We start from the raw sequence: 72,089 nt of genomic DNA on the forward strand, positions 1-72,089 counted from the left end.
ATATTACAATAAATCTGATTCATATCAGCAGTAGCAAACCCTAGATCAGCAACATCAACTTTAGCGGCTTCATTATCAAACTAGGGCAGACGATATCTCACAAACCGACCGTCGGATTGACTTCATTCCACCACCAAAAGTTGCGGCTTCCAGAGGAGGTTCAGATGAACCTACAGCGTATTTCAGATGAGGAGATCTCCTAGGCCATGCGGTCAATCTTTACTTCTGCAATTGCAGCTTCAGTTTCAGCAGTTTCCGGCTTCAAACTAGGGCAGTCGATATCTTGCAAACTGTTTGTCGGATTGACTTCATTCCACCACCAAAAGTTGCGGATTCCAGAGGAGGCTTAGATGAACCTACAATGCAGTTCAAGTGAGGGGATCTTCTAGGCCACGCAGGTCAATCTTTACTTCTTCAGTTGCAGCTTCAGTGTCAACAGTTTCCGGCTTCAAACTAGGGCAGTCGATATCTTGCAAACCGTTCATCGGATTGACTTCATTCCACCACCAAAAGTTGCAGATTTCAGAGGAGGCTCAGATGAACCTAAAGCACAGTTCCTAAGAGGAGATCTTCTAGGCCACGCAGGTCAATCTTTACTTCTGCAGTTGCAGCTTCAGGTTCAACAGCTTCCGACTTCACATGTGTGAGAGAGAGACCTATTTTTGCACAGTAGAGAAGAGACTCATTTCTGCGCAGTAGAGAGAGAGAGAGACATGATGAGATGAATGAGTGAAAATGAGGAAAAGTACTCTTATATTTATACACAACGTTGGTGTTTGAATAGATGCGACTGTTGGGCTTCTGAGCCTACATGAGTTGTAGGTCGACTTGATAATAATTCCATAATCAAAATAAATTCATATCTCCATGAATACTTATCGGAATCGGATGATCTTTATATCAATCCTACACCTCTCGACAAGAGGAATCTAATAAAAATATTATTAGCCATGAATAAGATGACCCACATGAAGTTTTTCCCTGGTTACCAATTTTAACAATGTGATATGCCGACAACGATACGTCGATATCGGCGATATCAGCGATCGGCGATCGGCGATTAGTGATCCCCACGACAAAGGCCTTTGAGATTTGCAATAAGTGTGGACCTGTCAGGAGATTAAAGCAGATTTGATAAATTTGAAGTCCGACTTTTAAGCCTTGTGGTCGGAATTTTCAATGTTTCTGTGTATTATGGTTTTGAACGAAAAAGGGCCATTTTTGGGGTTTTGTTGCGAAGAAAGGTCGGACAGTTGGATTAATCGTGAAGGCCGATCCTTTCGTTGAACGAATTATATTATAAACAAACTAACCACAAATTTGAGCATTCTGGTAACAAAAAAAAGTATTATAAAACCCGATGAATGAAGAAAAGTGCAGGGGAGAGAGAGGAATTTGCACGCAGTTCAAGGTAGAAGCTTGCAGGAGCGGCGAAAGTGCATTTTGTCAAAAATTGACAAATTTTATATGGTTTCAGCCCTTCTCGATGCCATGAATGCAATGGTGCCATCCATTTCTCCATCCGAGTTTTGCATTTTGCAGCCGTTTTCGAGAATGGAGGTATAACACTCCTTTTGTGTAACTGATGATTGTATTCTTTTTTTTCATGCCATTTAATGAATGAAGGCCTCCCCATTGATTAAGTAGGGTCTGGAGATGTATTCCAAGTCGGATGAACTCCGTTATCAAGTCTTGTTGTCTTTTTCTAATGCTTTAAGTGTTTCTTCTTCTTCTGTCATGTGCGCATTAAATTTCTATGGTTAAGCTGCAATTTTCACATGTGATTCTTTAATACATCTATAAACAAAAGATCCCTGGATCATCCAAAAGCTTTGAAATAAACTCGGGGCAGATTTTGATCCAAAGTCCTCTGCCAACGTCGCTTTTCTGTATCTCAAACGGTTGACACAAAGTAGAAGTGCGTTCGATACTGCAAAGCGACGCTGATATGCGAGCTGTGGAAGTAAGTGGAGATTTTGTGGGCGGGGGTGGCGATATTAAGGAAACGACTGATAGGAGAGATAAGGGAGAGTGAAAGAAGTGTTGGGGTAGAAGGAAGTACTTGTTTCCCAACTTCAGTTGGTCACTCGAAGATAAAGTGGGCATCTTATGGTTGATGTAGAATGAATCAGAGTGACAGACTAATGTTGGAGGTATTACACACTTAGGACCTTCATTACTGGCACATGCAGACACTTAGTTAGAGCATTCACTGACATGAAAGGCTTCAACATTGGAATTTTCACCAGATTGGTGCCTTTGATTGTCCATGCATGCATGGGACTATATGTAAGATCCTTTCCGCATGATTTACTCCCGGATTTGCTCCTCCTTTCACTTCGCAACTGGCTAGTTCTCTCCAGAACTTGCTATAGGTGTCGAGTCATCTCATTGATAACCAGTATGGCACATTACCTTGGGATCTTCACCCAGTGATGCGTACTAGTTGACTCTCATGTAGTATCTCATGAGCATTGTAACCTATTTTCTGTTAATCAATAATTATTTTTGTTCTTTTATTTATTTTTTTTATTTTTTTGCTCTACAAAGCTATGTGTTCAACCTCTTCTAGCTAGATTCATCTGTGCAAGTTTTCTAACACATTTACATGGTATCAAAGCCCACAAGTTGCTAGATAAAAGGCGCACCAGTACTTTATTTTGTAGGTATTACAGCTTGGAGATCGAAGATCGACAGAAAAATGGAGTTCCCCAAAGCATCAATCCTAACACCGTACAACTATCACGAATGGAAGGACCAAATGGCTTGATACCTTCATGAGAAAGGCTTGTACATGATTACCATGGCTGCAAAAGTGGAACCCACTTTAGCCATAGAGAAATCCAAGTACCTCAACTGCATGGATGAGGCCCACAGATCCATATGCATGTGCATCTCCCCAAAGTTACAGTTTCATCTATCTGCCTGCAGTACTCCCAATGAGATTTGGAAAAAGGTTGAAGAGCTCTATGGGAAATAGGATGAGATGAAAGGACATATGCTCGAAGTGGAGCTTCTCTCATTTGATCCACGGAATTATGACAGAATTCAAGACTTCTTCAACAAATATAATGATCTATTGCTGCAACTCAAGGATTGTGGAATTGACATATCCAAGGAGGAGAGTTGCCAAGTTCTCTCTATTATGTCAAAGCTCAGACCAAAATACTCTGTCATTGTGTCTACATTTCATTCAGTAAGGCTCGCAACAGGTAAATCCTACACTATTCCTTCTCTCAAAGAGTACATGGAGTCCCTCACTTTTGAGCAAGATAAACTCATTAGCATGGGGAAAATCAAACTTCCAAAAGTACATGCACTTGCTGTGCATGATGGCAACCACAATAAAAATCACAAATCTAATTCAAATCAGAAAAATCAGCAGCAAAAAGACAAGGGAAAAGCGCATTCCCATCCAAATAAGGAAGGGTCCACCAAGCCCTTCAATGACTCCTCCAGCTCCAGAAATGAGAAAGGGAAGAAAGGAGACAAATGCACCTACTGTCACCGAGGATTCCATCCAGAATCCTCTTGCATGAAGAAACAAATTGACCAAATGGAAGAAATCCTTTAGAAGCACAACCTTGGGGACTACATCCCTTAGGGCGCTAAGAAGAAAACTAAGGATCCGCCACACGGGAAAGGTAACAATTTTCATGCTTTAGTTGCAATTAACTCTTCCCCTGATGCATGGATTATAGATTTTGGTGCATCACATCATATGGCTACTGCAAAGGAAGTCTATTCCTCTTTGGATGCATGCAAAGGACCTCCCATCCTCATGGGAGATGATTCACCTATTGAGGTCACTAGAAAAGGTAGAGTGGAACTTTTACATGGAAAATTTGAAGATGCTTCATGTTCCAAAACTTTCAATAAAGCTTCTTTCAGTTTATCAGATCACTCATTCCGGCACCAGAAAGAGAGTGAATTCACTCCAAATGTAGTGAACATATATGACCTACACAACAACTCCAAAATTGCAACCGGTGAGTTAAACAATGGAGCTAGACTGTATACATTTTCTGAATTTATTGAATCTGAATCCTTCTTATTGCTTACACATGCTGATGATAGTAGTAGGCTTTGGCACGAGAGGTTTGGTCACTTAAATTAAAAGTATATGCAATAGCTCAGAAATCATGAGATGGCGGAAGGCTTGCCAAATATCAGTTTCTCCAAAGGAGTTTGTGAAGGGTGTGTCATTGGCAAACATCCTAGAGAAAATTTTGACACCGGCAAGACTCACAGAGAATCCTCTCCTCTAGATCTGATCCATAGTGATCTCATGGGGCCTTTTCCTCATCCTTCCATCAACAAAACAAGGCATGTGCTTACGTTTATTGATGATTTCTCATGGTATACTTAGGTGTATCTTCTCAGGGCCAAATCTGAATTTTTTGCGCACTTTGAAGATTTCAAAGCACTAGTTGAGACACAGTCAGAGAGAAAGATCAAAGCCCTCCGTACAAACAATGGGAGGGAATATGTTAACACAACACTTCAGAACCTTTGCCTTGAGTTTGACATACAGTTGCAACACACAGTTCCATACACTCTGCAACAAAATGGAGTTGCTGAGAGAAAGAACCGATTTCTCAAAGAGATGGCATCCCGCATGTTGCATGCTAAGTCACTACCTCATAAGCTATGGGCTGAAGCACTTAATTGTGCTAACTACATCCAGAACATATCTCCTCATAGATTTGTCAAGGATCAGACCCCCTTTGACGCTTGAAGCAGCACTAAATCGGAGGTCACCCACTTCCGTGTTTTTGTGTTATGAAACCAGCTCAAGAAAAGATAGAAAAGATAGATCAACGCCTTAGAATTCAGCCTCTTCGAGGGGGCAACCTCCTTTACATTACATAAATGAACAATTCTTGGATGATACAAATGACAAAACCTCCTTTCTATATATAGGAGTCTAAGGAGTCACAATATAATCCAGCCGACCTAACAATAATAATATAAAGCCACAAAAATAACAATAGAGGGATTCTATGGGGCACATAAATAACAATATGGGGGTAATAGGGGCACAACAATATAAATAAGGGGTATAACTACAATAGTAATGGGGTAATCACTAGTATTATAGGGACCCAACATGCCCCTCTCCTTCAAAAAAGTGTTGTCCTCAACGCTTGAGTAGTTCTGGATACTTCTGCATAAAATTCTCATCCTCCCATGTGGAATCTTCAGCGGATAAGTTCTTCCACTTGATAAGATACTCTGAAATTGATCGATTTCGTAGCTGTCGAGTTCTTGTTTCTGTGACTGCTTCCGGTTCCAATATAATTTTTCCTTCCTCGTCAAGTTCTGGCAATATTGTTTGAATTGGGAGCTTGTCACCTATAACCTTCTTTAAACATGAAACATGGAAAACTGGGTGCAATCGAGAAGCTGCAGGAAGCTCCAATTTGTATGCCATAGTACCAATCTTTTGCAACACCTTGTACGGACCATAATACTTTGGTGATAATTTATTATCCTTCTTAGCTTGCTTTAGGGACATTTGCTTATATGGTTGTAGCCGTAGGAATACCCAATCACCTACATCAAAACTTCTTTCACTGCGATGTTGATCTGCCTGTTGTTTCATTCTATTTTGTGCCAACACGAGGTTATCCTTTAAGAGTTGGAGGACTTGTTGTTGATGTTCGATGTGATGTTCCACTGCCTGAACCTTAGAATTTTCTCTTAAATATGATGTGATGGATGGTGGTTGATACCCATAAAGTGCCATAAATGGGGTCATTTTTGTTGCTGTATGGAAGGAAGTGTTATACCACCATTCAGCCAGAGGCAACCATTTGACCCATTGTGTCTGTTTATCAGATACAAAGCAACGAAGATATCCTTCCAAACATTTGTTTACTATCTCAGTTTGCCCATCAGATTGAGGATGATAAGATGAGCTATGAGCTAACTGAGTACCAAGACAAGAAAATAATTCTGTCCAAAAATTTCCAGTGAAAATGGGATCTCTGTCACTTACAATAATCTTTGGGTTTCCATGTAGCTTTTGAACTGTTTCCATAAATGCAGTAGAAACTGTACTGGCTTTAAATGGATGTGATAATGCACAAAAGTGTGCATACTTGGTAAGTCTGTCAACTACCACCATGATGACACTCTTTCCCTCAGACTTGGGTAAACCTGTGATAAAATCCATTGAAACCTCCTCCCAACGTTGGCTTGGAATGGATAAAGGTTGTAATAGACCCGGTGTCTTAATTGTTTCAACTTTATTTTGTGGCAAACCAAACATTCCGCCACAAACTTTTGAATATCTGATTTAAGGCCATCCCAAAAAAATTCCTTCTTAACCCTGTGGTAAGTTTTTAAAAATCCTGAGTGCCCTCCTAAGGGAGAAGTGTGCAATTCCATAAGAATCTTTTGTTTTAGCTGGGAATTCTTACAGAGGTATAAGCGATCTTTGTACCATAACGAATCATTTTTCCAGCTAAATGTATCAGAAGTACTGGAATCTTGTTGTAGCTTTCGAATAAGTGCCCACACTTCTTCGTCATTCTTCCATTCCTCCCTTGCTTCGTTTATCCAATCTGGTTGGATAATAGAAATGGCACACAACAATGCTTCCACATCCTCATCCTTTCTTGAGAGTGCATCTGCCACCACATTTTGCTTCCCTTTTTTGTAGATGATTTCAAAGTCATAACCCAACATCTTTGTGACCCACTTTTGTTGCTCTTCAGAGGATAATCTTTGTTCTAAAAAGTATTTAAGGCTATCATGATCCGTTTTTACCTTGAAGTGTCTTCCCATTAGGTAGGGTCGCCATTTCTTAAGTGCATGGAGTATTGCCAACATTTCCTTCTCATAAATAGCTTTGCTTAAAAACTTTCCCTTGATTGGACGACTTTCAAAAGCAATGGGTCTTTCATCTTGCATTAGAACAGCACCAATTCCATTTCCTGAAGCATCACATTCCACAATAAAGGTTTTTGTGAAGTCCGGTGTAGCTAAGACCGGTGCTTGGCACATTGCCTCTTTAAGATGTTCAAAGGCCTTTGTTGCTTCCGGAGTCCATGAAAATGAATCTTTCTTCAATAATGTTGTTAGAGGTGCTGCTATTCTCCCATAATTCTTAACAAACTTGCGATAATACCCTGTCAACCCAAGAAATCCTCGCAGATGCTTTATGGATGTGGGGATTTTCCATTCCTTAATGGCTTTAATTTTGCTAGGGTCTACCTTAACTCCTTCATGAGATACAATATGACCCAAATATTCCACCTCCTGGACTCCAAAGAAACATTTGGATCTTTTTGCATATAATTGTTTCTCCTCCAATAGTTGTAGCACCCTGTCAACATGTTCAACATGATCCTTCCAAGACTTGCTGTAGATTAGTATATCATCAAAAAATACTAACACAAATTTTCTAAGGAATGGTTTGAAAATTGAATTCATCAAACCTTGAAATGTTGAAGGTGCATTGGTAAGGCCAAAAGGCATGACCAAAAATTCATAATGACCCTCATGAGTTCTAAATGCCGTTTTCGGAATGTCTTCAATCTTCATTCTGATTTGATGATATCCCGAACGAAGATCCAACTTGGTGAAGTAAATTGATCCATGCAATTCATCCAGTAATTCATCAATAACAGGAATGGGGAACTTATCTTTAATAGTGAGCTTGTTGAGCTCCCTATAATCCGGACACATGCGCCATGATCCATCCTTCTTGTGCACCAATACTACTGGAGCTGAGAAAGAACTTTGACTCGGTTGAATTATACCAGCCTCTAGCATTTCTGCAACCATACGTTCAATTTCACTTTTTTGGACATAGGGATATCTGTACGGCCTGATGTTTGGAGGAACACTTCCTGGAATCAGATGAATAGCATGATCATGATCACGCATAGGTGGGAGACCTTTGGGAGTCTCAAATACCTTGGAATGATTGTCCAGGACTTTTTGGAGATCTGGAGAAATAGATGATTCCAATGTGGAAACATCTAGCGAACATAATTGTGCAATTACACCTCTTTGCTCCTTTTTTAGAAGCTTTGTCATGCCATTAGAGCTGATTATCTTTCCTGGTTTCCCTGCAATACCCCTTAATTCAACTTCCTTTCCTTCCATAGAAAATTTGATGAAAAGTTCTTGAAAATTAAAAGCTATTGTACCCAAGGATTGTAGCCATTGGACTCCTAGTACAACATCAGCACCTCCCATTGGAATGGAAAGCATTGGGCTAGTCAATACATATTCTCCCATGGATAGCTTGATATTATGGCACTTTCCAGAGCAATTTATTGTTCCTCCATTTGCAATCATCACTTGACACTCTGGTGCTGGATATAGGAAGCAATTCAATTCTTTTGCTACCCTACAATGAATAAAATTGTGGGTGCTTCCTGAATCAATCAACACTATTACCTTTTTCTTCTTGATTTGTCCTTCTATCTTGATGGTTTGAGGAGTGGTAATTCCCGCCAATGCATTACAAGATATGGTCGGATTTATTTGTTCTTCATCTAGGCTTTGTTCCTGGAGTATATCCTCTTCTTTTGACCTTTCTTGCTCCTTTTCTTCTTCCTCTTCACAATCTATGTAGAATAATTTCTTCTCAGCACACTTATGACCTTTAGTGTATTTGCTATCACAACTGTAACAAAGCCCTTTTGCTCTTTTTTCTTCCAATTGTTGTGGTGTCAACCTTATAGGTTGTGGAAGACTAGGGGCAACAACACTTCCGTCTTTATAGTTGTGAGTGGTATGCTTCCTGGTTGCCATAATTTTGCTTTCCATTTTTCTTGCTAACCTGAATGCCTTCTCTAATGAATCAGGTTCCCAAAGGCGAACATCATGTTGGATATTATCCTTTAAAGACCCTATGAACACATCAATCCTATGCTCCTCTGGAATATCTTTTACCCTTATGTTCAATTTTTGGAACTCCTCAATGTGCTCCATTATTGAACCCTTTTGTTTGAGACTTATCAATTGGCTAAAAAAAGTGTTGCTTTTTGTATCCTCATAATGTGCTATCAATTCTTCCGTAAAAATTGCCCAAGTGATAAATTGTTTACGAGAGCAAAGCCATTGATACCATACAAACTGATTTGGTTCCAAATATACAGTTGCCATACGTACCTTTTGTGTGTTTTGCACATTATTGAGATCGAAGAATTGCTCCATCTGTAATATCCATGTGGCGGGATCCTTGCCATCAAACTTCCTCATATCGATTTTTGGAATATGGTGATTCTTCGATCCAACATTAGCGTCTATGGAATCATGATTAACATTTCTTTTGTTCTCATCATGAGTTTCCTTTACTACCTTTTCACCATTAGTGACCCTTTCTTGTAGCAACTTCTTCAATTCTTCCATGTTTGTCTTCAAATCTATCTTCAAATCATCCATATTAGCTTCCATGCCCTTTATCTTAGATTCCACACCATTTATCTTAGATTCCACGCCACTTATCTTAGCTTCTGTTAGCTTTTGTGAGCGTGACATTTGTTGCACTTGTTCTTGTAATTTTGATATATCATGTAGCATTTCTTCCTCTTCTTCATGAGTCATGCTAGAGCTTTCAGGTTCCTTACTAGGTGTTTGCATTTTCTTTCCTCGGGGCATCAGTTACCGATAATAATGCTTTACTATGCCCTTTGAATTCCGTTAAACCAAGCTTACACAAAAATTTAAAAAAAAACTACACCTTTTTTCACTTTATAGAAGCCTGATATTGAATCTGATGTATCTCTGTAATTTCGGATCATCCAGTTCTGAAATTGCTACCTGTAGTAGCCTTCTGCGTCCTCTTTCCAATGCCACAAGTCTGAGCCAAATTGGATTCTCCAAGGAAGAGTTATGTGAAATCTCCCACAGTGACTTGCTTTTAGACTGTTTCAGTAGAGCGAACTTGTACGACGTGCCACGAGTCACTGTTTCAACCTTTGAATCTAAAACACACATAAAGAAACTACAGTCCGTCCTCTTTCTGTACCTTCTTACGAAATTTCAATCTGATCTCCAGAGAGAAAGTTATGACGATTTTCCCCAGGTCACCTGTTTTGAATGTAATTCAGGAGTCTGCAAAAAGACCAACTTCCTCAGATCATATCTCCGCAAATATCGCGCGAAAAGCTCTGAAATTTGGACCCAAGGTTCAGCGCGATTTCTTCTCAAATGGGTTTTTTTGCGACTTCTGAAACGTCACAGAAAAAAAATTATAGCGAAAATGCCACGATGACCTGTTTGGAGCAGCGAAACCCTAGAATCCAAAGCTCTGATACCAAATGTTATGAAACCAGCTCAAGAAAAGATAGAAAAGATAGATCAACGCCTTAGAATTCAGCCTCTTCGAGGGGGCAACCTCCTTTACATTACATAAATGAACAATTCTTGGATGATACAAATGACAAAACCTCCTTTCTATATATAGGAGTCTAAGGAGTCACAATATAATCCAGCCGACCTAACAATAATAATATAAAGCCACAAAAATAACAATAGAGGGATTCTATGGGGCACAGAAATAACAATATGGGGGTAATAGGGGCACAACAATATAAATAAGGGGTATAACTACAATAGTAATGGGGTAATCACTAGTATTATAGGGACCCAACATTTTGGCTCCCGAGCATGGGCCATGATCCCCTCTAAAAAGAGGAAAGCTTTTGATCCACAGAACATTGAGAGAATATTTGTTGGATACCCTGATGGTGTGAAGGGATATCGACTCCTGATTTCCTCTACGGACAAGTTCATCATTGAGCAAAGTTTCCAATTTGAGGAAAGTCTCTCACATGCACCTCAATTGCCGCATGTAGACACCTTTTATCTACCTCATGACTGAGCTGATGATTCAACACACTCAGATGCAGATACAGAGCATGAAGATGCAGAGGTAGAGCATGCAGATGCAGAGACAGAGTCTTCAGATACAAATCCAGTGCATGCATATGATGATCCACATCCAAGCCTAGATTGGGCTTCCTGCAGTGAATCAACTTCCCCTATCATAAATCATAGAACAATGAGCTTAAGTAAGATATATGCACAACACCACCCAGCTGCTATAAATGGTCTTGTGGGGGATAATTCTGATTTGTGGAGGACTAGCTCAGAGTTTATTGAGCCTCCTCTTGTGGTGCAGGGCTACACCCGCACCCATACCCACAATATGCCTTTTAACAAAATAATGCATCTACACCTGTCCCAAGATATTTAACTCAACGAAGGAGTCAAATCTACAGACCAATAATGGTCAAGTGGCCCTCTTATAAGTTCCTTTGTAACGGAACTCCAACCACCACGCTGTAATCCTCTATCGGGACTATTTTCACCCTTCAAAACCTTAGTTTAAACTTTTATATGCGGATATACATATACAACCCAGGGAAAATTTTAAGAACCCCACCTAAATTTATAAATATAATAAATGGGCGAATCTCCATGGTATATAGGAAAAATGGAAGGCGATTTTATCAATAATATAATATGTATATATAATTTTTTGGCGAATCTCTCACCAGGCATGGCGAATATTTTACTCAATTATAAAATCTTGTAAGATCTTGGCGAGTCTTTCACTAAATAATAAAACTTTGTAAAGTCCTAGTGAATCTTAGCATAGGCTACATGCTGGTTTAATTCCCCCATTTAAATAGGCTACATTCCAAGTGAATACCGTGGGTGAATACCATGTGCCATTTTGGTGAATACCATGAGTCAATACCATGTGCCATTTTTATTTTTATTAATTCTAATATTAGGGTTAATAATGGTTTTTTGCATGGTATTAATAACAATCTAGTCCATGGTATTTGTCCCATAGTATTTTGGCCATAGGTTTCACCTAAATATAACCCATTTTTTGAGTGTTCGTAAATATAAGGTGACTTATGGAGTAAATATATAAAAAAAAATTATTTGTTTACCATACCTCTCGTTTATTTATATTTTTATTAATTTACCATACCTCTTTTACAAATATGGTATTTGGCCCATAGGATTCACTTAAATAAAACCTCTTTCTTGAGCCTTCATAAATAGAACGAGGGTTATGGACTAAATATAAAAAGAGGTTTTATTTATTTACGATACGTCTAGTTTATTTATATTTTTATTTATTTACCATACCGTTTGAGTAAGTATAAAAATATGTTTTATTTATTTACCATACCTCCACTTTACTTATATTTTTATTTGTTTACACCGTTACATGTATATAAGGTAACTTATGGAGTAAATATAAAAAATGTTTTATTTATTTACCATACCTCTCATTTATTTATATTTTTATTAATTTACCATACCTCTTTTATAAATATGGTATTTGGCCTATAGGATTCACTTAAATAAAACCTATTCTTGAAAATGGGCGAATGGATTCACTTAAATAAAACCTATTCTTGAAAATGGGCCAATGGAAGGGGTTGTAAGTCCTAATTTCAAGGGCTAAATTTACCTTTTTTACCCTCTCCCTTAAAATAAGGTGGGCTATTTGAGGTGATTTGTAAAAATGTACTATGATACAAAATATTCGCCCACTAAAAATTTAAAACCACTTAATTTTGCCAAAGGGCGAACATTCGCCCCTAAAAGTCCTCTCAACCTTTGGTTAATATATATGTTAACACTTAAATGCTTTATCGCACTTTTCCTTATAAAATCCATTTATAAAGGAGAAATACCCCAAACATGCATTCCTCCACCTTTTGTATGACTATCGCATAGAACCCGAGGTTAAAACCTCTATCGCAATCGCAATCGGCTATCGCAATATCCAAAGGTCATATTTATTTGAGCCATCACCCCTCTTCTGACTCCGATATGACTATCGGAAGTCGTTAACATGACATTTAGTGTTAAAAGGCCTACGCCATATAACTATCGGAAACATTAAATATTCGGGAATACAAAGGAATTCCCACTCTGAAACCTTATAACAGATTTCAAATTCTCTATATTTGCATTCATAGTTGGCGTCGGGTCCACAACTTATCACTCCACAACGCTTCCACTGCGACTCTGCCGATTCCTGATCTCCGAACCTCTGATCGTCGATATATCGCTATTGGCGATATCGCAACATTCCTAAACTACTGACCCTTGGCACCTCCGATTGCCGATATGCGATTTAATTGTGACCGTTGATCTGGCCACGATCCAACAGTCCGCGATTAATCGTTGCTCACTCTTTGTAATTCTCCAAGGCTCGTTCCGATAACTTGAAAAGGTTCTCCACCGATGCGACATGATCTCAACCGTTGATCTAACTGATCCAATGACAGCTGAGTGTCAATACTTCACTTCTATGCAATTCCTTTTACTTAGAAAATTTACACTGTTTCTTCAGTTCTTCGGTGATTTGGTTCTTCTGAAGGTTTTGTTCCTTCACTGCTTCTGCTGCGCTACTCTGATGCTCCAATTGGATTCGATGATACCTTTCGATTTCGCTGAATTATGCAACTCCTCCTCTGCTTATTCTTTACTTGGATTTGAAATCCATTGTGATTCCTCTCAATCACTCTATCCTTCTGCGTCCTGCAGCATTCTCCCTACAGCCTGCAGAGCCTATGAATTCATAGTAATTCATTCACGAAATACTTCTTAAATGTATTGACATAGAAAGGAAATAACTCAGAATATATATTAATATAAAAGCATGATTACATTCGAGACTCCTCGGTCTCGCTCACACACATACACAGGCTTGATTCTCCTATTAGTGGCCTCCCCCTCTACCCGTAGGCTTACATACATATATATATGAAAACATTGGATCAGATTGTTGAAGGTCCAATCAATACTCTAACAAAAGCCTAAAGCTCTACGTGCATGCATACATGGCAGAAAAGCCTCCTTATCGCTCAATGGTCCACATCTATTCTCCCTTTTATGCCTAAAAGCTCTCCCTTACTCCTAGGATTATGGAACTATTCATGTTTTCATTTATTTGTTTTGAGAGAATTTACATATTCTCCCATTAACGAAATCACACTTAAAGGCCTAAATATTACTTTGACATGGAACTTAAGAAACTAACTCCTAAAATGCATGACCTCCTATGTCTACTATTTACAATGATTTTCCTTGGGCTGAATGCTCCTGCATCAGACTCCCAAAGTAGAAAATATTCATGATCTCCTGGTCATGTGCCTTTTGGTCTTGGTCTTCCTGGATCCCACGCTTTGTTTTGTAACTATCCACATGCTTTGTTCCCTTGTTGCTGCTGCACTTCTGTTGTTTTTCGCTCCACTTTCTTCTTCCTGTCAATCAAGTTCAACTTCTGATTGATCTTACTTGCTGTTGTTACCATTTTTCTCCAGTTGAATTGCTTCATCATCTGCTGCCATATTTCTTCAATTTCTATGTCTAGCATATCTTTGGGCTAATCCATTTTCTGCTTCATATTTCTTCCTCTTTCTTTTTGTTTCAGGTTATTGTTGTTGTCTTCTATGCTGACTCCTGCTTTGCTTACTCCAACTTTTGGTTTGCTTGGTGCCTCCCTATCATCCTTACCCTCTTTCATGATTAAATCATGACTGTTCAACATCTTCTCCAGCAAATTAACTTCTTTGTTCCATGGATTGAGTTCTTCCATAGAATTCTCTTCTTTCACCTTTATTTGGTTGTTCACTTGTGCCAAATCTCCTCCAGCATTTGCAACAAAACCTGCACACTCAAAACACTTGTTAAAATAAAAAACATAAGGCTGTTGTGCCTTATTTCTCTTTGGCAACATTCCCTTCTTCTCTTCCATCAACACATCAGTATGTTGTTCTGAATTCTCAAAAGAATTCATGAGACTTCCTATTAGTCTCTCTTCCACACCATCTATCCTAATGATGTCCTCCTGGTCTTGTCCACTGTAGTGAACTCCTTTTTGTACAATCATACTGTCATACTCTGAATTCTCCAACAAATATTCCAGCAATGCAATTTCTCTATGACACTTTGCCATTATTTCATCATCATGTATATTTCCTACATTTACACACAAATTACTAGTTTGGGAATCATAAAGTTTAACAGTCTCAATTGTTGCTTCACATATCAGCGCTTCAAACTGATCTTCATATCCTCCTTCCACAAGAACTTGTTCCAGTGTTGTTACATCTTCACACATCCATGCATTGTTAAGTTCCTTTTGCTGCAATAATTCATCGCTTCTCTTATTTAAGAGACATTCTTCATCGTCCTTTTCTTCAGAGTTTTTACCTTCTAAAAGATACTTCCTTATACTTCTGTCAGTTTCAATAGATTGCTCCACAAAACACTCCTTTACTAGTGTTCTTTCTCCCTCTGCTAAGTCTTGTGGATAGACTTCTTCCTTCTTAACATCTTTCAATAGATCTCCTTCTTCCTCAACAGCTTCCATGGCTATCTCCACCGTGCCTATCATCATAGTGAATTGATGATCCTTTACTATGTTTTTAGCTAACATAGTTTCTTCCTCAAGTTTGCCTTCAGTCCCTTGCTGTTTATCTTCTCTGAAGATATCTTCAAATGACTGCTTTTCTCCTGCAAAATCTGCCATCATACACAAACTATCAGTTTCAAAAATATAAAACCCTATGGTCTCACTTGATGATTCAGCCATCATTTCTCCTTATTGTTCTAAATCATTCATATGATTCAGAAATTCTTTGATAGTCTTTTCTTCAATCTCCTCAAGCCCTTCACTTGGTTTCTTAACATCTTCCACAAGTTGTATATGAGATCTATCTACCTCATCTTCTTCCATAACAGAATTTTGATTATGCTGGTCTTTTTTCTTCTTCATGACAATATCAGCCAATTGTCCTTCACCTACAAACATATACAAATTGTCAGATTTAAAACCATGTGACCCTTCAGCCTTACTTGAAGTTTCAGTGTTAAAGTCTTCATCGTCACTATCTCCTAGAAATTCTCCTTGTTCTGGTTCACAAATGGATTCTTCCATTTCTAACTCAACTTCCTTGAGTTTTCCCTTCAACCACTTCACTTTCTCTTGCTACAGCCTTCTCTACATCTCATGTCATTCTACTGGCTTCTTCCTCAAGACCCAACCTAGTCTCTGGCTTTCCTCAAACATTCTCCTTAATGGATTGAGTTGTTCTTTTAATTCTACAGTCTCTTTGTCAATTTCCTCTTGACTCATCTTCTTGTCATTTTCTTTGGCATCCTCTTTCCTATATCCTCTACTGTGGCTTCTCTTTGAACCTCTGCTATGACTATTAGTAGTTATCTTCTCTTCTTCTTTCTTCATGAGCTCCTTTGCAACAAGCCTCTGCAACTGCTAGTCCTCTTGGCTATAGTCTTACCTCACTAAGCTCTCCTCACTCAGTCTTTTGGTAAGCACAGGTCCTCTGTCTGGAACCTCTTCTTAGGCAACACCTTTGCTCATTTTAGGCTTCTAAAATCTCTCACTTTCTCTTGAGAACACTTCAGCTATCCTCTCTGTCCAATCTCTTATTGGATTCTTTAGGTTCACTTCCGATTCTCCTTTAGAGTATTCTCCTTACTCTTTCTTCAAGAACACATCTGTTCTCTTCTCACAACTTCTCTTGTTGCCCCCTCTGCATTAGTATAAAAAAACACATTCTTAATTTAAACAGAACATAACATATTACCTCTCCTTCAAGATCTCAACATGATCTTGTTTCATCCATTCGTCTGCATTTTGAATGGATTGTCCTCTGGTTGGGTTCCAAGTCCTCTTTTCTTCAGAACTTGCATTAAGCAATCCTGCTTTCTCCAAGCCTCTGCTGGAACTACTACAATCTCCCACTATGGTCTTTATCATTCAGCACATTACCTTTTCCTGTGTGTAAATTTCTTTTCACAGAAATCTTTCCTGCTTTATTTCTTCTCTAATATTAATTCTGCTTTGACCCCAAACATGCATTCCTCCACCTTTCATACGACTATCGCGCATAACTTGAGGTTAAAACCTCTATCGCAATCGCAATCGGCTATCGCAATATCCAAAGGTCATATATATATGAGCCATCACCCCTCATCTGACTCTGATATGACTATTGAAAGTCGTTAACATGACATTTATCATTAAAAGGCCTGCGCCATATAACTATCAGAAACATTAAATATTCGGGAATACAAAGGAATTCCCACTTCGAAACCTTATAACGGATTTCAAATTCTCTATATTCGCATTCATAGTTGGCGTTGGGTCCACAACTTATCGCCCCACAATGCTTCCACTGCGACTCCGCCGATTCCCGATCTCCGAACCTCCGATCGGCGATATGCAATTAATCATGACCGTTGATCTGGCCACGATCCAACGGTCCATGATTAATCGTTGCTTGCTCTTTGTAATTCTCCAAGCTTTGTTCCGATAACTTGAAAAGGTTCTCCGCTGATGCAACACAATCTCAGCCATTGATCTAACTGATCCAACGACAGCTAAGCATCAATACTTCACTTCTCTGCAATTCCTTTTACTTAAAAAATTTACATTGTTTCTTTAGTTCTTTGGTGATTTTGTTCTTCTGAAGGTTCTGTTCCTTCACTGCTTTTTCCGCGCCACTCTGATGCTCCAATTAGATTCGATGATCCCTTTTGATTCTGTTGAATCGTGCAACTCCTCCTCTGCTTATTCTTTACTTAGATTTGAAATCCATTGTGATTCCTCTAAATCACTCTGTCCCTCTGCGTCCTGCAGAATTTTTCCTACAACCTGCAGAGCCTACGAATTCATAGTAATTCATTCACGAAATACTTCTTAAATGTATTGACACATATAGGAAATAACTTAGAATATATATTAATATAAAAGCAGGATTACATTCGAGACTCCTTGATCTTGCTCACACACATACACAGGCTTGATTCTCCTATTAGTGGCCTCCCCCTCTGCCCGTAGGCTTATATATATATATATATATATATGAAAACATTAGATCAGATCGTTGGAGGTCCAATCAATCCTTTAAAAAAAGCCTAAAGCTCTACATGCATGCATACATGGCAGAAAAGCCTCCTTGAGACTTTATTCCATATTTTCTCTATTTTAAAATAGAAAAGCCTCTTTATCGCTCAATGGTCCACATCTATTCTCCCTTTTATGCCTAAAAGCTCTCCCTTGCTCCTAGGATCATGGAACTATTCATGTTCTCATTTATTTGTTTTGAGAGCATTTACATAGTCTCCCATTAATAAAATCACACTTAAAGGCCTAAATATTACTTTGACTTGGAACTTAAAAAACTAATTCTTAAAATACATGACCCCCTATGTCTACTATTTATAATAATTTTCCTTGGGCTGAATGCTTGTTATGAAACCAGCTCACAAAATGATAGAAAAGATAGATCAACGCCTTAGAATTCAGCCTCTTTGAGGAGACAACTTCCTTTACATTACACAAATGAATGATTTCATGGTGATTCAAATGACAAAACCTTCTTTCTATATATAGGAGTCTAAGGAGTCACAATATAACTTAGCCGACCTAACAAGCACAAAAATAACAATAAAGGGATTCTATGGGGCACAATAATAACAATATGGGGACAATAGGGGCACAACAATATTAATAAGGGATACAACTATAATAGTAATGGGGTAATCACTAGTATTATAGGGACCTAACATGCCCCTCTCCTTCAAAAAAATGTTGTCCTCAACACTTGAGTAGTTTTGGATGCTTCTGTATAAAATTCTTATCCCCCCATGTGGAATCTTTAGCGGATAAGTTCTTCCACTTGATGAGATACTTTGAAATTGATCAATTTCATAGCTGTCGAGTTCTTATTTCTGTGACTACTTCTGGTTCCAATATAAATTTTCCTTCCTCATCAAGTTTTGGCAATATTGTTTGAACTGGGAGCTTTTCGCCTATAACCTTCTTTAAACATGAAACATGGAAAACTCGATGCACTCGAGAAGCTACAAGAGGCTCCAATTTGTATGCCATAGTACCAATCTTTTGCAACACTTTGTACGGACCATAATACTTTGGTGATAATTTATTATCCTTCTTAGCTTACTTGAGGGACATTTGTTTATATGGTTGTAGTCGTAGGAATACCCAATCATCTACATCAAAACTTCTTTCGTTGCAATGTTGGTCTGCCTATTGTTTCATTCTATTATGCGCCAACATGAAGTTATCCTTTAAGATTTGGAGGACTTTTTGTTGATGCTCGATGTGATGTTCCACTGCTTGAACCTTAGAATTTTGTCTTAAATATGATATGATGGATAGTGGCTAATATCCATAAAGTGCCATAAATGGGGTCATTTTTGTTGTTGTATGGAAGGAAGTGTTATACCACCATTCAGCCATAGGAAACCATTTGACCCATTGTGTTTATTTATCAGATACAAAGCAAAGAAGATATCCTTCCAAACATTTTTTTACTATCTCAGTTTACCCATCAGATTGAGGATGATAAGATGAGCTATGACCTAACTAAGTACCGAGACAAGAAAATAATTCTGTCCAAAAATTTCCAGTGAAAATGGGATCTCTGTCACTTACAATAATCTTTGGGTTTCCATGTAGCTTTTGAATTGTTTCCATAAATGCAGTAGAAACTATACTGGCTTTAAATGGATGTGATAATGCACAAAAGTGTGCATACTTGGTAAGTATGTCAACTACCACCATGATGACACTCTTTCCCTCAGACTTGGGTAAACCTGTGATAAAATCCATTGAAACCTCCTCCCAACGTTGGCTTGGAATGGATAAAGGTTGTAATAGACCCGGGGTCTTAATTGTTTCAACTTTATTTTGTTGGCAAACTAGACATTCTGCCACAAACTTTTGAATATCCGATTTAAGGCCATCCCAAAAAAATTCCTTCTTAACCCTGTGGTAAGTTTTTAAAAATCCTAAGTGCCCTCCTAAGGGAGAAGTGTGCAATTCCATAAGAATATTTTGTTTGAATTGGGAATTCTTACAGAGGTACAAGCGATCTTTGTACCATAACGAATCATTTTGCCAGCTAAATGTATCCAATGTACTGGAATCTTGTTGTAACTTTGGAATAAGTGCCCACACTTCTTCACCATTCTTCCATTCCTCCCTTGCTTCATTTATCCAACCTGGTTGGATAATAGAAATGGCGCACAACAATGCTTCCACATCATCATCCTTTCTTGAGAGTGCATCTGCCACCACATTTTGCTTCCCTTTTTTGTAGATGATTTCAAAGTCATAACCCAACATCTTTGTGACCCACTTTTGTTGCTCTTCAGAGGATAATCTTTGTTCTAAAAAGTATTTAAGGCTATCATGATCCGTTTTTACCTTGAAATGTCTTCCCATTAGGTAGGGTCGCCATTTCTTAAGTGTAGGTAATATTTCCAATATTTCCTTCTCATAAATAGCTTTGTATAAAAACTTTCCCTTGATTGGATGACTTTCAAAAGTAATGCGTCTTTCATCTTGCATTAAAACAACACCAATTCCATTTCCTGAAGCATCACATTCCACAATAAAGGTTTTTGTGAAGTCCGGTGTAGCTAAGACCAGTGCTTGGCACATTGCCTCTTTAAGATGTTCGAAGGCCTTTGTTTCTTCTAGAGTCCATGAAAATGCATCTTTCTTCAATAATGTTGTTATAGGTGCTGCTATTCTCCCATAATTCTTAACAAACTTGCGATAATACCCTGTCAACTTGAGAAATCCTCACAGATGCTTTATGGATGTGGGGATTTTCCATTCCTTAATGGTTTTAATTTTGCTAGGGTCTACCTTAACTCCTTCATGAGATACAATATGACCCAGATATTCCACCTCTTGTACTCCAAAGAAACATTTGGATCTTTATGCACATAATTGTTTCTCCTCCATTAGTTGTAGCACCCTGTCAACATGTTCAACATGATCCTTCCAAGACTTGCTATAGATTAGTATATCATCAAAAAATACTAACACAAATTTTCTAAGGAAGGGTTTGAAAATAAAATTCATCAAACCTTGAAATGTAAAAGGTGCATTAGTAAGGCCAAAAGGCATGATCAAAAATTCATAATGACCCTCAAGAGTTCTAAATGTTGTTTTTGGAATGTCTTCAATGTTCATTCTGATTTGATGATATCCTGAACGAAGATCCAACTTGGTGAAGTAAATTGATCCATGCAATTCATCCAGTAATTCATCAAGGATAGGAATGGGAAACTTATCTTTAATAGTGAGCTTGTTGAGCTCCCTATAATCCAAACACATGCACCATGATCCATCCTTCTTGTGCACTAATACTACTGGAGCAGAGAAAGAACTTTGACTAGGTTGAATTATACCAGCCTCTAGCATTTCTGTAACCATAAGTTCAATTTCACTCTTTTGGGCATAGGGATATCTGTACGACTTGATGTTTGGAGGAACACTTCCTGGAATCAGATGAATAGCATCATCATGATCATGAATAAGTGGGAGACCTTTGAGAGTCTCAAATACCTTAGAATGATTGTCCAAGACTTTTTGGAGATCTAGAGAAATAGATGATTTCAATGTGGAAACATCTAGCGAACATAATTGTGAAATTACACCTCTTTATTCCTTTTTTAGAAGCTTTGTCATACCGTTAGAGCTAATTATCTTTCCCGGTTCCCTTGCAATACCCCTTAATTCAACTTCCTTTCCTTCCGCAGAAAATTTCATGAAAAGTTCTTGAAAATTAAAAGCCATTGTACCCAAGGGTTGTAGCCATTGGACTCCTAGTACAACATCAGCACCTCCCATTGGAATGGAAAGCATTGGGCTAGTCAATACATATTCTCCTATGCATAGCTTGATATTATGTCACTTTCCAGAGCAATTTATTGTTACTCCATTTGCAACCATCACTTGACACTCTGGTGCTAGATATAGGAAGCAATTCAATTATTTTGCTACCTTACAATGAATAAAATTGTGGGTACTTCGTGAATCAATCAACACTATTACCTTTTTTTCTTGATTTGTCCTTCTATTTTGATGGTTCGAGGAGTGGTAATTCCAGCGAATGCATTACAAGATATGGTCGGATTCATTTCTTTTTTTATCTAGGCTTTGTTCCTGGAGTATATCCTCTTCTTTTGACCTTTCTTGCTTCTTTTATTCTTCCTCTTCACAATCTATGTAGAATAATTTCTTCTCAGCACACTTATGACCTTTAGTGTATTTGCTATCACAACTGTACCAAAGCACTTTTGCTCTTTTTTCTTCCAATTGTTGTGGTGTCAACCTTATAGGTTGTGGAAGACTAGGGGCAACAACACTTCCATCTTTATAGTTGTGAGTGGTATGCTTCCTGGTTGCCATAATTTTGCTTTCCATTTTTCTTGCTAACCTGAATGCCTTCTCTAATGAATCAAGTTCTCAAAGGCGAACATCATGTTGGATATTATCCTTTAAAGTCCCTATAAACACATCAATCCTATGCTCCTTTGGAATATTTTTTACCCTTATGTTCAATTTTTGGAACTCCTCAATGTGCTCCATTATTGAACCCTTTTATTTGAGACTTATCAATTGGTTAAAAAAAGTGTTGTTTTTTGTATCCTCATAATGCGCTGTCAATTCTTCCGTAGAAATTGCCCAAGTGATAATCTGTTTACGAGAGAAAAGCCATTGATACCATACAAACTGATTTGGTTCCAAATATAAAGTTGCAATACATACCTTTTGTGTGTTTTGCACATTATTGAGATCGAAAAATTGCTCCATTTGTAATATCCATGTTGCGGGATTCTTTTCATCAAACTTCCTCATATTGATTTTTGGAATATGTTGGATCTTCGATCCAACATTAGAGTCTATAAAATCATGATTAGCATTTCTTTTGTTCACATCATGAGTTTCCATTATTACCCTTTCACTATTAGTAAGTATTTCTTGTAGAAATTTGTCAAATCTGTCTTCGAATCTACCATGCCTGTTTTCAAATCTGTCTTAAAATATATCTTCAAATAGTCCATCTTAGCTTCCACGCCATTCATCCTAGCTTCCACGCCCTTTATCTTAGATTCCACGCCATTTATCTTAGCTTCTGTTAGCTTTTGTGAGAGTGACATTTGTTGCACTTGGTCTTGTAATTTTGATATATCATGTAGCATTTCTTCCTCTTCTTCATGAGTCATGCTAGAGCTTTCAGGTTTCTTACTAGGTGTTTGCATTTTCTTTCCTCGAGGCATCAGTTACCGATAATAATGCTCTACTATGCCCTTTGAATTCCTTCAAAATAATTTTTCAAACCAAGCTTAAGCAAAAATTTAAAAAAATCTACACACCTTTTTTCACTTTGTAGGAGCTTGATATTGCCTCTGATGTATCTCTGTAATTTCGTATCATCCAGTTCTGAAATTGTGACCTACAGTAGCCCTCTGTATCCTATTTCTAATGCCACCAGTTGGTCCAAATTGGATTCTCCAAGGAAGAGTTATGTCAAATCTCCCACAATGACCTGATTATAGACTAGTTCAATAGAGCGAACTTGTACGACGTGCCACGTGTCTCTGTTTCGACCTTTGGCTCTGAAAAATATATACAAGAAACTAAAATCCGTCCTCTTTCTGGACCTTCTTACGAAATTTCAATTTGATGCTCAGAGAGAAAGGTATGAAGATTTTTCTCAGGTCACTTGTTTAGAATGTAATTCATGATTCTGCAAAAAGACCAACTTCCTCAGATCATATCTCCGCAAATATAGCGCGAAAAGCTCTGAAATTCGGACTTAAAGTTCAATGTGATTTCGTCTCAAATGGGTTTTTTTCACTTTTGAAACGTCGCAGAAAAAAAGTTATAGCAAAAATGCCACGATGACCTATTTGGAGTAGCGAAACCCTAGAATCCAAAGCTCTGATACCAAATGTTATGAAACCAGCTCACAAAAGGATAGAAAAGATAGATCAACGCCTTAGAATTCAGCCTCTTAGAGGGGGCAACCTTTTTTACATTACACAAATAAATGATTCCTTGATGATTCAAATGACAAAACCTCCTTTTTATATATAGGAGTATAAGGAGTCACAATATAACCCAACCGACCTAACAATAATAATATAAAAGCACAAAAATAATAATAGAAAGATTCTATGGGGTACAGTGATAAAAATATGGGGAAAATAGGAGCACAACAGTATTAATAAGGGATACAACTACAATAGTAATGGGGTAATCACTAGTATTATAGGAACCTAACAATGCTGTTGCATCATCTTGCCCTCATTGACACTAAACCAACGCCATCCCGACATTGTCATTTGGTTCAGTCTTATGATCCGCAGTCTTATGTTGAGGCCATTGGGCATCCCTCTTGGGAGTTTGCCATGGAGGAGGAGTACAACTCCCTCCTTGAGAGCCAGACTTGGGATCTAGTCCCCCTTCCTTCAGGAAGGAAACTTGTCCGATGCAAATGGGTCTACAGGACCAAGAGTGCTACAGATGTGCAAATCACCAGACAGAAAGCTAGGCTAGTAGCCAAAGGCTTCCAGCAAGTGCATGGCATTGATTATGATGAAACCTTTGCTCCAGTAGCAAAGATGGATTCCATACGCCTTGCACTTGCCATTGCGGCTGGCCAAGGGTGGGAAGTACATCAGATGGATGTGAAGAATGTCTTTCTTCATGGAGACCTATTTGAAGAGATTTACATGGAGCAGCCACATGGTTTCATTCAAGATTCATCTTTGGTTTGCACACTGAAGAAGTCTCTCTACAGCCTTAAGCAAACCCCGAGAGCTTGGTATGTGAAGATGGATTCTTTTCTCTTATCACAAAACTTCGAAAGATGTAATTCTGATCTGAATGTTTACATGCTCAGGACACATGACTCTCTTCTTATCTTAGTTTTGTATGTGGATGATCTCCTAATCACCAGCAGCTTGGCTTCAGCCATTGTTGTAGTCAAGAGGACCTTGCATGATAGGTTCTTGATGATGGACATGGGTCCATTACACTTCTTTCTTGGTCTTGAGATCATCTAGGATGCCACAAGCATCAAACTCTCTCACGCTAAGTATGCAAGAGATCTCCTTGAGAGATTTCACATCGTTGATTGCAAACCAGCATCGACTCCTTTTCTGTCTAGGGTCCGCCTTGAGGATAGAGGTGACACTCCATTAGTTGACAATAATTTCTACCTACAACTAGTGGGGAGCTTACTGTACCTCACCCACTTCAAACCAGATCTCTCATATGCAATAGGGGCAGTTTCCAGATACATGCAAGAGCCACATGAGCCACATTGGAAAGCTGCCAAGCACATCCTCCGATATATGCAGGGCACCATCACCTTTGGGATTCACTATGCAGTAGACATTGCATTGAATCTTCTTGGGTTCACAGGTTCTGATTGGGCGGGCGATAACATTGATCGCAAGTCCACCTCTAGATATTCACTCAGTTTAGGATCTGGCCCTGTCCATTGGTCGAGCAAGAAGCAAGCTGTTATTTCTCTCTCTTCAGCTGAGGCCGAGTACAAAGTAGTCAACATCACCATTCAGGCTCTGTGGCTACAAAACTTCCTCACTGAGTTGGGCGTCCAGTTCCTCCAACCCATTGTCATCTGGTGTGACAACAAGAGCACTCTCAAATTTTGCAGGGATCTAGTACAGCAGCAATGGATGAAGCACATAAAGCTCTATATGCACTATATCAGAGACTTAGTACATGATCGGGTCATTGATTTGCAGTTCTGTCCTTTAGCAGAACACTCTGCAGTCATCTTCACCAAGACATTCACTGAGCAAAAGTTTCACTCTCTGCGTGATCGTCTTGGAGTGAAGGACACAGTTGCTTAGCAACCGTCTTTTCTTCCTCTTTTCTTTTGATTACATTGTATTTTGAGGGGGGGTTTTTCCCATGAGGTTTCCCTTCTTTTCTCAATTTGAGTACAAGTTGCATTGTATTTTAGGTGACCTTTGGCCTTAGTTGCTAGGGCCCATTTTTTATTTTTTCGCATAGTGGTGTTCAGGGGGGTGTTGGAAGTACTACACACCTAGGACCTTCATTACTGGCACATGCGGACAATTAGTTAGAGCATTCACTAACGTGAAAGGCTTCAACATTGGAATCTTCACCAGATTGGCGCTTTTGACTGTCCATGCATGCATGAGATTACATGCAAGATTCTTTCTGTATGATTTACTCTCTAATTTGCTCCTCCTTTCACTCTGCAACTGGCTAGTTCTCTCTGGAACTTGTTATAGGTGTCGAGTCCTCTCATTGATCACCACTATGGTGCATTACCTTGGGATCTTCACCCAGTGATGCATATTAGTTGACTCTCATGTAGTATATCATAAACATTGTAACCTATTTTCTGTTAATCAATAATTCTTTTTGTTCTTTTGATTTTTTTTTTAGTGTTTTTGCTCTGCAAAGCTGTGTGTTTAACATTTTCTAGCTAGATTCATCTGTGCAGATTTTCTAATACATTTACAACTAAATGTTGAGAGAATTCTTGAATGATCTGGGCAACGCGGAGTGATTTATGAAGGATCTAAACGATTCCGACAAGGAGAACCCACTGAATGGTTTCTTGGTGATTGACCACTGTGACACAACAGACATGGTTGCCCATATTTTATTTCGTTTCTTATGACCAAGCGAAATATGAATATGCCGCAAGGGAAGAACGCAAAAATTCTTATAAACCATTCAAACTTACTGTATGAAATACGTTTTTATTAAATAGAAGCGTATAATCAAAGTTAGTTGAAGTAGATGTAATGTTCGTCATTAAAACAAACAAGTGAAAGGGTATTCAAAATTACGTTTGAAATACGTTTTTATTAAATAGAAGCATATAATCAAGTTACTTGAAGTAGATGTCATGTCAGCCATTAAAACAAACCAGTGAAAGGGTAACAAAGCTAGTTATAGTTACATTTTAAGAGTGTTAAATCTATTAATTTTTTAGCTAAAACATTTAATTTTTTTTTTTTTAAAATATGATTATGTATTTTATTCACAGCTGTAAAGAATATCGGGAAGGTAAAATCTCAAACATGATGAGGCAGATTAAGGAGACTTGGCTAATTTGGCTGTCTCAAACAATAGATTCCATTTGAACTTTGGTTTCACATGGTACATAGGAAAGCTAACCTTTTGCACAGGCCACTGTAAAATAACACATTTAACATATTAAAATTCATAGCATTAATTTAAAAAGAATAATTGATTTTATTTGGTTAGCTTAACTGCTTAGTACGCAAACCTAAGAGAACATTCTCAATTTAAATGGTAAGTATTTTGATTAATAAACATTTTCATTTTAAATGCTAAGTATTTTGATTAATAAAAATGAAAAGATTTAAAATATTAAAATGTTATTATATTTTTTAATAAATAAAGATTTAAAGTGATTAAAATATTATTATATATTTTTAGGAAATATTTAATAAATATTGTTTGAAAATGAGTAAAAGATAGTAGTTCTAAAATTTAACTAAAAACATATATATTTTTTAATAATTAGTTGGATTTATCTTAATTTTGGATTTACCAATGGTCAAATTTCTTTTCACTCTAAAAGAGTGCTTGTATCTCAAAAGAAGCTTGATAGATCTTGAGGTAACATGGATATACATTTCTTACATAAAATATTATTAGCAAAACCATGAGTTATAGTTATCCAAAAACCACACATGGTAAACTGAATATCTGAACTCAATTTTATTTTAATTATTACTTAATTATATTTCAAATAATATAAATATATTACTTACATATTTTAAAATCAAATTAATATTTTTATTTTTAAATTTTCTTTGAAGATAGATGGAATATCCACCTAAATGTTGAACAAGATTAAATAATATCCTCCACACAATTTCAACATAAATATTCTCTCAATATAAATAATTATGAAATATACATTCTCTGATTAAATTTTTATTACTCAAAAAAATGGCATAATCCGAAACATTAATATACTATCCCAACATCCCTCGTAAATGAACGATAATTGTAACACATATAGCACATACATTAAAAAAAATTAACCAACTAAACTTACCTTGGGGATTTATCATATATAATATATGGAAAAATATGAATAATCTATGGAGCTTTTAATGATTCAATCCCTCCACATCCGAAGCGTATAAACCTCGAATTAATAATCCACTTGGCATGCTCTTTCGATGTAATGTCATTTTAATGGAGGTGGATAAAGTCAATGTACCCACCTAACACTTGTTGTTCTTGCATTCCATTGAATGGACCTGACAACAAAAGGGTCTGGCATCTCGAAACATCTGGTGAAACCTACACCTTAGGATTTGGGTACCGCAATCCAATGACTCCCATTGCTCAGGGTTTAGTGTCGTGTCTGCTTTCTAGATGTTTCGCCACTTCAAGTTTCATTTTGCGTTATTTATGGTCTCGAATCTTAGCTCTGCAATCTGGCTAAGAGTTTGTTGCAGCGAAGCACGTATCAGTCCACCATCGTTGTTCCAATGGAGCATGGCGTTAAACCTCACCCAACAGGTAACCACAACATATCTCTATTTCTTAATAGGTATACCCTTGACAGTCTTGGATTTGAATTGCAAACTGTATTCCTCTACTCATCCAGTTCACTGTGCAGGGTATTCGAGATTTTTCTAGTCTGCATGCCCCAAGGCGGAGGAGGTTGGATGCCTACAGGTTCCTACAGGTTCGAGGAGGTAACAACCATTTTGACAGGGTCTACTACTGAATTGTTTTCTATTCTACTTTTTTTTATACCTGCTTCGAGCTATTAATAATTATTGCAGGGTTTTCAGATACATGCAGTCTTCTACATTCTGGAGTTACTCCGTCTTAGCTAACATTGAGGCCTCAGTATATATCACGTATAATAGTCATAAACAATTTTCTTACTATTAGGTTTAACTCCATAATTTTGCATCTATAGGTAATGTGTAGGCAAACGCCCTTCCTACATGGTTCCGATTGGGTCTCCCTTACTCTGGGTTACCGTCTTCTTATCACAAGTTGGTCTTACTATCGAACCTCATGGCAGACCGTCAAGCTCGTATATTTTCAGAGTTAAAGTGGCTATCTTATCACATATTTATTATTTTGTTTCTCTAGGTAGAAGAATGCCTTTAAGCCGAGGTTCAAGATGACATTAAATTAGCTGTTGTTATTTTAAATTGGCAAGAGTTTTGTTGTTCGACTGTCGAAAGATTCCAAACAAGTATGCACTATAGCAAGAATCTGCATGATACAGGCTTGGCTGAGGGTTTGATCTTTGTTTTTCTTATTTTCATTCTAAAGATCCGAAATTTGTATATACATAAAACATTTATAATCTGAACTCTTTTGATTTGGTTTGGCTTCCGAAATCACGCTGATTGTCCATTCTTTAAAACTTGTTTATGGCTTTACTGCGTTGTAACTTAAAAGACGAATACATATGGTCTTCTTTCTGGAATAGACCGAGAGTTATGAGGAGCCCTTACAATTAGTATTTATCCTCCTCCAATAATAATAAAAACCCTAAACTTCTCCTTTTCAAAACTTTTTAAATCTCTAAACAAGACCCTTATAAACTTGCATATAAAATCCTTTATTTTACTTTATATATATATATATATATATATATATATAATTCATAAACGTATAAATCATTTTTATAAAAATTATTCCCCACTCGGTTGAAAAAAATGTCGCGTCTCTTTAATTAAACAAAATCTTTGTTTCTAGCGTGAAAGATCTGAGTAGGTTCGCACTAAGTTCACCACTAGTTCACTAGGATTTGGTTCGCAAAGACAAACGAAGAGACACAGCAAGGCCAAGAGTCAAAGCAAGCTTGTGACAAAAGCCCCTACTCTAAAACAGGAACCAGCAATGTGACTAGTTCCAAGAATGGTGGTGTGATTATGGCGTCAACAGGATAGCAATGGACCCAGTTTATCATGAGTCATACTGTAGAAATCATTGTGACATATGTTTCGAGCATAATATTGGAGAATGCTTTCACACCATTTATAAAATTGTTAAAGAAATGACAGTTGGAGAATGGTCACCCTTTTATGATGTCAATCATTCTCTCAAAGAATACATGAAGGGTCATTATGAATGGTTGGTTTTAACCAAAGTAAAGCATCAAATTGTTCTAGGAAAACCAATGATAGTCTGGAGGATTTTTACTAAAGCCTGGGACGAATTATTGTACAAAAAGTATAGATTCCCCAAGATCACTGTATTCTGACGGTTCTCATGGGCTTATCCATAAAAGTATCCATTATTGTAATAATGTTGTCCAATCACAAGGACTTAATTGTGGCCGGCTTTCTCCTGGGCTTTGTTGTACCAAAGCATCCACTTTGTAAACAGTTAGTCCACTAAAATAAATAGTGGAGATAGCATATTTTCCCATAGGATTGACTTTTCCAGACTGGAATCTTTGTGCGGATGTCACCACAGTGTTACCCGACAATAATAATTCCTTCCACCTGTCTGATGCTCTACAGGAATGTTTGTCCCTTCTCATTTGCTATAAAATGAGGGTAAGGCTCATTCATGAGACATTTGCATCTGGAGAGTTTTAGAGTCTTAGTGAGTCTTAGAGACCTAAGAAGGTTGTGTATCAGTGTTCTCGGCACTGGTAAGAACCTAAAGTGGTCAGATCTATTAGCAGTCAGTCGAGTTTGTATATGAGTCAAGTCTGTATATTTTGAGGCAGAGCCTATCTGTTACCAGGTAGCCTTCGGTATTGCTTGTTCCTCTGTGAACGGCATAAAGTCTGATAAATGAAACGATAGTCCATCTCTGATAAAGAATTCTCTGTCATATCTCACTGTCATATGTAATCTAAACCCATTCTGAGAAATAATATGAGCATACATTTCTGCATCTGAATATCTGTGCGCATTTTTATTGTCTACAGTGGTAGTAGTTGTCTTGCAATCTTCTTTCGAAGTTCACAAGAAGTTCATTAGGGGTTTGCCAAAGGATCGAAGGGACGCCAGACCGTTGTTAGGTGAGGAAGCCGTGAGTTGAGGTCGCATAGTGTGAAAGATCTGAATAGGTTCGCACTAAGTTCACCACTAGTTCACTAGGATTTGGTTCGCAAAGACAGACAAAGAGACACAACAACGCCAAGAGTCAAAGCAAGCTTGTGACAGAAGCCCCTACTCTAAAAAAGGAACCAGCAATGTGACTAGTTCCAAGAATGGTGGTGTGATTATGGCGTCAACAGGACAACAATGGACCCAGTTTATCATGAGTCATACTGCAGAAATCATTGTGACATATGTTTCGAACATAATATTGGAAAATGCTTTCACACCATTTATAAAAATGTTAAAGAAATGACAGTTGGAGAACGGTCACCCTTTTATGATGTCAATCATTATCTCAAAGAATACATGAAGGGTCATTATGAATGGTTGGTTTTAACCAAAGTAAAGCACCAAATTGTTATGGGAAAACTAAAGCCTGGAGGATTTTTACTAAAGCCTGGGATGAATTATTGTACAAAAAGTATAGATTCCCCAAGATCACTGTATTCTGACGGTTCTCATGGGCGTATCCATAAAAGTATCCATTATTGTAATAATGTTGTCCAATCACAAAGACTTAATTGTGGCCGGCTTTCTCCTGGGCTTTGTTGTACCAAAGCATCCACTTTGTAAACAGTTAATCCACTAAAATAAATAGTGGAGACAACATATTTTTCCGTAGGATTTACTTTTCCGGACTGGAATCTTTGTGCGGATGTCACCATAGTGTTACCCGACAGTAATAATTCCTTCCACCTGTTTGATGCTCTACAGGAATGTTTGTCCCCTCTCATTTGCTATAAAATGAGGGTAAGGCTCATTCATGAGACATTCGCATCTGGAGAGTTTTAGAGTCTTAGTGAGTCTTAGAGATCTAAGAAGGCTGCGTATCAGTGTGCTCGGCACTGATAAGAACCTAAAGTGGTCAGATCTATTAGCAGTTAGTCGAGTCTGTATATGAGTCAAGTCTGTATATTTTGAGGCAGAGCCTATCTGTTGCCAGGTAGCCTTCGGTATTGCTTGCTCCTCTGTGAATGACATAAAGTCTGATAAATGCAATGATAGTCCATCTCTGATAAAGAATTCTCTGTCATATCTCACTGTCATATGTAATCTAAACCCATTCTGAGAAATAATATGAGCATACATTTCTGCATCTGAATATCTGTGCGCATTTTTATTGTCTGCAATGGTAGTAGTTGTCTTGCAATCTTCTTCGAAGTTCACAAGAAGTTCATTAGGGGTTCGCCAAAGGATCGAAGGGATGCCAAACCGTTGTTAGGTGAGGAAGCCGTGAGTTGAGGTCGCAGAGCGTGAAAGATCTGAGTAGGTTCGCACTAAGTTCACCAGGAGTTGGTTCACAAAGACAGACAAAGAGACACAGCAAGGCCAAGAGTCAAAGCAAGCTTGTGACAAAAGCCCTTGCTCTAAAATTGGTATCAGAGCTAGTAACATCTGGTTCAAGAGGTCGGTATTCTAATCAAAACTCATATTAGTAATGGATTCACTCAAGAAGTCTGTTTCCTTCCGTGAATTAGAAGACGTAGAGTCATCAGCAAAAGATAACCCTCTTAGGCGCATGTTTGCATCAAGCTTTAGTTGAGTCTTAAATCAAGCAGAACTTGAATATGAAGAGCCACAACCGTCTTCTCGCTGGCATTTACCGAGCATATCTCCCTCAGAAGTCTATAATGATTTATCTGTGTTTCATTTAAAAGCCGCCACTAGAATTAGTATTAAGGAATCTATTAGTCAGATCCAGGAAAACTCTGACAATATCCAGTCTATCCCTTTACTGGATCCAAAAGCTCTACAGGCCGAGGCTAAGAGATTAAAAACAAAATATCTTCATTAGGGATGCATCAGAATAGGCATTAACCCCTTAACTCATCAAGGGTTAAATACTTTTGTGCTGGCCACAGTTTGTGATCTTACTCACAACAAGTATATCGATTCTCTGATCGATTCTATAGTTGCCCCTTTGTCGCATGGCCCTATTTATTTTGACTGTTATCCTAATTTCTCTGTTTATGTCTTCGATGAAATAATCGATCAGATCTTGCAATTGCAGATCCAAACCTCAGGGTTTGATATGCATCAAAAGAGACATAACATAGCTATACAGTCCAAGGGATGCTTTTGGCATATTAATACCTTATGGCCAGCCATAAAACATACTCCCAGTCGTGATTCCAAATCAAATGTTGTTGTCCTTACTGATTCAAAGAACCAGAAAATAGAACATCAAACTATCAGATGGGAAGACCTCACCTTTCTCGAACACTGGGTAGTTAATAATCCTAAGCCTCATGTTCCAAAAACAATAACCTCTGCTGATATCAAAGAAAACCAGTCTTTTGCAGTTTTGTCTTTCCCCGGAAGATCTACCATTGATTACAGAGGTATTGATAAAGCTTGTAAAAGTTCAAAATATTATAGAGATCCTCCCATTGTTGATACCACATGTTCTAGCTCCACTTCTTGTAAACATATTTCTCTTTTTGAGTTTGCTCAGATTGTTAACTTCAGTTCTTTAGAAGTTACATGTCCAGAATGTAAAGCTACTGTAAATTTATGTACGCTTGCTGAATCTATCATACATGAAAATCATCATCCCAGAACTCGACAAACTCCTCCTTCCACTTCTGTAAATCCATGCCCTAACCCAAAATGTTCAGACATACCATTTCCACATGAGCCAGAGTGTGACCATGTTCTAATGATGCATGCAATTATTACTCTTGAAGGAGAAGATCCTAGATTGATAGAGATGTTCAGTGTCATGAGGCCTGCCAAACCCACATATGGTTTAGGCTATCTTGAACAAGCCAAAGGTCTGATTCCAGCTTGTAGATTTGGTCTTGTCCCTAATGACTGTAAAAAGCCTGCAGTCATGGAGATGCATAAATTCTTTACCCTCATGTCTGGCTATCTAAAATCACAAATAAGTTCCCAATGGATGAAATCCATGTTGAATCGGGACTTGTTCACTAATCCAGAAGCATAACAGTTTGGCTTAAGCCATACTATTGAAGAAAAGAGGAAATTAGCTGAAGATTGGAAACATTATATGGAAGCTACAAATTCATGGATTTCTTTCTATGAATGGAAGAAAAATGTTTCTCCTGAAAATGTGTTAACTGGTTCATCTTCCTCTTTAGTTAATAAACATGCTTGGACTGCTTTGGATGGTAGCAGAATAGAGACCCCATCTACTTTTCCTCCATACAGAGGAATTATTATTGAGAAAATCAAAATGAAGCAAAGGTCATTCCTTTGGTGCAGAAAGATGACAATGCGTTAGGCATAGATGGGAGAATCCAAAAAGACAGTGAACAGATAAACTGGACCAATACAACCATCAAGGGCTTGGAGATTAATACAACAAAAGAAGCAGAAATAAAAGAACAGTTTTACACTATTCAAGTCTCAATAAATGAGGTGAATAGAAACCTCAATGATGTACAGTATACCACATCTCTTGTCCGCTCATATGCCAAAGAATCTTTAGCCAAAATAGAAGGAGTAGAAGATAAGTTAGTAGGTCACCTGGATACTACTAAACATCTTATATCTGGTTTGGCCGAGAAAGTTGCAAAAATAAATATATCAAAACTAGATAAGCCAATTCCTACTTCTTTTTTATATAAAAGAAATATAAAGATTCAGGATCCTATAAAGCCAATTCACAGGTTCTCGGCATTGTTTCCAAAAGAAGTAGCCACATCTTCTGAATCTGAGGCTACAGAGAAGATCACTATTGCATCCTTATTTAAGGATGAAGAAGAAGAAGAAAAGAAAGATCCTGACTCACAAATCTTTCCTATCTATGAACCTATTGAAAGTAGGTTCAACAAATATCCTGCCCCTGATCTAGAAGGTAAAGGCAAGATTCCAGAAGCTCACACCTTTTTCCTAGAATCTCATAGGGAATGGAACATCGATAATCTGAGCATTGGCCAGATTAGACAGCTGATAGATATGATGTTCACAGAATACAAACTCATGTGTTTAAGGGGAAAAAGTGAAATTGAAGCCTGCAAAACAATTATTCAGTGTTTTACTGGAACACTGCTCAGGTGGTGGGAAACAGAATCATCTCCAAAGTTGCTAGCAAAAATGGAAGCAGAAGTTCTGAAAGATGAAGCTGGAGATGTGATCCATAATCCAGATGGCACTACCATAAGCAACATGATAGGTGCTTTGACATCTATGATTCTTGAACACTGGTGTGGTAATGAGACTGAAATAGCAGATAAGAATGAAGTCATTCTTATGAACCTGAAATGCCACAAGATGTCACAGTACGAAGATTTTCATAGAGACTGGATGCAGAGGATCTACGAGGTAAAAGACTCCAAAAATCTGTTATGGAAACAAGTTTATCTTGTTTCACTCCTATCCAGGTTTGTGGATTATATTAGACTGCAAGAAGTCTTCCAGTTGCCATTTGAATCCTATACTTGGGGTGAGATATATGCTCACATTAGAAAGACTCTGGTGAGTTTATGCACCAGTTCCAAAGTGAATAAATCTTTGGAGAAGCTTTCAAAGCTTCTTGATAAAAAGTCCATCTGTAGCAAGTATGTACTTACAGTAGATGGCCCTTTGGTCAAACGGAGGAAAGCAAAGAAAAGGGCCAAAAATGAATATAAGTAGAAATTTAAAAGCTATAGAGATTGGAGAAAGAATCCTCAAATACCTAAAGGCCGCTCCTCCAAAGTCAGAAAAGCCTACTATAGGTATGTCACCAAGACTCATTATTACAGACCTTCTGACATCCATCTCCATACATCTAAGCAGGAGAAATGGAACAACCTAACTTGCTGGTTGTGTGGTAAAACTGGACACACATCTTCACGATGTCCAGAAGGAGAAGAGTCTAAGCGAAACCGAGGCAAAAAATCTCAAGCCTCTGTTCAAAGGGGAAAACATGTCAAACAAGAAGGACAGGGATCCATGCAATGCATGAAATGTGGTTCCCATTCTCACAAGACAGAACGCTGCCCGAATGTGGTAATAAGAGAATTAGCTCAGCAGCACCAGTTTGAAGAATCATCTTATGATTCTTTTAGTTCTTCATCTCTTGAAGAATTACAAGCACATATGTAGGAATATTCAAACTCAGAAGCTTCATCCTGTTCTTGTCCAAAATCTGAAGAATTTTCTTGTCAGATGCATTATGATTCTGACTTAAAATCATACAGTGAATCTAGTTCTGAAGATGTTGACTTCAGACCTCAGAAAGAAAAGATCTTAATGGCTACCACAGAAGAAGATGAGATAAAAATCTTATCTCAAATTCGAGCCATGGAAGACAGTGATATGAAGAATCGGTTGACCGAAGCATTTATGGATCAGCTCAGGTCCAGTTCTTCCAGGAGTTTAGGTAAGAAGCCACTATTTGTTGATGCTTTCTTTGACAGAAATACTAGATCTTTTCAGAGACATCAGGGAAAACAAGACAAGGTGTGTTCACTCACCTTGGGGGAAGTGAGTCAAGAGATTCACAACATTAAATTTGAGATCTCTGCTCTAAAGTCTCAAATTGCAGAAATAAAGAAAGGAAAGCAGGTAGCAAAGAAAGAAGAAGAAGAAGAAGGTGCTCATCCATGGAACACCACCCAATACACCAGCAATCCAAATCTTGAAGTTGTTGAAGGTACCAAAGACCCTATCTATGGTTTCAAAGAAATGAGACTCTTGACCATCTCCTATCAGCAACATCATGTTAAAGTAGACATCTGTGTCAAAGGAGAAATGTTTGAACTCACAACACTTCTTGACTCAGGAGCTAATGTAAACATTCTAAATAAGAAAATTATACTAGCAAAATATTGTGTTTCTGCAAAAAGGAATGTGGTTGGATTGGGAAATAAAACGCTCAAATATAAAGTTCCTATAAAGCCTTCATCTGCTTTGAACATCATTGTATTTATCTGAAATTTTAAATAGCAGATATTCCAGTTGACTGCATGTTAGGAAACATTTTCCTAGCAGTTGTTGAGCCACATGGGTCAACAAGATTGAAAGATAATAAAGATGGATATTTTATATATGTTCCTACTTCAAGAGGAACAACAAAAAGGATCGAATTTCCATACATCTCGAATCCTCGAGTTTCTACAATGGTCCAGACTGTACAAAACCTGGACAAAGCAGAAGCTAAATTGTTAGATCTAAAAGATCTGAAATCTACACTCAGAGTTGAAGAATAGCTTAAAAATCCTCAGGTAAAAAGAAAGATTGAGGACTTGAAGAAGAAAATTGAGGAAGAATGCTGCTCAGAAGAGCCAAATGCATTTTGGCACAGAAAGCAGCATACAGTGGAACTCCCATACAAAGAAGGATACACAGGGAGACCTTGTAAAAGTAGAGCCATTCCCATGAGTAAGGATTATAGAGATCTCTGTGAGAAAGAGATCAAGCAGCTCCTAGACAGAAATCTCATCAGAGAATCTGATAGTCCCTAGAACTGTTATGGATTCTACGTTAACAAAAGGGCTAAACAAATCAGAGGTATTCCAAGGCTGGTAATAAATTTTAAACCTCTAAATTCTGTTCTTGCAGATGACACCTATCCTATTCCTCATAAGGGTGATCTGATAAGTAGGATAGCCAGAGCTAAAGTTTTCTCTAAGTTTGATTTGAAAGCAGGATTCTGGCAAGTTTCCATTGTAGAAAAAGACAAGTTCAAAACTGCTTTCAGCATTCCAGCAGGCCATTACGAGTGGAATGTTATGTCTTTTGGATTGAAGAATGCACCATCAAAATTCCAGAAGGTAATGGACAAGATCTTCAAGCCATACTTTGATTGGCTTATAGTATACATAGATGATGTTCTGATTTTCTCTAAGAACATCCAAGATCATTTTAAGCATGTGCATATTTTCAAGCGATTAGTCAAGCATAATGGTCTTGTTCTGAGTAAAAATAAGATAGAAGTCTTCTAGACTACTATCAATTTTCTCGGCCACACCATCTTCAATGGCCAAATTTCTCTACAAAAGCATGCTCTGGAGTTTGCTGACAAATTTCCTGATGTTATCACAGACAAGAATCCGTTTCAGAGATTCTTGGGTTGTTTAAATTATGTTAGCAACTTTTATCAAGAATGTGCTACTGATAGGAGAGTGCTAAAGAAGAGACTTAAAAAGAATCCACCTGAGTGGACAGAAGTTCATACCAAGGCTATTCAGAATATTAAAGCCAAGGTAAAGTATTTTCTGATACTATATGTTGCAGATGATAATGCATTCAAGATTGTAGAAACAAATGCAAGTAATATTGGATGGGGAGGAATCGTCAAACAAAGAAATGGCGATACTGAGAAAATTGTTCAGTATGCATCGGGGACTTGGAATGCAGCTGAGCAAAATTACTCCACTATTGAAAAAGAAGTCAGAGCTGCGTGGAACTGCATTAGTAAGTTTGATGTCTATCTTATTAACAAACAGTTCTTACTCAGGACTGATGCATCAACCCTTCAGAAAGTTTTAACTAAGGACATCAAAAAGCCAGGAGAGGCTAAATTTGCCAGATGGCAAGCACTTTTTGCTAACTTTGACTTTCAAGTCGAACATATAAAAGGAACCGAGAATTGTTTCCCGGACTTCCTAACTAAGTTCACCACTGGTTCACCAGGAGTTGGTTCACAAAGATAGACGAAGAGACACAACAAGGCCAAGAGTCAAAGCAAGCTTGTGACAGAAGCCCCTGCTCTAAAATTGGTATCAGAGCCAGTACCGTCTGGTTCAAGAGGTGGGTATTCTAATCAAAACTCATATTAGTAATGGATTCATTCAGGAAGTCTGTTTCCTTCCATGAATTAGAAGACAGAGAGTCATCAGCAGAAGAGAACCCTCTTAGGAACATGTTTGCATCAAGCTCTAGTCGAGTCTTAAATCAAACAGAACTTGAATATGAAGAGCCACAACCCTCTGCTTACTGGCAGTTACTCAACATATCTCCCTCAGAAGTCTATAATGATTTATTTGTGTTTCATTTAAAATCCGCCACTAGAATTAGTATTAAGGAATCTATTAGTCAGATCCAGGAAAACTTTGACAATATCCAGTCCATCCCTTTACTGGATCCAAAAGCTCTACAGGGTGAGGCTAAGAGATTGAAAAAAAAATATCTTCATTTGGAATGCATTAGAATCAACATTAACCCCTTAACTCATCAAGGGTTAAATACTTTTGTGCTGGCCACAGCTCGCGATCTTACTCACAACAAGTATATCGATTCTCTAATTGGTGGTATAGTTGTCCCTTTGTCGCATGGCCCTGTTTATTTTGACTGTTATCCTAATTTCTCAGTTTATATCTTCGATGAAATAATCGATCAGATCTTGCAATTGCAGATCCAAACCTCAGGGTTTGGTATGCATCAAAAGAGACATAACATAGCTATACAGTCCAGGGGATGCTTTCGGCATACTAATACCTTATGGCCAGCCATAAAACATACTCCCAGTCGTGATTCCAAATCAAGTGTTGTTATCCTTACTGATTCAAAGAACCAGAAAATAGAATATCAAACTATAAGATGGGAAGGCCTCACCTTTCCCGAACATTGGGTAGTCAATAATCCTAAGCCTCATGTTCCAAAAAGAATAACTTCTGTTGATATCAAAGAAAACCAGTCTTCTGCAGTTTTGTCCTTCCCAGAAGATCTACCATTGATTACAGAGGTATTGAAAAAGCCTGTAAAAGTTCAAAATATTATAGAGATCCTTCCATTGTTGATACCGCATGTTCTAGCTCCACTTCTTGTAAACATATTTCTCTTTTTGAGTTTGCCCAGATTGTTAACTTCAGTTCTTTAGAAGTTACATGCCCAGAATGTAAAGCTGCTGTAAATTTATGTACGCTTGCCGAATCTGTCATACATGAAAATCACCATCCCAGAACTGGACAAGCTCCTCCTTCCACTTCTGTAAATCCATGCCCAAACCCAAAATGTTCAGACATACCATTTCCACATGAGCCAGAGTCTGACCATGTTCTAATGATGCATGAGATTATTACTCTTGAAGGAGAAGATCCTAGATTGACAGAGATGTTCAGTGTCATGAGGCTAGCCAAACCCACATATGGTTTAGGCTATCTTGAGCAAGCAAAAGGTCTGATTTCAGCGTGTAGATTTGGTCCTGTCCCTGACGACTGCAAAAAGCCTGCAGTCATGGAGATGCATAAATTATTTACCCTCATGTCACGCTGTCTAAAATCACAAATAAGTTCCTAATGGATGAAAGCCATGTTGAATTGGGACTTGTTCACTAATCTAGAAGCAGAACAGTTTGGCTTAAGCCATACTATTGAAGAAAAGAGAAAATTAGCTGAAGATTGGAAACATTATATGGAAGTTACAAATTCATGGATTTCTTTCTATGAATGGAAGAAAAATGTTTCTCCTGAAAATGTGTTAACTGGTTCATCTTCCTCTTCAGTTAATAAACATGCTTTCACTGCTTTGGATGGCAGCATAATAGAGACCCCATCTACTTTTCCTCCATACAAAGGAATTATTATTGGAAAAAATCAAAATGCAGCGAAGACCATTCCTTTGATGGAGAAAGATGACAATGCTTTAGGCATAGATGGGAGAATCCAGAAAGCCAATGAATAGATAAACTAGACCAATACAACCATCAAGAGCCTGGAGATTAATACAGCAAAAGCAACAAAAATAAAAGAACAATTTGACACTGTTCAAGTCTCAATAAATGAGGTGAATAGAAACCTCCATGATTTACGTATTTAAAAGTCAAACTAACCGCTTCACTTTGGAACCAAAAAATATTCAAACCCATGCAGTCTAACGCAGCCCACGTGACTTATTCCACTTTGGAACGATGATTTTTTTGAAGTGTTAATACCTCAGAGTATCAACACATGTCATATTCATAGTAATGAAGATAGTTAAAAATTTAAAAAAATTCACCGATTTTCTTTACTTTGGCTTTTTTTTATTGGTTTTGTTGTTCCAAAGATTTTGTGATTTATTTTTGCTCTAATACCAATTTGTTAGAAAAAGAGGTAAAACAAAAATTTAACATACAAAACATGTAAGAGTTGCAATTGATTACATAAAAATTTGATAATTTCTGGTGAGGGGTATTTAAACAATTTTTTCTGACTAGTCATTCGCTTAAAATAATTTTACATGCAACCACACACTAAACTCAATTTTACTCTAAATAAACCATTTTTCAATTTATCACATAAAAACTTGATCATTACAATGAACCCTGTGAGAGATATTTAAACTTTTTTTAGTTAAAGACTTCGCTAAAATAGTTTGACATGCAACCACACACTAAACTCTGTTTTACTCAACATAGGCTCAAAATAAGACTTAACTCAACTTAGCTGAACTCTAAGTTTAGCTAACTTGACATACAACTACACACTAAACTCAACTTTACTCAAAATATGCTCAAATTACGATTTCCCTCATTTTAGCCATCTTCTTCATGCTAGCTAAAATAATTAGCTATTTTAACAACCTGGAGATAAAATGGCGTCTTAGACCGGATGTAAATGAACACACTAAATGTTGACGGAATTCCTGGGGCCATAGTGGTTTATGAAGGATCTGAACGGTGCACGCAAGGAGACCCAACTGAATTGTTTGCTTGTGACTACCCACCCTGAGACCAGATATGGTTGCGCGTATTTTATTCACTTTCTTACGAGAAAGTGAAACATGAATATGCCGCAAGGGCAGACGTAAAAGTGGCGTGTTATATAAATTTTAAAACAAGTATTTATAGGCTAGAAAAAAGAGACGTGGAGGCGTAGAGAAGATCGACTCAACCAGCCGCCCATATTTGGTATTCTCTTCTGTGGACGCTTTTGACAGTTGGGAATTGGGCATCAATTGACTTTTCAGTTTACGCAAAATATTGCAAATTTCATCGTCGGTCTTACGTCCGTGCAAATGGAGGATGAGGAAAACATCACGGGTGCACCGGCGGCGGCCCAAGTTGAGTTTATAATTCTCGAGCTCTCTGGGAACATCATGGGTGCACGGGCGGGGTCCCTGCTAGAGTTTATAATTTTCAGCTCTCGCTTTTACCAATTGCTTGCTTTGAAACTTATTGACTATGACAGCCTCACCGGAAGTTCAACGAAGAGTGGCGCCCGACTGGCCGTCCAAAACGTCGAATCTAATTCGTATAGACTATTCAAACTTACTGTCTGAACTCTGAAATACGTTCTTATCAAATTGAAACATCTACTCAAGTGAGTTGAAGTCCCTATCAAATTGAAACTTTTTCTGTGGACTTCTTAATTTTGAACAGGGTTAAAGTACATTCTTTTTAAAGTTTAAAATTTTTAAATATCTTTGTATTTGTTTAAATTTAATAGGTGACATATACGGTCTTTTTTTATAGATATATTGATAAAATAAATTAACAAATATAAACAAATATTTGATTTAAATTGGTTTTCTCTAAACAATAAACTCAATTTAAAATCAAAATGGTTTCACTAAAATTTAATGGAGTGCGCATGGGAAAGCTACATTTTGTGCCGAGGCTACAGCAAAAAAAACACATTTGATTGATCAAAATACAGAGTGTTAATTACCATTTACACATTTGTCTCATTAAAATTCATAGAATTAATGTAACACTTAGTGATACACCAATAATTGTTTTTACCAATTTTTTATTTATCGCTTTTAAATTTATTTAGTTTAATCTGAACTGTTAAAACATTTCGGCTGGAAAACAACAGAGGTTGTTAAATATTAATTAAAAGATTTTGAATTAGTTTGTAAAAAAAATGGAGAATCAATTAAATTAACTTCTAAAACATACTTACAAAGAGTTCTTTCACCCTCTCCCTTGGAAAAAGGAGAGAATCTTGAGAGGGTTGGAAAAAAGAAGAAAAAACTCCATTGTGATTATTTTCTTCTTAGAACTGAGCAAGTTAGCCAATGGGAAAGAAATTGTGATAACAACTGTGAGTACGCAACTTGAGGCTGGACATGTTCATGACGCCCAGGTACAAGAATGTTTATCATTGACAAAAGTGAAAGAACTTGCAGGGGATTCTAGACGATCTGAAGCTGGTGGAGAGTCCTTCCAAAACAAAGGAGTTACTGCATAAATCACGCTCATACACGCTCATACAGAGAAACAGATAAGTAATATTACTGTGTCAGCAAATTATTATTATGAAGGAATATATTGTTTACTCTTACAATAGAAATTAAGTTAGCAGGCTAGGATATTGTGTCAGCGTTATTCGGTTATTGAAAGGAAATGAAAATATAGTGTTTTAATATATTGCATTACTATCATAAGTATATATGTAACCACAGCGTACAAGAGCTAAGTAACATATCTACTTATATGGCAGTAATATCTACACTAAACATTCTAATGAAGCATAACAGCAAAGGACTTAATTCAGAGATTCAATATTCTGTCTTGGACTTTTTATACTCATTAGACTTTACTCACTGTATTGAAAATATTTGCAATATACAAAATATCAGTTCCCAGAATTTTCATTGTTATCTACCATCTATTTTTGACAAAGAAAACTATGGAAGATAGTCGACCCAGACCTTATTATGGCTTGGGATTGTAAATAACTGAGGAGTTAGGGTTTATCGGCTCTCGGTCGAGTTTTGGAGAGAAACCACCGTGAGCCAAGTACCCAAAATCTATTAAAAACCCTAAGACCCTTGAGTTATTAAACCATAGGCTATTTTCGAACAAGTTTGATACGTTGATACATAGAAACAGAGTAACAACCACCATATTCATATTAACATTTGAATCATGCAATTAAAAACCAAAAATGCTCACTTCACGGGAATAAGCCATTATGTAATTAAATTCAATCATAAGATATATATATATATATATATATACACACACTAGAAGCTAAGCTATCATGACATTTTAGACACATCATTTAACTTAGACTCTATATGCCAAAATGCACAGTCTGCATAGAAACTCTTGGAACCAAGCCGCTAGCTAAGCTATCATAGTGGTAATGCAAATGCCAACCCATTAAAATTAAATAAATATAACCCTAACAGCAGAAGTATTCCGGCCGCAAGGCCTAATTTCATGTTTAATATCATTTCCAAAACTCTCTATTCGTGGAGGTCTGTCTCTAAAGAGCTCGAACTAAGGGGGGAGATTCTGAGTCCAACCCACCTGGAAAAATTAGAAACAACAAGCTTAGTTTGGAATGTTGGTGCCACCCAAAAAGCCATGCTGCAAGAAGAGTTCGAATCGCTAGAATATGTACCCACATAGAGAATAACAGGTATAAGGACCTAAATCGATTATCATTGACCACTGAATTGAATCTTGCAATAAAATAAGGGTTTTTACGTCGACTGAGGTTAGCATTCCTCAAAGCTGCAACCGAAGCCTGTAGGTGCACATAGAATCTTAGCATTAAGCTGGAAAATAAATTTCAACATAAACTTATAAAGAATTATGCATTACCTCATGTTGCCTCACGAAATCAACCGCTCCACTTGAAATGTAAGTCCATTCTGTGGTAGAGGCATCTTCGCAACGGCAGCAGTAAGAAACCTCGTCGACCGCCCATCAAATATGCAAAGATTCATTGTAAAGAATCTTTAAACGGAAGGTCATGAATTATTAGTTTAAGGTCTGCAGATACCTGTAAGGTGAAGGATTTAGTCATGGTGAATCGATGAACCAGGTTACCCCTTCCATCAGAGCTATAGAGCCAAACCCAACAGTTAAATGAACCTTTCGTCACTGAAGAAAAACCTTATCATATTCCATCAGCCCTGAATCGTCAGGACCGTAGATCGGTCTAGATCTAACAGCGGGGAATGTGCCATCTGCATCAGTTTGAGACTCTGCCGAGTGGCCGAGGTAAGTCTCATCAATGTCATACTATGTGGCTAGCAGGGAGAGGGACAGTGATGATAGAGGAGGGCCTCGGGGCTCTCCCACCTTAATGAGGAGGGTCATCCCGAGGTAAGTCCACTCAAGAAGAATTAATGCAAGTACAACAATGCTGATGGCGTGGAGTCCAGCGAGGAATATTTGTTTCCGCGGTGTTAAACATATATCAACACTAACAAACCTGTGATCTATATGGGTAATGTAAACTCCAGAAATCCCTTAAATGTGTTTGGAATTTGACCTAGTGTCGAATCATTTAACCTTTACATTATTACATTAGCGCAGATCCACAGTGTACTACTCGCGCCAATAGGGGAAATCCTCCAAAGAGGACGCGCCAGTTGGCGCTCTATCTCAGAGATATACTCGCGCCAATCGAGTTTGGGAAAGCTTTTTAACAAACGCACGCGCGAAGGTTCTTTCCTTTCGACTCATGAAGCTTTTTAAGGATAATGCCAATCCCATGGATGTCGTGATTAATCTTATCTCCCTTTCCTCTATCCATAATAGCTTTTTGAGGATAAACCCAATCCCATAGATGGTGTGATTGATCTTATCTCCTTCTCCTCCATCTATAAAAGCTTGTTCTCTTGCTTTGAGCAAGCTAGTGATAGTGATAGTTCGAGCATAGGGAGAATTATACTTTCAGAAGTCTAAGAGATTGCTGTAAGAGTCTTCTTTGCATTCATAATCAAAGAGAGAGAGGCTTGTTCCCAATCCCGACAAGCTTTGCAAGGCATATGTAGCTGATCACCCAGCCAAAGGAGGATTTGACGTCAGAACTATGGTTGTATTCTTCTTTGTTGTTTATCAATAATAGATGACTATCATTATGGTTCCACTCTTGTTGTTCATTGTAATGATGTTTGAGTTATATCTTTTCTGACCGATATATAATTGCATCTATTGGATTTTATGCTTGTATTTGTGTCGTTCTTTGCATGTGCAGGTGTCCATTCACGAAGATCGTGAGGATCATGACCGGCCGGAGCAAAGGAACGGGAGTGTCGACTCTTCTACAACACTAGCGTTGGAATCCAAGTAGACTCTCATCATTTACCTTAAATTTGCAATTAGGAACCTGCGTGTTAGCATTGTTTGATTGTTGCTAGACCCATTCTGGGCTAGTGGGGATCGCCTCTGTCCGCAGAGGGGATTTACCTCTCCAACACTTAGTTTAAAAAAAAATTTGGAATATGGATATTACAAATGGTATCAGAGCCTAGGCTCATATACTGAGACTTCTAGGTTATTTTAGTACAATTAATTAAGTTTTGATGTATGTGTATTGATGCAAAAAAAATAAAATAAAAAAATAAACCGAGTCTAGATGCATATGAACAGAGAGAGAGAGGTCAGCACCAAGAATAAAAAATGCAGCGGAGCCCCAGATCAGTAAGCCAACCGGAAGTGCCTTATGTGGAGGCCAACCCAAAACTATGGGTACAACTAGGAGAAGAATCATGACAAGCCAATGCTACCTTGGTGGAAAAAATGTAACAATTACGAGTAGAGATGATGAACTTAAGGACGAACAATGAACGACCAAGGCAGGAATAGAAGAAGATCCTTAAAAGTCTGTCCGACTGACAAAATGAGCGGGGTCCAAACCCCAGTATAGAGAAGAGGGAGAAGACCCCAGCTGCCCATAATGAGGCAGATAATACAGAATTAGCGGAAGGCCATAAGGAGGAAGAAGAAGGGCGTTCAGATAACGTTTCCGATCAAAGGAAGACAAAAAGACAGAAGACAAAATTACAAGGCGAGTTTAAGAAAATCAAACCGTCATTGTTTGAAGGAGAATTTGAAGAAGCAGTGAAAGCCTCGCTGATCGACATGGGTAAATATTTTCAGATTTATGAATATACTGACAAACTTAAAACATGATTGACAGTTTACCAATTACGGGGAAAGGCCACCCTCTGGTGGGAAGAAATTAAAACGGTGAGGAAGATTGATGAGGAGCAAGTAATGTGGCAAGAATTCCAGAAACATTTTAAAGATAAATATCTAACTGAACATTACTATGATGAAAAGGAAAAGGAGTTCCATGAGTTAAGACTGGGAGCCTTGACCATGGATGAATATGTAACAATATTTACTTCCCTGTTGCAATACGTTTCGTATATGCAGGAGGAAAAAGCTAAAATTCAGCGGTTTATTAGCAGTTTTCCCAACTTCATGAAGGAAAAATTAGAATTCGATTATCCTAGAACAATGGACGATGCAATATGAAAAGCTCGCATCTGTTATCAGCAGATGAAATAGAAAAATGAAAGACCTAAAGGAGCCATTGGCAAGAAAATGAAGTATATACCACCAAAGAGGCATCCGAAAATCACAAATGGTAGAAATAATCAATAAAGGACTTTTGGAAAATTTGCAAGAAATCTGCCCAGAGCTCAAACATATACTGAGAATAGACAGCCTGAGAGGATTAGCAAAACTTCTACTGAACAACTGCCAAAGTTGCCACTACAATGTTGGGGATGTGGGGAAGCGCATTATTACAAGAACTGCCTGCACAAAGCTCAAACTGAACAACTTTCGAACATGAAAGAAGCCTCCACAGTGGGAGATATCGCAAGGAGCATGCCCAGAATTAATGTTGCCTTGGATGATCATCAAGCGGAATATCAACCCACCATGATCGAGTGTGAAGGTATGATTGTTGATCAACCTGTTTATGTTTTATTTGATCTAGGTGCTAGCATAAGCTACATTAGTCCTAAAGTGGTAGAAAAATGTCAGCTGCAAAGCAATAAATTTAAGAAGTCTTAGCTAGTTCAACTAGCCACCGGAACAAAAAGGAAGGTGTCTGCAAAAACAAAAAACTGCTCTATAACAGTTTCAAGACAGCCCATCTGTGTTTTTCTGAATATCCATCCCCTGGGTTTGTATGATGTATTAATAGGGATGAACTGGTTGGAAGGTTGCTGGTCCCTGGTGGATTGCAAAGAAAAATCTGTAAGTTATCTTACCGAGTCAGGGCAGCGAAAAGAAATTCAAGGAATCAAGAAAAATATCAAATTACGCCCTATTATAGCCAACCAGCTCGGAAGATGCATAAGGAAGGGCTGCCAGATTTATGTTGTCCAAGTAGGGTACAACAATGACAGAAATAAGATGACCTCTTTAGAGAATATTCCTGTAATTCAAGAATTCGTGGACGTGTTTCCTGAATCCATCCCTGGATTGCCACCAAGGCGTGATATCGATTTTACCATTGAACTAGTGCCTGGAGTAGCCCCTGTTTCGAAAGCTCCCTACTGCATGAGCATTCTTGAGTTAATAGAACTCAAAATGTAGCTTCAAGAACTGTTAGATAAAGGATACATTCGCCCTAGTGTGTCCCCTTGGGGAGCCCCTGTACTATTTGTACGAAAAAAGGACAGAACCTTAAGATTATGCATTGATTATCGTCAGCTAAATAAGCTGACCATCAAGAATAAGTACCCTTTACCTCATATTGATGATTTATTTGATCAAGTGCAGGGAGCTAGCATGTTCTCAAAAATAGACTTAAGGTCCGGGTACCATGAGATCAGAAAAAAGGGTGAAGACACCTACAAAACTACATTCTGAACTCGTTATGGACATTATGAGTTCTTGGTACTGCTTATCGGCCTTACCAATGCTCCGGCCACTTTCGTGAGCCTGATGCACGACATTTTCCAGCCATTTCTAGATAAATTTGTATTGATTTTTATTGACGATATACTAATCTATTCAAAAAATAAGGAGGAACATGAGCAACACTTGAGAACAATATTGCAGATTTTGCGAGATAACTAGATGTATGTGAAATTTAGCAAGTGCGATTTTTATAAAAGGTAAATCTAGTACCTAGGCCATGTTATATCAGCGGAAGAAATAGCTGTGGATCCAGAAAAGATCAAAACTATTATGGAATGGACCACAGCGAAAAATGTTGGCGACGTAAGATCCTTCTTGGGCATAGCAAGGTATTATCATCGATTTATTAAAGGCTTTTCAAAAATATCTTTTCCGATGACTTCACTTCAGAAAAAGGGGCGTGCTTTCCACTGGACAGCGGAATGCCAGCAAAGTTTTGAGCAGCTAAAGCAACTTCTTACTACTGCCCCGGTGCTAAAAGTAGCAGATCCGGAAAAATCCTTTGTAGTATGTACAGATGCAAGTAAGGAGGGTGTTGGTGGAGTATTAACACAGGAAGGAAAGGTCATAGCCTATGAGTCACGCAAACTGAAGGATTATGAGTAGCGCTACTCTGCTTATGATCTGGAGTTGACCGCAGTAGTGCATGCATTAAAAATGTGGTGACACTACCTTCTGGGAAAGAAATTTCTGTTATTAACTGACCACAACAGTCTTACAAATTTATTTAACTAGTATAGTTTAAATGCTCAGCAGGGCAGATGAACCGCATTCTTAAGCGAACTTGACTTTAACATGAAGCACCTCAAAGGAAAAGAAAACCAGGTAACAAACGCTTCAAGCCGAAAACTACATTGCATTTATGAAGTACAAATCAGTCAAGCACAATCTAACCTAGTAGAGGTTATCCGAGAGGTTATGGGAGACAATCACTTTAGACTTTATCAATGGATTACCTCGTACTAAAAAGCAACATGACTCAATCATGGTTGTGGTGGACAAGCTGAGCAAGACCGCTCATTTCATTCCCGTAAAATCCACCTATAAAATGGTGGAGATTGCAAACATATTTATGAGAGAAATCTTCCGATTACACGGGATACCCCGAGTGGTGATCTCCGACAGAGATGTAAAATTTACATCTGCATTTTGGAAAACCCTCTTTGTAGGGTTGGGCACTCAAATTCAATTTAACACTACCTACCATCCACAAACAGGTGGCTAGACAAAGCGAGTGAATCAAGCATTGGAAGACATGTTGAGAATTTTTGTAATGCAACAACCACAGAAATGGGAGGATTACCTCCACTTGGTAGAATTCGCCTACAATAGTGGACATCACAAATCATTGGGTATGAGCCCTTTTGAAGTACTGTATGGAAAAAAGTGTCAGGTACCCACACACTGGAATAGTCCGGATAATAAATTAGAATTGGGGCTTGATATGTTAGCTGAAATGGAGGCCATTGTTAAGAAGGTTCACCGTAATTTAAACGTTGCTCAGGATAGGCAAAAGGTTTATGCATATAAGAAAATAACTCATAAAGAATTCCAATTGGGGGATCACGTGTGCTTGAAGGTTAAACCTCGGAAAAGCACCTAACAATGGAAATGGTGTGCGAAGTTGGCACCACGGTACTGTGGGCCTTTTCAGATTTTGGAGCGGATTAGGCCGGTTGCATACAAGCTAGCACTCTCGGGCCACATTCAAGTCCACAATGTCTTCCATGTATCCTTATTAAAAAAATGTGTATGACCCTTGACATATTATTAACTAGGAAAGTACTCAGGTAATGATAGAATGAATTCTATATATTAAGAATTGTTGTTTATAGATATTTTCTAACAGCAGATTATGATTGTGCAGGTACAACTCGAGGGACAATTTCTGACAAAGCCTCTTCATATCCTCAATTAGAGAGAAACCACCTTGTGGAGGCAAGCCATCACCCAAGTTAAAGTGCAGTGGAAGGATTTAGCCTAGATTAGGCTACTTGGGAGGAAGAGGAAGCCACGCAGAAAGTCTATCCTACACTATTTACCTAAGGGAAAGAACACCAGAGACAGTGTTCCTCTCAAAGGGAGGGGGCTATAACACCTAGTGATACACTGATAATTGTTTTTACCAAATTTTATTTACCAATGTTAATTTTATTTAGTTTAATCTGAATTGTTAAAATATTTATGCTGAAAAGCCAGAACATAGGTTGTTAAATATTAATTAAGAAATTTTGAATCGATTTGTAAAAGAACCGGAGAATTAATTAAATTAACTTCTGAAAAATAGTTATAGACATTTCTTTCACCCTCTCCCTTGAAAAGGAAAAAGGAGAGAATCCTGAGGGGGTTGGACAAAGGAAGGAAAAATTGTACTGTGATTATTTTCTTCCTAGAGTTAAGCAAGTTAGCCAGTGGGAAAGAAATTGTGATAACAACTATGAGTACATGATTTGAGGCTGGACATGTTCCTGACGCCCAAGGTACCAGACTGTTTATCATTGACAGAAGTGGAAGAGCTCAGAGGGTATTCTTGATGTAATTTCCATATCCGAGGCTGGCTCGAGAGACCTTCCAAAATAAAGGAGTTACGTGCATAAATCACACGCATACAGAGAAACAGAGAAGTAATACAACTGTGTCAACAAATTATTATTAGGAAGGAATATAATGTTTACTGTTACAATAGAAATTAAGTTAGTAGGCTAGGATATTGTGTCATCATTATTCGGTTATTGAAAGGAAACAAAAATACAGTCTTTTAATATATTGCATTGCTATCAGAGGTATATATGTAACTAGAGCATACAAGAGCTAACTAACGTATCTACTTATATTGCAGTAATATCTACAGTAAACATTCTAATGAATAATTAGGGAACATTTTAAGCATAACAACAAAGGACTTAATTCAGAGATTCAATATTCTGTCCTGGACATTCTATACCTATTATATCACTCGACTTTACAGAGTCTATTGAAAATATTTTCAATATACAAAATAACAGTTCCCAGAATTTTAATTTTTATCTACCATCTATTAATGGCAAAGAAATCTATGCAAGATAATCAACCCAAACGTTATTATGACTTGGTATTGTAAATAACCGAGGAGTTAGGGTTTATCGATTCTTGGTCGAGTTCTAGAGAGAACCCACCGCGAGCCAAGTACCCAGACTCTATTAAAAACCCTAAGACCCTTGAGTTATTAAACCATAGGTTATTTTTGAGCAAGTTTGAAACGTTGATATATAGAAACAGAGTAACGATGACCACATTCATATTAACATTTGAATCATTCACTTAAAAACCAAAAATTCTCAGTTCACGGGATTAAGCCATTACAGAATTATATATATATATATATATATATATATATATATATATATATATATATATATATATATATATATATATATATATATATATATATATATATATATACCAGAAGTCGAGCTATCATGGAAATTTAGACACAGCATTTAACTTATACTCTGTATGCCAAAATGTACAGTCCAACTTCTCATAGAAACTCTTGGAACCAAGCCGCTAGCTAATTTATCATAGTGGTAATGCAAAGGCCGACCAATTAAAATTAAATAAATATAACCCTAACAACAGAAGTATTCCGACCGCAAGGCCTAATCTCATGTTTAATTACATTTCCAAAACATTCTGTTCATGGAGGTTTGTCTCTAAAGAGCTCAAACTAAGGGGGGAGATTCTGAGTCCAACCCACCTAGAAAAATGAGAAACAACAAGCTTAGTTTGGAACGCTGGCGCCATCCAAAAATCCATGCCGCAAGAAGAGTTTGAATCACTGGAATATGTACTTACATAGAGAATAACGGGTATGAGGACTTGAATCGATTATCATTAACCACCGAATTGAATCTTGCAATAAAATAAGGGTTTTTACCTGGGCTGAGGTTAGCATTCTTGGGAGATGCGACCGAAGCCTGTAAGTGCACATAGAATCTTAGCATTAAGTTGGAAAATAAATTTCAAGATAAATTATAAATAATTATGAATTACCTCATGCTACCACGTGAAATCGACCACTCCACCTGAAATGTAAGTCCATTTTGTGGTAGAGGCATCTGCGCAAGGGCAACAGTAAGAAGCCTCATCGGTCACTCATCAAATATGCATAGATTCATTGTAAAGAAGCTTTAAATGGAAGGTCATGAGCTATTATTTTAAGGTTTGTTGATTCGTGTAAGGTGAAGGATTCAGGCATGTTGAATTGATGAAACATGTTACCCCTTCCATCGCAGAGCTATAGAGCCAAACCCAACAATCAACTGAACCTTTCATCGCTGAAGAAAAACCTTATCATATTCCGTCAGCCCTGAATCATCAAGACTGTAGATCGGTCTAGATCCAATGATGAAGAATGTGCCATCTGCATCAGTTCGAGACTCTTCCGAGCGGGCGAGCTAAGGCTCATCAATGTCGGACTGTGTGGCCAACAGGGAGAGGGATGGTGATGACAAAGGAGGGCCTCAAGGCTCTCCTGCCTTAATGAGGAGGGGCATCCCCAGGTAAGTCTGCACAGGCAACATTAATGTAGGTATAACAATGCAGATGGCGTGGAATCCAGCGAGGAATATTTGCTTCTGCGGTGTTAACCATATATGAAGACTAACAGACCTCTGATCTATATGGGTAGTGTAAACTCCAGAAAACCCTTAAATGTGTTTAGAATTTGACCTGGTGTCGAATCATTTAACCTTTACATTATTTCATTAACCAAATAACTTTCTTTATTAGTTAAAAAAAATAAATTGGGATAAGGATGTTGCAAATGGTATTAGAGCCCAGGCTCATATACTGAGACTTCTGGGTTATTTTAGTACAATTAATTAAGTTTTGATGTATGCGTATTGATGCAAAAAAAAAACCTAAGTTTGGATGCATATGAACACACAGAGAGATATAGATAGAGGTCAACACCAAGAATTAAAAATGCAGAGGAGCCCTAGATAAGCAAGCCAACTAGAAGTGTGTTATGTGGAGGCCAACCCAAAACTATCGGTACAACTGGGAGAAGAATCACGACAAGCCAATGCTGCCCTGCTGGAAACAGTGCAACAATTACGAGTAGAGATGATGAACTTAAGGACAGGAGATGAATGACTAAGGCAGGAATAGGAGAAGATCCTAAAATTATGTCCGACTGATAAAATCAGCGCGGTCCAGATCCCAGTATAGAGAATAAGGTGAAGACCCCAACTGCCAATAATGAGGAAGATAATGCAAAATCAATGGAAGGCCATAAGGACGAAGAAGAAGAGTGTACAGATAACGTTTCCGATCAAAGGAAGACAAAAAGACATAAGACAGAATTACAAGTCGAGTTCAAGAAAATCAAACCTTCGTTGTTTGAAGGAGAATTTGAAGAAGCAGCGGAAGCTTGGATGATTGACATGGGTAAATATTTTCATATTTATGAATATACTGAGAAAATTAAAGCACGGATGGCAATTTACCAATTATAGGGAAAGGCCACCTTGTGGTGGGAAGAAATTAAAACAATGACAAAGATTGATGAGGAGCAAGTAACGTCGAAAGAATTCCAGAAACATTTTAAAGATAAATATCTAACTGAATGTTACTATGATGAAAAGGCAAAGGAGTTCCATGAGTTAAGACTGGGAGCCTTGACCATGGATGAGTATGTAAAATGGTTTACTTCCCTATTGCGATATGTTCCATATATGCAGGAGGAAAAAGCTAAAATTCAGCGGTTTATTAGCAGTTTGCCCAAATTCATGAAGGAAAAATTAGAATTCGATTATCTTATAACAATGGACGATGCAGTATGAAAAGCATGCATCTATTATCAGCAGATGAAACTGAAAAATGAAGGACCTAAAGGAGCCATTGGCAAGAAAATGAAGAACTTACCACCAAACAGGCAACCGAAAGTCACAAATGGTAGAAATAATCAACAAAGGGCTTTCGAAAAATTTGCAAGAAATTTGCCGAGAGGTTAGACATATGCCGAGAATAGACAGCCTAAGGGGGTTAGCAAAACTACTGACCAGCCGCCAAAGTCGCCACTACAATGTTGGGGATGTGGGGAAGCGCATTATTACAAGAAATGCATGCACAAAGATCAAATTGAACAACTTTCGAACATGCAAGAAACCTCCATAGTGGGAGATATTGGAAGGAGCATGCCTAGAATTAATGCTACCTTGGACGATCATCAAGCGAAATATCAACCCACCATTATTGAATGTGAAGGTACGATTGTTGATCAACCTGTTTCTATTTTATTTGATCTAGGTCCTAGCCTAAGCTACACTAATCCTAAAGTGGTAGAAAAATGTCAGCTACAAAGCAATAAATTTAAGAATTCTTGGCTAGTTCAACTAGCTACTGGAACAAAAAGGAAGGTGTATGCAAAAACAGAAAATTGCCCTATAATAGTTTGAGGACAGCCCATCCGTGTTGATTTAAATATCTTTCCCCTGGGTTTTGTATGATGTATTAATAGGGATGCACTGGTTGGAAGGTTGTTGGTCCCTATGGATTGCAAAGAAAAATCTTTAATTTATCTTACCAAGTCAGGGGAGTGAAAAAAAATTCAAGGAATCAAGAAAAATATCAAATTATGCCCTATTACAACCAACCTGCTCGGAAGATGCATAAGGAAGGGCTGCTAAATTTATGTTGTCCAAGTACGGTACAAAAATGACAAAAATAAGATGACCTCTTTAGAGAATATTCCTGTAATTCAAGAATTCATGGACGTGTTTCATGAATCCATCCCTGGATTGCCACCAAGGTGTGATATCAATTTTACCATTGAACTAGTGCCTGGAGCAGCCCCTATTTCAAAAGCTCCCTACGGCATGAGCATTCTTGAGTTAACATAACTCAAAATGTAGCTTCACTAACTGTTAGATAAAGGATACATTTGCCCTAGTGTGTCCTCTTGGGGAGCCCTTGTACTTTTTGTACGAAAAAGGATGGAACCTTAAGAATATGCATTGATTATCGTCAACTAAATAAGCTGACCATCAAGAATAAGTACCCTTTACCTCGTATCGACGATTTATTTGATCAAGTGCAGGGAGCTAGCGTGTTCTCAAAAATCGACTTAAGGTCCGAGTGCCACAAGATCAGAATATAGGATGAAGACATCTGCAAAACCGCATTCTGAACTCGTTATGGACATTACGAGTTTGTGGTACTACCTTTCGGCCTTATGAATGCTGTGGCCACTTTTATGAGCCTGATGAATGAAATTTTTTAGCCATTTCTAGATAAATTTGTACTGATTTTTATTGACGATATACTAATCTATTCAAAAAAACAAGAGGAACATGAGCAACACTTGATAACAATACTGCAGATTTTGCGAGATAAATAGCTGTACGCAAAATTTAGCAAGTGCAATTTTTATAAAAGTCAAATCTAGTACCTAGGCCATGTTATATCAGCAGAAGGAATAGCAGTGGATCCAGAAATGATCCAGGTGGATCTTCAGACACAGTGGCATGGGAAAAGTCTCAAAATTCAAAGTGGTGGAAAGGCGATGAATTTGACATCAAATTGAAGTGCTCGTTGCCCTAATTCTAACAGTATGAACGACACTCCAATCCGAGTCCAGATAAAGGAGATAGAAGCAGTCAAAGTTGGGTTGACTTTGATGATTGGGTAGGTTTAATGAGGACACAATTTGCACTTTTCTAGAAGGCGGAATCAGCCAACTCTAGCTAGATTCTAGGAGAAATCGTGGCCTAGTTAAAAAGACTTCTATGGTCCAAAACCAAATTTTCAAAAATGCGCCATTTTGTTTTTATCTAACAAAAAAAATATTAAAAAAGGGGTTGGCGGGCCACCAACCCCGCCATCCCAATGTAATTGCAATGTTAAATATGGAGGGGCAGGCCATGAACCCCGACTCCTCCCCACAGCCCACGGCATGCAACAATTAACATGGGGTGGGCGGCCATGAGCTTGCCGCCCCACACCTCGGCACCGTAACCAACAACGGGTGGTGGGCCGACCCTTGGGGCACGGACCCAACCACGCCCACTCTAAACAAACAAACCAACAACCCGTTAAAAATTGTTGCAAACGCGGAGGTGGGTACGGTGGCCAGGCCGCCCAATGTGGGCCCGACCCAAACCATTGTTTTAAAAAAAATGGTTATTTAAATTTTAAAGAGATTTGGTGTATTAAAAAAGGAGGCGGGGTTTGACCGCCTGACCTCCTCCCTATTAAATAGATCTAAAATCAACTCTTCCAACAACATTATTGAGAAATCCGCCCCCATATTATACTTAAACAGAGTTTGTTAGTGCGCCCACACCGAGGAAGCAGTGCACACAGTTCGAGGCAGAATTTTGCAGGAGGGCCGAATTTTCACTTTGTCAGAATTTGACAAATTTAATATGGTTTCAACACTTCTCAATGCCACGAACGCAATGGAGCTATCCATTTCACCATCAAAGTTCTGCATTTTTTGGCCATTTTTCAGTATGGAGGTATAAGACTCCTTTTTGTAACTGATACTTGTACACTTCTTTCTCATGCCACTTAATGAATGAAGGCCTCCCCATTGATCGAGCAGGTCTCAGAGACGTAGTCCAAGTCGGATGAACTACGTTATCAAGTCTTTTTGTCTTCTTTCATGGTTTATGTGTTTCTCCTCTTGTCTCATGTGCACATTAATTTTTCTATGTTAAGCTACAATTTATGCATGTAATTCTTTAACGCATCTATAATCAAGAGATTTTGGATCAAGTGGTATCAAAGCAGGTATTTTTTTAGATGTGAGTTGAATGTTTGTATGCTAACAAGAAAAAGGATCCGAAGAGGCGAAGGGAAACTAAAGTCTTTCGATCCCGAAGCAGGGCGTGCACATCGAAGGAGAAACATGATAGATGAAGAGGTTCGTCTTGAAGAGGAGCGCAATTTCCACAAAACCTTCTATTCAATGACAGATAATGTTGGTCAATTGCTTTCAAGGCTGGAGAAAGAAGAAGAGAGAAAACCAGAATAACAAGGTTCAATGCATGGAAATGGTGGAGAAGAACCCCCTCCTTCTCCTTCCATGAGTAAAAGTTCTTCTTCCTCTCATCACCATCATCATAGAAATTCAAGGGATGCATCTAAGAAACCTTTCTTTAAATTAGATGTCAAATTTGATCTTCCCATGTTTAACGGTGAAAGTAATGTAGAAAAGCTTAGCAACTCGATTAGGCAGATTGAAATCTACTGCGGGATTTAGAAGATCAATGAGTACGAGGCAAAGATTCAGCTGGCCTCTCTTCCGCTGAGTAGCACCGCTCTCGTTTGGTGGGAGAGCAAATTGTGAAGCGCTAGGAATGTGGGTAATCTTCTTTCCTCATGGCCTAGTTTCATTTCTGCATTAAAGGAACAATTCTATCCCTTGGGTTATAAATAAAAAGCCTTAATGGATTGGCAATACTTAAGGCAAGGTAGAGGTCAGGATGTTCAAATCTTTATAGAGGAATTTAGAAAACAGGCACTTAATTTGGGCATTGCACTTGACTCACCTGAAGTAGTAACTGAGTGTATTGGATCATTACATAGCTACCTTAGACATTCATTATTATTGTTTGAACCAACTACTATTGACTCCGCCTATGTGAAGGCAATTCATCTTGAGAACAGGGGCAAAAATGAAAGACATGATCATTTCAAGAAACCACCTTTCAAACATCCAAATGGAAAACCCAAAGTGAAAGGAAAAGGAAAGGAGAAGAGGATGGCATCAACCAAGAAAGATGAAGGAGAAAGACCTTATTATAATCACTGCAAAAAGGAAGGTCATGATGATTATCATTGTTGGAAATAGTACTCGGAAAAGAGACCAAAGAAGTATGGAGGAAAAGGCAAGTAGAAGACAGTAGCAACTATGGAGTAGGACCTTGGATCCGATTCGGAGATGAAGCATTGATCACAGCAACATGAACAAAAGGTACTCTTACAACTCATGTTAATTCTGAATCACATGAAGGCACTAGTTCAATAGATGAGTCTCTTCCTAATGAACGAAAGAGAATTGAGCTATTTCATATTAGAGTTATCATAAATCATACAAAAGTGGAAACTCTATTTGATACTAGATCCCAAGCAAACTTAATTTTAGATTCCTTGGTAAAGAAGCTAGGATTGGAAACCAAACCACATCCAAAACCTTACCCACTTGGATGGATACATGATAAAGCAAAACTGAATGTAACTAAGCAGTGTAAGGTTAAATTTGTGATCGCTTCTAAGTTAGTGGATGAGGTAAAACTTGATGTGATACCATTGGACATCTGTGGCATGGTGTTAGGAAGTCCATATCTATATGATAGAAAGGAAATCTTCTTCCGTCATGAAAAAAATACCAAATCACAAAAGATGGGGTAGAATATATTGTAAGGGCTCATTAAACTAAAATCAGTGCTAGCCTTGTAAGTGCAGGACAAATGAAGAGGTTGGTGAATTCCAGTAAGGGTTGCATGCTTATGATTGTAAGGGGAAAAGATGCAGAATTAGTCGATGCTTTCCAAGGTTGTGATCAGGAACATAAAAAGGAATTATGTGAATTAATTTCTAACTATGGTGAGATGTTTTAGGAATCGAGGGGATTACCTCTGAAGAGGGAAATCCAACATGAGATCCATTTGCAGCATGACGCTCCTTTACCAAATATTGGCATGTACAGGATGTTGACCATTGAGATGGAGGAAATCAAAAAGTAAGTGTAGGAATTGCTGGACCAAGGGGTCATCAAGCCGAGCACTTCTCCATGTGGCTCACCGATTGTCTTAGTGCCAAAGAAAGATGGCACATGGAGGATGTGCGTGGATTATCGAGCACTAAACAAAATCACGGTGAAAAATCGTTACCCTCTTCCACGCATTGATGACTTATTAGATCAATTAAAGAATGCTATCTATTTCACCAAATTGGATTTGCGTAGTGGTTATCACGAGGTCCGAATTGGAGAGCAGGATGTGTGAAAAACTGCCTTCATGATTAAATAGGGGTTGTTCGAATGGATGGTGATGCCATTCGGACTTTGCAAACGCTCCAACCACTTTCATGAGGGTCATGAATGATCTTTTTAGGCCTTCCATTGATGAATTTGTACTTGTATATCTAGATCATATCCTTGTCTTTAGTAAAAGTTGGAATGAACATGTATGTCATGTGAGGAAAGTGTTTGATGTATTGCAAAACTAAAAACTCTATGTAAAATTTGTCAAAATGTGAGTTTCGGAAAACCTCTTTGGTTTAACTAGGTCATATTGTTGGTCATGGTCAATTAAAAATTTATCCTTATAAAGTTGAAGAAATTGTAAATTGGCCTAAACCTACTAGTGTAACCGAGGTTCGCAGCTTTTTGGGTGCAGTATAGTATTGGAGGAGATTTATTGCCAATTTCTCTATTATTGTAGCACCTTTACATGCATTGACAAGTGTAAAGCAAGTCTTTCAATGGGGAGGAAAGCAGCAGAAGTCTTTCAAAATATTGAAAGAAAAGATCAGCGCCGCACTGGTCTTGGCCTTACCAGATCTCCAACAGCCATTTGAGATCGAGACAAACGCCAACAAATATGCCATGGGAGTTGTACTGATGCAGCAAAAGAATCTGATATGTTACCATTCAGAGAAGTTATCTCAGGCTGTGATAAACTATCCCACTTATGACAAGGAATTATATGCCTTGGTCCAGAGTGTGAAAAAGTGGAAACACTACCTGATCGGCAAGGAGACCATCATCCATACGAATCATCAACCCTTGCAGTATCTTCAGTCACAAACCAAGTTGCAGCAATCTTGTCATTTCAGGTGGATGGGTTCTCTTCAACAGTTTTATATGGTAATAAAGTATAAGAAGGGTACTAGCAACAAAGTGGTCGATATGTTATCTCGCCCTCCTATTTCTGCCTCTGTTATTTTGCATAATGCTTCGTTATCTTTTGAAAATTATGCTGAACAATATGCTAACAATGATGACTTTAAGGAGATTTATGCAAAACTAACCCATGGTTCACAGGCGGACAACTATCACTTGCAGGGGAAACTCTTGTATCACCTTAGCAAATTGTGCATACCCACAGGAGAAAGAGTACATGTAATCTGGGAGGCCCACACCTCCCTTGTGTCTGGTCATTTTGGTATTGAAAAATATTTGTTTCATGTACAAAGATTTTGTTTTTGGCCTCATATGAAAAACATTGTGACTCGCTATGTAAAGGGATGTGTGATGTGTTCTGTTTCAAAGCCCTCTAATAGAAAAATCGGGCTCTACACACCACTCCCTATTCCGAGTCGTCCATGGGAAAGTGTGTCGATGGATTTTGCAGGAGGTTTGCCTTTGTCTTTAAAAAGTCACGACTATTTATATGTTGTTGTTGAACGTTTTAGTAAGATGTGTATTTTAATGCCTTGTAAAAATTAGATCACTGCACAGCAAACTGCTTATCTTTTCCTTCAACATGTCTGGGTCCATTTTGGCCTACCCACATCAATTGTGTCAGATCGGGACTCTCACTTTCTCAAAGAGTTTTGGACCAGCTTGTGGAAGATGATGGACACCAAGTTGAAAAGAAGCACGACATTCCATCCACAAACTGATGGACAAATAGAGGTTGTCAACCGCCCCGTGGTACACTTGTTGCGAGGCTATTGTGGGAAACATCCTAAGTTGTGGGATGAGCATCTTCCATATGTGCAACATTCCTACAACCGAGCAGTGCACTCATCTACGCAACGTTCACCATTTGAGACATGTTTTGGTTACCTGCCAAAGGACCCTTTTGATATGGTATTTGGAAGGGAAGATGACTCTAGTGGATGTAATGATAGGGACAAAGCGCAACAATTCATCCAGCGGATCTAGTTTATTCACCAAGCAGTACAAGAGCAGTTGGAGAAAAGTCAAGCCCGTTACAAGGCTCGACATGACAAACATTGAGTCGACCATCAATTTCAAGTGGACGACAAAGTGTGGTTCCATATCAGCAAGGACAGGATGAAGGGAGAAGGGAAGAAGTTGCGATCAATCCAGTATGGTTCATTCAACATCTTGGAGAAGATTGGAAACAATGCCTTTCATCTCAATTTGCCGATATATATGCAGATGTACTCCGTAGTGAATGTGGAGAACTTAAAGCTGTATGAGCCACCATTGATTATGGACACCAAAGAGGTGGGAACAGTTCCTACAGTTGATGACTTTTCACCAGAGTATCTCGATGAGTTACCTGAAGACATCACCCTTGACAGAAGAACCAGGACTTCCTGACGGGGAGACGTGGAATACTTTCGAGTTGGTCTTAAGGGGATGCACCCTAGCAAGGAAAAATGGCTGGAAAAAGAAAGAGTGAGGGAACAATTCCCTCACTTGCCAGTTGACTGATAAAGCTTTTGGCGGTCCAAAAGCTCCTCAATGGGGAGGATTGATCCAGGTGGATCTTCAAACACATTGGCATGGGAAAAGCTCAAAATTCAAAGTGGTGGAAATGTGATGAACTTGACATCAAATCGAAGTGCTCGTCGCCCTAATTCCAACAATGTGAATGACACTCCAATTCGAGTCTGGCTGAAGGAGATAGAAGCAGTCAAAGTTGGGTTGACTTTTGATGACTCGGCAGGTTTAACGAGGACACAATTTGAATTTTTCTGGCAGATGGAATCCGGCCAACTCTGGCTAGATTCCGAGTGAAATCGTAGCCTAGTTAAAAAGACTCCTACAATCCAAAACCAAAATTTCAAAAACAAGCCATTTTGTTTTTATTTAACAAAAAAATATTAAAAAAAGGGGGTGGCAGGCCACCAATCCGACCACCCAAACGTAACTGCAATTTTAAATATGGAGGGGCGGGCCATGAGCCCCGGTCCCTCCCCATAGCCCACAGCATGCAGCAATTAACACGGGGTGGGCATCCATGAGCCCGCCACCCCACATCTCGGCACCATAACCAACAATGGGTGGTGGGCCGACCCTTGGGGCACGAACCCATCCACAACCACTCTAAACAAACAAACCAACAGACCATTAAAAATTATTGCAAAGGTAGAGGTGGGTACGGTGGGTGGGCCACCCAAGGCGAGCCCGAACCAACCCATAGTTTAAAAAAAAAGGTTGTTTAAATTTTAAAGAGATTCGGTGTATTGAAAAAGGAGGAGGCCGGGTTTGACCGCCCGACCTCCTCCTTATTAAACAGATCTCAAACCAACTCCACCAACAAAATTATTGAGAAATATTCCACCCATATTATACTTAAATGGAGTTTGTCAGTGCACCTAGGCAGAGGATGAAGTGCACGCAATTCGAGGCAAAATTTTGCAGGAGGGCTGAATTTTCACTTTGTCAGAATTTGACAAATTTTATATGGTTTCAGTTCTTCTCGATGCCACGAACGCAATGGCATTGTTCGTTTATCAAGTCTTGTTGTCTTCGTTCATGCTTTATGTGTTTCTCCTCTTGTCTGATGTGCACATTAAGTTTTCTATGTTAAGCTACAATTTATGCATGTAATTCTTTAACACATCTATAAGCAAAATATTTTGGATCAAGAAAAGATCAAAACTATTATGGAATGGACCACACCGAAAAACGTTGTTGACATAAGATCCTTCTTGGGCCTAGCAGGATATTATCACCAATTTATTAAAGGATTTTCAAAAATAGCTTTTCCGATGACTTCACTTCAGAAAAGGGGCCTACTTTCCACTAGACAGCAGAATGTTAGCAAAGTTTTGAGCAACTAAAGCAACTTCTTACTACCGCCCTCGTGCTAAAAGTACCAGATCCGAAAAAATCCTTTGTAGTATGTACAAATGCAAGTAAGGAGGGTGTCGATGGAGTATTAACACACGAAAGGAAGGTCATAGCTTATGAATCACGTAAAATGAAGGATTATGAGCAGCGCTACTCTACCTACGATCTAGAGTTGGCCGCGGTAGTCCATGCATTAAAAATGTGGTGACACTACCTTCTGGGAAAGAAATTCTTGTTATTAACTGACCACAACAGTCTTAAAATTTTCTTTAACCAGTCTAGTTTAAATGCTTGACAGGCCAGATGGACCGCATTCTTGAGCGAATTTGACTTTGACATGAAACACCTCAAAGGAAAAGAAAACCGGGTAGCAGACGCTTTAAGCCGAAAAGTACATTGCATTTATGAAGTACAATTCAGTCAAGCACAATCTAACCTACCAGAGGTTATCCGAGAGGCATCCCTCAAAGACCCAGAATATACATTCTTATGGCAGCAAGCTTCGGAAGCTCAGGCAAAAGGGAAACAATCTGAGTATGGAATTAACCCCGACAAAATGTTAACATTCAGAAATAGAATTTATATTCCTAACCAAAACTCTGTTAAGCAGTTGTTATTAGATGAGTTTCATAGGAAGCCTTACGCTGCCCACCCAGGATACCAGAAACTATTTTCTGCTATCAAGAAAAGTTATTTCTGGCCAGGCTTAAGAAAAGATGTGGCTGAATATTTATCCAAATGCTTAGAGTGCCAATTGGTGAAGGCGGAACATCAACATCCTGCCGGTCTGTTGCAACCATTACCCATCCCTAAATGGAAATGGGAGACAATCACTTTAGACTTTATCACTGGATTACCTCGTACTAAAAAGCAACATGACTCAATCATGGTTGTGGTGGACAAGCTGAGCAAGACCGCTCATTTCATTCCCGTAAAATCCACCTATAAAATGGTGGAGATTGCAGACATATTTATGAGAGAAATCTTCTGATTACACGGGATACCCCGAGTGGTGATCTCTGACAGAGATGTAAAAGTTACATCCACATTTTGGAAAAACCTCTTTGCAGAGTTGGGCACTCGAATTCAATTCAGCACTGCCTACCACCCACAGAGAGACAATGAAACTTAGCGAGTGAATCAAGTCTTGGAAGACATGTTGAGAATGTTTGTAATGCAACACCCACAAAAATGGGAGGATTACCTCCACTTTGTAGAATTCGCCTACAATAATGGACATCACAAATCATTAGGTATGACCCCTTTTGAAGTACTGTATGGAAGAAAGTGTCAGGTACCCATGGACTGGAATAGTCTGGATAATAAATTAGCATTGGGTCATGATATGTTAGCTGAAATGGAGGCCACCGTTAAGAATGTTCACCAGAATTTAAAGGCTTCTCAGGATAGGCAAAAGGTTTATGCAGATAAGAAAAGAACTCATAAAGAATTCCAGTTGGGGGATCACGTGTACTTGAAGGTTAAACCCTGGAAAAGAACCTTACAATGGAAAGGTTGTGCTAAGTTGGCACCATGGTACTGTGGGCCTTTTCAGATTTTGGAGTGGATTGGGCCCGTGGCATACAAGCTAGCACTCCCAGGCCACATCTGAGTCCACAATGTCTTCCATGTATTCTTATTAAAAAAATATGTGTATGACCCTCGACATATTATTAACTGAGAAAGTATTCAGGTAATGATAGAATGAAGTCTATATATTAAGAATTGTTGTTTATAGGAATTTTCTGACAGTAGATTATGAATGTGCAGGTAGAACCCAAGGGAGAATTTCTAGCCTCTACGTATCCTCGATCGAAGAGAAACCACCTTGCAGAGGTGAGCCATCACCCAAGTTAAAGTGCAGTGGAAGCACTTTGGCCCGGATGAGGCTACTTGGGAGGAAGAGGAAGCCATGCAGAAAGTCTATCCTACACTATTTACTTAAGGGAAAGAACACCAGAGATGGTGTTCCTCTCAAGGGGAGGGGGTTGTAACACCCAATGATACACCAACAATTGTTTTTACCAAGTTTTATTTACCATTGTTAATTTTATTTAGTTTAATATGAATTGTTAAAACATTTAGGCTGAAAAGCCAGAACAGAGGTTGTTAAATATTAATTAAAAGATTTTGAATCAGTTTGTAAAAGAAATGTAGAATCAATTAAATTAAATTCTAAAAAAAAGTTACAAACTGTTCTTTCACCCTCTCCGTTGAAAAGGAAAAAGGAGAGAATCCTGAGGGGGTTGGAAAAAGGAAGCAAAAATTGTACTGTGATTATTTTCTTCCTCGAGTTGAGAAAGTTAGCTAGTGGGAAAGAAATTGTGATAACAGCTGTGAGTACATGACTTGAGGCTGGACATGTTCCTGACACTCAAGGTACCAGATTGTTTATCATTGACAGAAGTGGAAGAGCTCGGAGGGGGATTCTGGACGTAATTTCCAGATCCGAGGCTCGGTGGAGAGACCTTCCAAAATAAAAGAGTTACGTGCATAAATCACACTCATATAGAGAAACAGATAAGTAATATTATTGTGTTAGCAAATTATTATTAGGAAGGTATACACTATTTACAGTTACAATAGAAATTAAGTCAGTAGGGTAGGATATTGTGTCAGCATTATTCGGTTATTGAAAGGAAACAGAAATACAATCTTTTAATATATTGCATTGCTATCAGAGGTATATATGTAACCAGAGCATACAAGAGCTAACTAACATATCTACTTATATGGCAGTAATATCTACACTAAACGTTCTAATGAATAATTTCAAGGAACATTTTAAGCATAGCAGTGAAGGACTTAATTCATAGATTCAATATTCTATCCTAGACTTTCTATACCTATTATATCATTGGACTTTACAGAGTCTATTGAAAATATTTTCAATATACAAAATATCAGTTCCCAGAATTTTCATTGTTATCTACCATCTATTTATGACAAAGAAAACTATGCAAGATAGTCGACACAAACCTTTTTACAGCTTGGGATTGTAAATAACTAAGGAGTTAGGGTTTATCGGCTCTCGATCGAGTTTTGGAGAGAACCCACTGTGAACCAAGTACCCAGACTCTATTAAAAACCCTAAGACCCTTGAGTTATTAAACCATAGGCCATTTTCGAGCAAGTTTGAAACGTTGATATATAGAAACAGAGTAATGACGACCATATTCATATTAACATTTGAATCATTCACTTAAAAACCAAAAAATGCTCAGTTCACGGGATTAAGCCATTACAGAATTAAATTCAACTGTAGTATGTATGTATATATATATATATATAGATATATATATAGATATATATATACACACACACTAGAAGCTGAGCTATCATGACAATTTAGACATAGCATTTAACTTATACTCTGTATGCCAAAATGTACAGTCCAACTTCTCATGGAAACTCTTGGAACCAAGCCGCTAGCTAAGCTATCATAGTGGTAATGCAAAGGCCGACCCGTTAAAATTAAATAAATATAACCCTAATAGTAGAAGTATTCTGGCCGCAAGGCCTAATCTCAAGTTTACTTACATTTCCAAAACTCTCTGTTCATGGAGGTCTGTCTCTAAAGAGCACGAACTAATGAGGGAGATTCTGAGTCCAACGCATTTGGAAAAATGAGAAACAACAAGCTTAGTTTGGAACACTGGCACGACCCAAAAAGCCATGCCGCAAGAAGAGTTCAAGCCACTGGAATATGTACCTACATAGAGAATAACATGTGTGAGGACCTGAATTGATTATCATTAACCACCGAAGGTTTTTACTGGGGCTGAGGTTAGCATTCCTCAGAGTTGCGACCGAAACCTGTAAGTGCACATAGAATCTTAGCATTAAGTTGGAAAATAAATTTCAAGATAAGCTTATAAAGAATTATGCATTACCTCGTGCTGCAGTGCGAAATCGGCCGCTCCACTTGAAATGTAAGTCCATTCTGTGGTAGAGGCATCTGTGCAAGGGCAACAGTAAGAACCCTCGTTGGTCGCACATCAAATACGCATAGATTCATTATAAAGAAGCTTTAAACGGATGGTCATGAGCTATTAGTTTAAGGTCTGTCGATACTTGTGGTGAATCAATGACTGAGGTTACCCCTTCCATCGCAAAGCTATATAGCCAAACCCAACAGTCAAATGAACCTTTCATCGTCGAAGAAAAACCTTATCATATTTGGTCGGCCCTGAATCGTCAAGACCATAGATTGGTCTAGATCCAATGGCAAAGAATGTGTCATTTGCATGAGTTCAAGACTCTTCTGAGCGGCTGAGGTAAGGCTCATCAATGCCGGATTGTGTGGCCAGCAGGGAGAGGGATGGTGATGACAAAGGAGGGCCTCGGGGCTCTCCCGCCTTAATGAGGAGGGTCATCCTGAGGTAAGTCCTCTCAGGCAGCATTAATGCAGGTACAACAATGAATATGGCGTGGAGTCTAGCGAGGAATATTTGTTTCTGCGGTGTTAACCATATATCAACATTAAGAGACCTATGATCTATATGGGTAGTGTAAACTCCAGAAAACCCTTAAATGTGTTTGGAATTTGGCCTAGTGTCAAATCATTTAACATTTACACTATTTCATTAACCAAATAACTTGCTTTATTAGTTAAAAAAAAATAAAATTGGGATACGATGTTACAATTAATTATATATATAGTTTTTAAAAACTCAGAGTAGGAATATTTTTTTGGCTACTGCAACAAATTAGCAAGCAATTTTCCCCGCAAGAACGTTCTCAATATCTTTATAATTTATGTTAAATACTCATTTTAAAATATAAATATTTTGTTATATAAAAAAGAGAAATAGTTAAAATGATTAAAATATTTTAATATTATTTTTCAAGAACTAAACTACTTGTTTTTAGTGTGATTTTTTGGAAGTTTTTTCGGTGGGTTTTTCTAGTCTAATTTCTCTAAAATCCGACACAATTTATTGAAATCACATGTTTGACGAGTAACCCCTGAACAATCCAAGTGCCCTAAGAGTTTTTAAGGGTGTTGAATCTATATATAGAGTCAAAAAACCAATGTAAACAACACAAATCAAGATTTCACCTCAAATTTTTCTGTCTGACACCAAATGTCCAAAAAGTTTTTAAGGGTGCTGAATCCATATATACAGTAAAAAAACTAGTTTAAATAACACAAATCAAGATTTCACCTCAAATTTTTTTGCCTGATTCTGACACCGGAAATCCAAAAATTTACATTAAAAACAACTCCATTTAATATTAATTGAAAATGAACCAAAAAAACTATAAGAAAAGTGCAGTTGTAAAATTCAACCAAACCAAATTTTAATTTGTTTTATATTAATAATTATATAGCATAAATTAATTGTAAAATTTAAATTATATATATTAAGAAATAATTTAAATTTTAATATGGAAAATATGTTTTGATCAAAATTTTTAACGTCATTTATCAAATTTCTTTCTATTTAAAAAAAGCGCACCTCAGAAGATTTAATCTCTCTTCTTCATAATTGAGAAGTTACAAAAATTTAATATATATAGCATGGTTTATCAAAACTAGTGAGTGTGAAATGAATAACATATACGGGTATTAAACGACGCAGATGCTCTATTTGGTTGGAGATGGTCACAAGCCACTCACACATTAGATCCATTTCTTGCAACTTGATTACGTGAAATTGGGAAGAGTCAATAATAATGTCAATCAAAACAACAATAATTTTGTGATGCATGCATGATATGAGTTTTTTTTACCCTCCTTTCCATAAACCAAAGCTCAAACATGATTATTTGAACTTTGGATTTTGTGGAACATATATGTTCTTATGATTTTTTTTGTTTCTTTCTTTCAACCAGGTTGCAAATATGGAGATTTAAAATTAAGTATATAAATTTTCATATTAATTACCTATTATACTATATTTTTCTTAATATTATATTTTAAATTAGATAAAAATTGAAATTCTTTTTTTTTTGCTAAAGCAAGAGCGGATCCTTTTTATTCAATTAAAAAAGAGAAATAGTGTACAATCAGCCACCTCGGTGGTGGGGCTCACCAAAAGGACAGGCCCACCCCAAACCATTGTTGCATGACGACAAAATAAACCCAGGGATGCGGCCCACCAAAACAAACCAGCCATCCAAAACAGACGGTCGGATTCTAAGCTAAAGATCTAGTAGATGAAAAACATATCGGGAGGCCAACATGATCACCTTTTAACCAACACATCGGACCCAATACACCCTATAACCATAATTTATAGTCATATTAGGTCCAATTTTGGCTGAACCAGCGATCACTTTTACTGCCCGAAATCCACCATTTGTGCGCGATCCCCATGGGGTCATGCAAACAGTGCGAAACATAACCGTTGTATCGGTCCTACCAACATGCACGTTCAATCCTGGTCGTTGAATGCCCTCGCTTGATCCAACGGTTCGGGATCATATCGCGTAGACTAAAAGCACCAGTAGTTAGCGTGCGATGAGGGCGGTATTTCCTCCCCACCCAAAGCCACGTGTCGCGTGGTGAGTGGAATCGCTCCCGATTGTGAAAAACCGCTTCCAGCCTTAAGAGCTTGCGATAAACCGGAAACCACCTTGAGGGTAGTAAAGCGATCACCGGAAAACAAACGCGGGTTTTACGCCTGCTGAGAAAGTCTAGATTCCGGCACAAGGGCCAAAGGAAGATGAAGATCCCTCCTTCTGTCCATCCCGCTGAGACTGCTGGTTTGTTGTGACCTAGGTTAAGGAGATCGACATAGCCCTGCATTCTAAAAAGGACCTCACATAAGTCATGACATTTCATAATGAATCTAGATCGACGAGACCCCTTCTGTGTGGCTCTGCTTCGGAAATTCTGTCTCTTGATCTTTCTTGATGTTACTATTGGTCGCTGATGGCCCTGGATGAGCAACCCTCCTTCAACCTGTCATCCATAATCTCCTTCCACCAACAACACAAGTTGGTGTGCTTGTTCATACACCCTCATTTGCAAGCCAGTCCGCAACTTTGTTGGCTTCCCTGCGCACATGCATCAACCTAAAAGTTCTCAGCCTTCGTAGGTGCACTTGGATTCTTTGGTAGACTTGCAGAAGCCGCCAGTGTTCTAAGATTTTCTTTAGAGTAGCGCCTACATTTATCCTTTTCACTGAGTTGAGGACTAATTCCGAGTCAGCTTCAATGATGACATTGTGTATGTTGTACTTGAGCAGTATTTCCAGGCATGATTCCATTGCCATGAGCTCAGCCATATTGTTGGTGGCTACTCCTACATAAATGTGGAAGATGATTTGTATGTTTCCTTCATCATCTCTCAAGACCCCTCCATAACTAGCTTCTCCCGGATTCCCTTTTGAAGCCTCGTCTATGTTGAATTTTAAAAAGCCATGTGAAGGGGGTTGCCATGAAGACTTGTCTGTTAGGGTCTTCTTATTAATCTGCATAGAACCTTGAGGGGGATGAACCTTGAGCTCTAACATCTCCAAAATTATAGCCTCTCTTTGACCGATGGGTTTGCCAGTAGCTGCACCTCCTAGGATATGAGCAGTCTCTTTAAGTTGTCTAAGGATTAGCTTAAGGATACTACTCATCGGACTTGTTTTCTCCTTGAAAATCCTGTTGTTACACTCCTTCCAGACATTCCAGATTATGAATCCTAGGGTCAGCATCCAGGCAGAGTTAAGGATCTCATTGCTCGAAAAGTTTTTCCGCTAATTCTTCAACTTAGTAGAGATATCATTAACATTTCTGTTTGTCTGCTCAAAGACTTCTCCAACCCAATTCCATAGTCTTGTGGTGAAAGTGCATTTATTCAGTAGATGATTTGTAGTTTCTTCTTGTTGTCTGTGTAAATGACATCTTGAGGGGCCAACAAAGCCTCTTTTTCTTAGGTTATCCCATGTCAGAATCTTTCCCTGTTGAACCAGCCACTTGAACATTTTTACTTTCATCCAATGAGGATTTTACCAGATTTCTTTCCACGTCTTATCAGTGTTTGGAAGGTTTAGCCTTGCATCTATTCTTTTGGCTTCCTTAAGGTTGAAGAGACCTGTCTTGTTCTTTCCCCATCTTAGTTGATCGTTCAAGTTTGAGTTCAAGATTTGTCTCTTGTCTAATAGACCGTGAAGTTCTGTAGTTTGAGTATGCAACTTGCCCATTCCACTGTAATCTGGAAGTTTCCAAGTTCTCCATTTCTTATCATTCCTTGCTTGGTCCCAATAGTCACTTACCCACCTTAGTCCTTTGTTGATGGTATCGGTGTGAATGTCTGCTAATTCTTCTCTTCAGAGATTGTCCTCCTGCTGCTAATTGTCCTCCTAGAACCAAGCCAAGTTCCCATTTCTGATCTCCCAGAAACTATGGTTTTGGACTAGGGCCCTGTTCTCCCATGCCTTATTCCAAATAGCAGAACCTTTTACTTGTCCTATCATTCTGATTAGATTTTCCTCTTGCCATTCACTAGCATATTTGTGCTTCCAGAGTTTTGGCTAAGGGGCTTGTATTTATTTCGACCATCTCCACTAGATTTTGGCGCCAAGAACTCTGTTTAGAATTCCTGGGTCATGAAGAACCAAGCCACCATGGGCCTTAGGTTTGCAAACTCTGTCCCATGCCACAAGGGCCCATTTCTCTAAATTTTTCTTATATTGGTCATTACATCGGCTGGTGCTGGAATCACAGATAGCATATAGATACGGATACTTTGGAGGACATCCTTAGTGAGAACTAGTCTCCCTGCTAGATTAAGTGCTCTGTTTTTCCATTTGCTAATCTTATCTTTTAGCTTATTAAGAACAGGCTCCCAGATATCCTTGTGAATCGGTTTGTCAGTGAGAGGAACTCCCA

Source organism: Pinus tabuliformis, chromosome 2_1, assembly GCF_031772625.1.
Source record: "Pinus tabuliformis cultivar Carrire ecotype Pingquan chromosome 2_1, CPIR1, whole genome shotgun sequence".
In the NCBI taxonomy this organism is placed as follows: domain Eukaryota; kingdom Viridiplantae; phylum Streptophyta; class Pinopsida; order Pinales; family Pinaceae; genus Pinus; species Pinus tabuliformis.